Raw genomic sequence first — 72,089 nt, 5'->3', positions numbered from 1 at the left:
GGAATATCATACAAACTAGACCTTAAGGCAAAAGCATTGATAGAGATTTTTTTCAAGGCATTTCATGGTGATAAAGGGCCAATTCACCAGAAAGAGAGCACAACCATAAATTTTCATGCACTCAATAATATCACTTCAAAATTTATAAGGAAAAAAATGAGAGAAATAGAAGGAGAAATAGACAAATGCAGCATCATATTGGGAGACTTTAATATATCTCTTTCAGGAGGTGAAAAACAAGCAGACCCCTTTAGTAATAATATAGATCTGCACTATACAATTAGGAAATTTAGTGCCAGATTTGATTGTGTTTGGTTGTGCTTTAGAGACAGCATATAAGAAGTCCAGCTCTGCTTGCGCTCTCTCTCTCTCTCTCTCTCTCTCTCTCTCTCTCCCCGCCCCCCCCCCCCACCTCTGTCTCTCCATGATTTTACTGAAATCTCTTTGGTCCCATTGGAGAGAGTAATACATCCGGAAGCATAAAAGCATTTTTATTCTCCTCCAAATGAAGGCAAGCAGGCCACTGTGTTTCTAGGGAAGGGGTTCTCCTTAACATTCTAGAAGGATAAATAGAAACCAAGTGCTTGGATTCTTTTTTAAAAGGCCATTTACTTCTTTATAATAGACCACTGAGTTCTATTATTAAAAAACAGAAGAACAATGAGAGCTTTTTTTTTTTTTTTTTTTTTTCTGCGGTACGTGGGCCTCTCACTGTTGTGACCTCTTCCAACGCGGAGCACAGGCTCTGGACGCGCAGGCTCAGCGGCCATGGCTCGCGGGCCCAGCCACTCCGAGGCTTGTGGGATCTTCCCAGACCGGGGTACAAACCCGCGTCCCCTGCATCGGCAGGCGGACTCTCAACCACTGCGCCACCAGGGAAGCCCCGACAATGAGAGCTTTTGCATTCAGAAAGGCAAGTGAGAAAGAAGAAAGAAGGGACTGGAACTCAAACATCTGGATACCTGGATGCCATACCTGAGAGGGACCCCCTAAGGAGAGTGCAGAGGTAGTACACCAGGAGAAGGAACTTATCACAGGATTATGCTGGAACTACTAGTTCATCCTGGCTCCCAAGGGCCTTTTGTGTGCATCTCTTCCCGACTCTAAGTTAAGTAACATCACATTAGTAGCTTAAAATCACCTGTAGTAGAAGTGGTCACACCACAGAAATGGCAAATGTTACAAATCAGAACTTTTTTTGAGGGAAGCTATTTTATAGACATTTACCACCATACCACTACCTGAGGACTACTGTCTGATACCCAGGGACTACACAGGACCAGGAAAAGAATTCCATCCTCTCGGTCACATGACTATTTGCTAGGGTAAGTCACCTATTGGAAACACAGCTCACTGGGGAACATGACTCCATTACTGGAATTCAGCCACTACTTTATTTAGTCATTGTGTAATTGGAAACATCATTCTATCTGTGCCCACAGTGGACCCCAGTCTGATAATCTGTCTGCAAAAGGGTAGGAAACAACACCCAACCCTATGGAGATAAATCCCTTCAGTACTTGAAAATTCTTTCAGGTCTCAAGTATATCTCTGTACACCTACTGAGGGCAGTGGGGATTAAGAAAGCAAAGCTCCTACCTAAACCTGAGGATGGACAGGAACCTGTGAAGATACTCTGAATTGTGGATGGGAGTGTGGATATCACTAGTACAGTCTTTGTGTTTGTGGGAGTAATTCAAAGAGTCTGTTCCCTTTCATATAGTTAAAGGCACAGGAAAATGTTTTCAGGTTCATCATAAAAATTAGGTTTGTGAAAGAGACAAGGATTCCCCAGCTGAGTCCTGGGAAGTAGTGACCTTCTATATTCCTAAGTTCCACACTGGTCATGGATGAATGTTAATCTGTTTAATGACTCAGGAGGCATTTGGTGCACTTTCCCCTGTATTCAAAATGAAATTTACATACATGTACAGGAAAACAAGGCATAGCAGAACATGTGAAGAATAGCGATGAGAGGAACAGTGATTTGATGGCAGAAGTCCCTTCTTTATTTCCAGGACTTTTCTTTCTTTTTTTTTTTTTTTGCGGTAGGCGGGCCTCTCACTGTTGTGGCCCCTCCCGTTGCGGAGCACAGGCTCCGGACGCGCAGGCCCAGCGGCCATGGCCCACGGGCCCAGCTGCCCCGCGGCATGTGGGATCCTCCCGGACCGGGGCACGAACCCGCGTCCCCTGCATCGGCAGGCGGACTCTCAACCACTGCGCCACCAGGGAAGCCCAGGACTTTTCTTTGATGAAGGAGTTAGGTTATAATGGAGTCTACAAAAGTGATCCAGGAAAAATAGTCTAATCCTTAGGGCAATAAAATCATGCTGGTGGGTTATGGTGGTTTTTTTATCATCAGTGTCATCACCATGACTGCTGTTTGGAAACCACTGGGTTTATAACAGCTGTGTTCATGAAGGGCTGAGCTCTCACATGTTCATAGAACTAATACAACTCAAGAGATTTCTACTGGCAGAAACCAGTCATCAGCATTCTGGGGTGCCCTAGTCTCTCCATTCCTTTCTCAGTTGGGGCCTGAGAAGACTGATATAAGTATCAGAACTGTACCTACAATTTTGGATGAAGATAAACTCTCTTCTTTTCCTTCCCATCTTCTCTGGGCATAAAGGATTCTTCCTTGGATCCTTACTGTCTTTCTCTTTGTAAGCTTAAGAGAACCCTGTCTTGTACAAGATAGTAAATCTCTGACTGATATCCCGTCTGTGTTGATAAAATGCACTTTAAGCGATTTGACTGTCCTTGTTGTTAAACCACCTGCGTGAAGCCAGTGATTAACTGAGCAATACGCATACAGCTGAATTTTATAAAAGCAAACATCCCAGCCTGGAGAGATTGGTGCACCGTGCTTGCTTTTTCACTTTAAATCATCTTCCAGTATTCTCAGGAGTTAAGACCCTGGAGTAGAGGAGAGTCAAGACAATTGTGACATGCACAGCAATTACGTTGAATTCAATTTATTCCATTTGAAAATTCTATTTTTTAACCCCCTCTGAGTAAAATAAATTCTAACATTTTTAAGCTATTTATAACATATTCTTTTTTTATCAGGAATCATTTTTGTATCCCTTATCTTATTATAACCTCTTAAAATGCTAAGAGGAAATAAAGTAGATATTAGTGATAATGATAATTACAGCGTTGATGAGAGTATTGGTTTTAATAATGATGATGACACTTCCTAAGTTCTAGGTCTTGTGATAGTTTCTTGACATATATCATTTAATGTTTCCCAGCCTTATGAGGTAGAGAACTAAAACCTAGATATGTGAGGATTTGTCTAATGTCATGCAGCCCATAAGTACTAGAACACATTTTGGAATCAAAGTCTTTTGTCTTCTGGCTCAGGCTCTTTCATGTACTCATGTAGTTATTGCCAAATCTGATGCATAAAATGCCCTTCCTTCTCCTTAGGTGACGCTCCTCACCTCTCTCAGAACTTGGATTAACCTTATATCCTCTGAGAAGCATTCCCTGCTTTTTATCAGCCATGTAGTTTTAGGAAAAACTGTTTAACATGAATTTACTCATCCATAAAAATGCAGGTAAAAGTACTTGTCTCAAGAGTTGCTGCCAAAATCAAATGGGTCAACTTAGAAAAGTCTGGCCACTAGCACACACCCTCCAGACTGTGGTTTATTTTTCTATACTGGCTGCTAGAATTTTATGCTTTATCCTAATCATGAGGAGTGCAAGCTACAAAAAGAGAGTCGTGTTAACCCAAGGCTCACAGAATTTGGATGTCAGCACATTATTCCAGATCACTCATATTAGCCAACAAGTTGTAATCTTTTCTTTTTGTACAGAGCTCTTAACAGCATTGCACTGGACTTTCGTCCTGCTACCACTAATGGAGAATAAAATATCCTAAAGGAAGATGTCCAAAGAGAAGGGGAAAAGAGAGAGCTCTGAGAGGTCAGTAGTAGAATGAGCCAAAACTTGCACTTCTTCAGAGAACAACTTCTTTCCTCAGCTCATTTAATGTATGGCTTCTAAGAGGTTTGCCTAATAGACGTGAGCCAATGCCGTATCAGGCACCTGCTGCAACACACTTCCCATCAACACCCGGCGAGGCAGTGGTGTCCAAGAAATATCGAGTCAGGGCAAAAGGAGCAACAACCCAGCCAACCCTGAACGCCACATCGCTAGTTTCCTCCAACACTGGCTTAAAAAGACAAGTTTGGTAGCAGTCTGCTAAATAATACTTTACTTTTTTTCTTCTCTGTTTCCAAATGAGAAACTGCAATTTGATACAAAAAAAAAAAAAAGATTTAGGGTTTTCATCTTATAGTCCTCAAAATAGTGGTCGTCCTTTTCATTTTCTCTTCTCCCGTAAAAGAGTCATCTTTTACCTTAAAACAAGCAAAAACTCTTTGTAAGTTGAGACTGAGTTCAGTCTCATTTTTCTTTTATTTTGAAAGGTTCTCTAGGCATTATTTTACATCTGTTATCTGTTGGCACTATGGCACCCCTTAGGGTAAGCAGGGCTAGTTTCACCATCTTTATTATATAGATGGGGAAGGAAGCTTGGAAAATTTTGTGACACACCCGGATGTCTCAGGTCGTAAGTTGTGGGACCAGGACTAGAGCCTCCAAGTTCTGACTCTGCTTTCCGGGATTGGAGCCCTGCAGAGTGTTTCTATATAAACCTTTGCCGTTATTGTTCTTGCTGTGTTGTATGTGTGTGCTGTGCATGTGTCCTCTATACATACCAAGTATAGAGATCCACTATGCTGATTCATAAAAAAAGTGAAACCCAAAACAATGAAACTGCTATTACCTAGAAATGTACCTTCTGGTTGGCCTGTAAGTGACACTACCCTGAACAGAGAGCAAAGTCATTGTAACTCAATGCCGGGAAGACAGAGCAAACCAGTGTTAGAAGCTGCATGAGAGTCACCAGAGCAGATTTCTGGGAATAGATCAGGATCCACCTTTCTGTGAAATCCAGGGCCCTGGTTTTCCCAGCTGCTGACCCAACCAGGGGTGGGGGCACTGTCTCTCTGAGTGGTCTGAGGAGCTTTTATTACCCACCACTGCTTTGATCACAGGAGTAAACTAGATCTACTCATTGTCCGTAAACCATGGCAGGCCAGGACTGCTTACCCCTGTCCTACTCATGACACTTGTAGGGGCTCCCTGTGGATGTAATATTTGAAAAGTGTTTCTAGGGACCTGGATCAAACTTCTCAGATTACCCAGGAGTCAATTAGAGGAAACCATAGTGTAGAGAGAAACTGGTATCAAAAACCTAAAGACTGAATCATGTGTTGATCTTATGGGACAAGACTAGGATAAAATCGTAGCTAGGCCATGTGAGCTGGTGTCAGAGACATCAGGAGAATGAAAACAAGGATTGATGCATGCAGCAGTGGAAAACAGGTGGTTTAAGCAAACACTAAAACCTTAGATGTGTGTGTGTGTGTGTGTGTGTGTGTGTGTGTGTGTGTGTAGTTACAACAAGGCTGCCAGAGTTCATCAGGACAGGCTGGACAATTTTTACCAAGATTTTCACCCTTCTTTCCCTGCTATTCTTTACTACAGTTCCTAAATTTCCTGCAAGGCTTAGCTCTAATTATTTTCTCCTGCAGAGAATTATTCTGAGCCACCCAGATTATAGGGATCTTGTTCAGTTGTCATGTATTTTAAACAACTCTGTATCTTCATTTCATTTGTTATATACAACGTCTTTTCTCCTAAAAGAATATATGCTTATTAGAGTAGAGGTGTGAATGTGATGCCTTTTGAAAATCCCGAAGCCCTTAGTACCATAATAATTTTCATTATAGCAGACACACATTTGGGTCTTACATGTGCCCTGGTCTCCTCCGAGCGCTTTTCACACATCTCATTTAGTCCTGATAACAACAACCTATGCAGTACTCCTGTCATTAATATTTTATGCAAGTGGAAACTGAGTCCTAGAGAGTTTTAAGTGATATTCCCAAGGTCTCCTTGCTTAAACCAATGAGATGTTAGCTTCTGAGTTCTCCCCAGGTCCTGAACAATTTCTCCCAGCTGTTTTTGCCTCGCTCAGGTGCCAAGGAAGTAGGTATAATGTGCAATCTGAATACAGCACCTGGATGGTGTGGGGTGCTTGTCTGATGATTCACACTTTTAAATAAAATAATAAAGCCCTTGTCTGGACAACTTCCCTGCCCCAGTCAAGCTGGGATGTGGCCACTGCAGTTCTAAAATACACTTGGGTGAAACTCCAAGTTGAATGGCATAATTTGCACATTCTTTGGGAAGTTCTGCATGGTGGTCTTGTGATCACAGTCTTTGTTCGTACCTGCCAAAAGCTGGCTCCTGCTTTGGCTCCCTGTCCGGCTGCTCTTTGCTAGAAGCAGCATAGGAGAGGGTGGGATGCCTTCTCCTTTAGTTACAAATCTAAACTAAAAAGAGACAAACTGGGCGAGTGGCCCAAACCGAAGTCTTGATTCAACCATTATTTACTGAGCACTTAGTATATACCAAACATTTCCCTGTATCTTATTACAGTGGATCATCCCAGGGGCCCTGTAGGGTGAGTGTCACAATCCATGCTTTACAGATGGGTCAGTAGATTCAGATGTGCTAAGTACTTGTCAAAGTCATTCAGCTACTAGAATGGAAGGGATCCAATTCCAAGTTCCCTGCTCTTGCTGCTACATCAGGGTGCTTTTAGCTCACTTTTCAGTGAATAAAGTGGAGAGTGGAGGGGAAATATAACAAACGTGATGATCATAATAACAAACATCACTGCTAACATTTATTGAGTTCTCACCATGTTCTGGGCACCACGGGAACACTTTACAAGCATCATTTCATTTTATCCTCACAATAACCATGTGAAGTAGGCTCCAGTACTTCCCTCATGTTACAAAGAAGGAAAACGATGCTCAGGGATGGTGTCATTAGACCAAGATAACAAATGATAGCACCAAGATCTGAGTCCAGGCATCTTGTCACTATAGCTTGCTATAACAGCTATACATAAACATACAATATGTGGGTTCTGAATTGGATTCTTCCCCTGCCCTGGATCTTGAGGGTGAGCATCAAGAAAGAGGTGAGACAAACGATTTCAGAAAATAAGTCAGACTGCCAACATTGCCAACAGAACCCATTCAACCAAAGTCACAGTTCTCAACCCTTACCTCCATGTTCTAAGGCTGAGTTAGGAAAATTGTAGACAGACTCTGGGGCAGATGGTGGAGTTATTGAGATGCAGCATCACCTGGCCTGGAGGTCAGGATGCCCAGGACAGTAACCTGTGTCAGGAAGTCCTTCGTATGCCATTTGATTGGGAGGCAACTGGGGAGGAAATGAGGGTGCATGCCTCAGCCTTTGAAAATTCACAACCCTGTTATTGAGCTATGAGAAGGACAGGTTAGTAGCGTTTTGACACCCCTTCTGGAAATGAACCAGTGGTGTGCCCTCTGCAGCCATGGAGATTGTCTTTCTTCCCCAAGAGAGCAGTGGATTCTCCTTGCATAATGATTGAGAATAGAGTCATGCCTGACAAGAGAAAAAGGGAAGAAAGAGGAATGACAGATTGACGATTAGTTTTATATTAGTTTTGTGTGAGTATATTATTTGTTACACATTTTCCTTTCCCTCCTCAATAAAAAAAGACATCACTTAAACAATATTATAACATCATTAGAAGTTTAACAAAGAAACTACTCACATTCTACTTTTTGTTCTTTATGTTCTTTGCTAGAATTTGCTCATATATTGTCCATTTTTATGTGTCTGTAGTCATAGACTGTAATGAGTGTTTTTCCATGCTGTCCCATATTCTTAAAAATATTTTTTAGAAAATAATTCAGGCTTCCCTGGTGGCACAGTTGTTGAGAGTCCGCCTGCCGATGCAGGGGACATGGGTTCATGCCCCGGTCTGGGAAGATTCCCACATGCTGCGGAGCGGCTAGGCCCGTGAGCCATGGCCACTGAGTCTGCGTGTCCCGAGTCTGTGCTCCGCAAAGGGAGAGGCCACAACAGTGAGAGGCCCGCGTACCGCAAAAAAAAAAAAAAAAAGAAAGAAAGAAAATAACTCAATGTTTGGATTACCCAGACCTATTACTTCTTTCTGTCTTCTCTTCATTGATATCTTTGATGTCTGTGTCTCCATTCTAGAATGAGAGCTTATTCATGTCCACTCCAGAGGCTGCAAAAAGCCTGAAAATCAAGGGAAATATGAACTTTTCTACTCTGTCATATAGGCATGACTCCCATTAAAAATAAGACAGCTGTTAGAAAGGAGAAGGGAGAAGCAGAAAAAAAAAAAAAGGGTCAAGGGCATCCCTGGTGGCTCAGTGGTTGAGAGTCCGCCTGCCGATGCAGGGGACATGGGTTCTTGCCCCGGTCCAGGAAGATCCCATATGCCGCAGAGCGGCTAGGCCCGTGAGCCATGGCTGCTGAGCCTGCGTGTCCGGAGCCTGTGCTCCGGAACGGGAGAGGCCACAGCAGTGAGAGGCCTGCGTACCGCAAAAAAAAAAAAAAAAAAAAAAAGGTCAAAAGAGCTTTTCTTTTTTTTTTGGGGGGGGAGTATATATATATTTTTTTATTTTTTTTTTTATACAGCAGATTCTTATTAGTCATCAGTTTTAAACACATCAGTGTATACATGTCAATCCCAATCTCCCAGTTCATCACACCCCCACCCCCACCCCCACCCCCTGGTGATTTCCCCCGTTGCTGTCCATACATTTGTTCCTTACATATGTGTCTCAATTTCTGCCCTGCAATCCGTTTCATCTGTACCATTTTTCTAGGTTCCACATATATGTGTTAATATATGATATTTGTTTTTCTCTTTCTGACTTACCTCACTCTGTATGACAGTCTCTAGATCCATCCACGTCTCAACAATTGACCCAATTTCTTTCCTTTTTATGGCCGAGTAATATTCCATTGTATATATGTACCACATCTTCTGTATCCATTCGTCTGTCAATGGGAATTTAGGTTGCTTCCATGACCTGTCTATTGTAAATAGTGCTGCAATGAACATTGAGGTGCATGTGCCTTTTTGAATTATGGTTTTCTCTGGGTATATGCCCAGTAGTGGGATTGCTGGATTATATGGTATTCTATTTGTAGAATTTTAAGGAAACTCCATACTGTTCTCCATAGTGGCTGTATCAATTTACATTCCCACCAAGAGTGCAAGAGGGTTCCCATTTCTCCACACCCTCTCCAGCATTTGTTGTTTGTAGATTTTCTGATGATGCCCATTCTAACTGGTGTGAGGTGATACCTCATTGTAATTTTAATTTGTATTTCTCTAATAATTAGTGATGTGGAGCAGCTTTTCATGTGCTTCTTCACCATCTGTATATCTTCTTAGGAGAAATGTCTTTTTAGGTCTTCTGCCCATTTTTGGATGCATTGTTTATTTCTTTAATATTGAGCTGCTTGAGCTGTTTATATATTTTGGAAATTAATCCTTGCCATTAATTCATTCGCAAAAATATTTTCTCCCATTCTGAGCATGGTCTTTTTGTCTTGTTTATGGTTTCCTTTGCTGTGCAAAAGCTTTTAAGTTTCCTTAGGTCTCATTTGTTTATTTTTGTTTTTATTTCCATTACTCTAGGAGGTGGATCAAAAAGGCTCGTGCTGTGATTTATGTCAAAGAGTGTTCTTCCTATGTTTTCCTCTAAGAGTTTTACAGTGTCCGGTCTCACATTTAGGTCTCTAATCCATTTTGAGTTTATTTTTGTGTATGGTGTTGGGGAGTGTTCTAATTTCATTCTTTTACATGTAGCTGTCTGTCTTTTCTCCATTGTATATCCTTGCCGCCTTTGTCATAGATTAGCTGACCATAGGTACATGGGTTTACCTCTGGGCTTTCTGTCTTGTTCCGTTGATCTATGTGTCTGTTTTTGTGCCAGTACCATATTGTCTTGATTACTGTAGCTTTGTAGTATAGTCTGAAGTCAGGGAGTCTGATTCCTCTAGCTCTGTTTTTTTCGCTCAAGACTGTTTTGGCTATTCGGGGTTTTTTATGTCTCCATACAAATTTTAAGATATTTTGTTCTAGTTCTGTAAAAAATGCCATTGGTAATTTGACAGGGATTGCATTGAATCTGTAGATTGCTTTGGGTGGTATAGTCATTTTCACAGTATTGATTCTTCCAATCCAAGAACATGGTATATCTCTCAATCCATTGGTATCATCTTTAATTTCTTTCATCAGTGTCTTATAGTTTTCTGCATACAGGTCTTTTGTCTCCCTAGGTAGGTTTATTCCTAGGTATTTTATTCTTTTTGTTGCAGTGGTAAATGTGAGTGTTTCCTTAATTTCTCTTTCAGATTTTTCATCATTAGCATATAGGAATGCAAGAGATTTCTGTGCATTAATTTTGTATCCTGCAACTTTACCAAATTCATTGATTAGCTCTTGTAGTTTTCTGGTGGCATCTTTAGGATTTCTATGTATAATATAATGTCATCTGCAAACAGTGACAGTTTTACTTCTTCTTTTCCAATTTGTATTCCTTTAATTTCTTTTTCTTCTCTGATTGCCATGGCTAGGACTTCCAAAACTATGTTGAATAATAATGGTGAGAGTGGACATACTTTTCTTGCTCCTGATCTTAGAGGAAATGCTTTCAGTTTTTCACCATTGAGAATGATGTTTGCTGTGGGTTTGTCATATATGGCCTTTATTATGTTGAGGTAGGTTCCCTCTATGCCCACTCTCTGTAGAGTTTTTATAATAAATGGGTGTTGAATTTTGTGGAGAGCTTTTTCTGCATCTATTGAGATGACCATATGGTTTTTCTTATTCAATTTGTTAATATGGTGTATCACGTTGATTGATTTGTGTATATTGAAGAACCCTTGCATCCTTGGGATAAATTCCACTTGATCATGGTGTATGATCCTTTTAATGTGTTGTTGGATTCTGTTTGCTAGTATTTTGTTAGGGATTTTTGCATCTATATTCATCAGTGATATTGGTCTGTAAATTTCTTATTTTGTAGTATCTTTTTCTGGTTTTGGTATCAGGGTGATGTTGACCTCATAGAATGAGTTTGGGAGTGTTCCTTCCTCTGCAATTTTTTGGAAGAGTTTGAGAAGGATGGGTGTTAGCTCTTCTCTAAATGTTTGATTGAATTCACCTGTGAAGCCATCTGGTCCTGGACTTTTGTTTGTTGGAAAAATTTTAATCACAGTTTCAATTTCATTACTTGTGATTGGTCTGTTCATATTTTCTGTCTTCCTGGTTCAGTCGTGGAAGGTTATACCTTTCTACGAATTTGTCCATTTTTTCCAGGGTGTCCATTTTATTGGCATAGAGTTGCTTGTAGTAGTCTCTTAGGATGCTTTGTATTTCTGCGGTGTCTGTTGTAACTTCTCCTTTTTCATTCCTCATTTTATTGATTTAAGTCCTCTCCCTCTACTTCTTGATGAGTCTGGCTAATGGTTTATCAATTTTATGTATCTTCTCAAAGAACCAGCTTTTAGTTTTATTGATCTTTGCTGTTGTTTTCTTTGTTTCTATTTCATTTATTTCTGCTCTGATCTTTATGATTTCTTTCCTTCTGCTAACTTTGGGTTTTGTTTTTTCTACTCTGTCATATAGTCATGACTCCCGTTAAACATAAGACAGCTGTTAGAAAGGAGAAGGGAGAAGTAAAAAAAAAAAAAAAAAAAAAGTCAAAAGAGCTTTTTAAAATGAGCTTTCATTCAAGTTATGAAAACCAAAGGTGAAGAAACCCACCAACAAGCTGAGGAGCAGCTCTGCACTCTTCAGCCTTCCCGGTGGCCCAGCAGCTACTCCCAGGGTTGGGCACCTCTGGCTGCACCAGCAGCCTTGCCAAGGCTGGCCAAGGGGGAGGGAAAGAAATGCTTCACATTCCTTTGGCTTTGTTTAGTCACTGACTCAGGAAGTAGGTCTGTGCCACTCAGCTGGTAGCATCACTACCTTTGTCTGGGAGTCCAAGGGTTCAAGTCCCACCCCAGAATCTTGGCAGCTTCCAGAAGGCAATGCTTGCCTTGCCATGGAAGGTGGATGGAGACACGCATTGGAAAAGGGAGCTCTTTCTCCTTGGTTCTTCCAGGGAAATGGGGATCAAAGGAGCAGGAGTGACACCACATCACTCAGCTTAGTTTGACCCCTGAACTCCAAAGAACTCCAGTATGAAACCTGCACAACTGTAACCTAGTTGCAGGCACTTCCAAGAGGAGAGGAATGATTGGGTTCCCTGCCCCACCATCTCCTTAACTCAGCACTCAGCTCAGCCTTTCTTCCAACCACAAGAATGTAGGGACAAGAAGAGCACAAAGCGGTAGAGGGTCCTCATTGACAGAGTGAAGAAGCAGAGATCCACAGGTGCAGAGGACATCAAACTTGGAACTCAGGGTCACACTCGTGAAGAATAATCTCTTGATGAACTTTTTCTTTAAAATGCTTATACACAGCACTGCTTGACAGTGTAATATTACCCACAAAAGCAATTTATCACTTATAATATTTATAATTAGTGTAAAAATTTAAAAAGTATTATCACATTTGAAATTACTTGGAATTACTTATATTAAATACAACTGATAATTTTGCTTTTGACTAAATATTGGAAATCGGAGAATAAACAAAACTGGTGGCGAGAGGGTGTATGTAGAAGGTGAATATGATGATAGATCTTTTTAAATAAAATAAGCCCACCCAAATAAAAAATAAATCCCTTAAGCACGTAATACAATTTCTTCTTCTGCCTAAAGAATTTCTATGACAGCCTGCATGGCCCGAAATATAGGTTTTGATTGTTTGTGTGGGTGGCAATATTTAGACATATAAGTTGCTTCAGGGCTAGTTCTTATTGATTTATTTTGTGGGCAGCCCTGATTTCGGAGCCCTTTGTCCCAGGAGCATGGGAACCTGAGTGGGGGTAGGAATGGTGCTTTTCTGGAGAACTTGTCTTTAGGATGGATAGGCTAAGGTAACAGGAGACACCTCTCAGCTGAAGGAATTACCCTCCCTCCCTTAAAGAAGACACCGTGCTTGCGACCAGCTGTCCAGGGGGTAGGACTTGCATTAGGAGCCCACCGACCCCGCCGAGAGTCTCAGGTCTGGTATTTCTGTTCCCATGACATCCTTCACCATCTCCTCATGGGTTTCATCTCTAGTCAGTTATTAGAAGCTCTCTTCCTGCTCCTGTAAGTCCGTCTATCCCACCCTCCCAGACCTAAACCTGTGCCGAAAGAGGGTAACAGCTCCAGATGAAAGGAAAGCCCAAAGTCAGGACTCTGTGCTGTGTGGCTCTCCCTCAGCCCTTGTGGTACCTGACTTTAGTTCTTCCTGCTTCCACCTGAAATTGTTAACATGTTTTCTCTCTTTGTGAGGGCAAGGTTTTATGTTTTCTTTAACAGCTTTATTGAGGTGTAATTCACATACCATGCAGTTTGTCCATTTGAAGTGTACAGTTCAAGGGCTTCTAGTGTATCCACAGGGTTGTGCAACCCTCACCACAATCAGGTTTAAAACATTTTATTACCCCCCAGAGAAACCCCACATCTTTTAAGCCAGCACTCCCCAGTTCCCCCATCCTCCCAGCTCTAGGAAACCACTGATCTAATTTTTACCTCTATGGATTTGCCTGTTCTGAACATTTCATAGAAATGGAATCAATGATCATTTAAAATTCCCACTTTTCTTCCAGAGAACCTGGCAAAAGACTTTGAACCCAGTAGGTGTTTGATTAAGGTTAAATTAGTTCCTTGTATTAGGTATATTAGATTACCTGGTTTTAGGATTGCTATAACCCATCGTGTGGGAAACTAGATAGTCTTAGTTAAAAAGCCTCAAATGCCGTACTCAGAGTGGGCGTATACAGAGTGGGTCTGTATATCATTACAATGTAAGGACAGCCTAAGATTCGTAGCTTCGCCTAGCTCAGCTCCCACAGGCGTGGCCCCCTGTGCTCCCAGCCTGTTCAGCTTTACAACAGAGACACCAGAAGCTCAGCAATTCAGAAATCGATTCCTTAGAAGACTGACGTTCGCTCATGAGCTGGCACACTGCTTTGCCTGTTAATTGGCAATAACACGAAAATGCACTAAAGACCATGTAATTTATTCCCAACATGCTGTTATTCTTTCCAAAACATTAGCTTTGGAGCAGAATGTTTGCTAAATGTTGTCTCTGTTTCCAAAGCTTGGGGTAAAGATTATATTCAACCGATGACTGAGAAATAATTGGCCACTTTACAGTTTCCACCTCAAATGAAGCCCTCCATCTGAGTAAATTCCTCAGTTTACAGAATGTGAAAAGCTTTAAGAAAGATGGAGCTTACAGACCACAGTATGGTCTGTTAGATAAATGACCAGGAGTAATCTTTCTTAAAACTATATCTTATAGACAGAGTTATCAGAAATCCCAGAAAAAAAAAAAATACCCAGTGGTTCAGCATTCATGCTTAAATGAAGGTAGCATGTGTGCCTTCAGCCCAAGATGTGCCCGGGCTTGGAGGGAAATTGGCGAGGACTAATACCAAGAGCCTTTGGGGGCTGTTAGGCATTGTCTTCCTGGGTCTGACCTCACAGCCTTCTCTTTGAAGAGAAAGCAAAAGGTGACTGCATTAAGGCTTTGCTCTCGGAGTTGTGATAAAGAGTCCAGAAATCTCCACTCTTGCAGCTGTCTTCTTTTCACTGAGTTGGCATTGAGTCAAAAGTAAATTGATCATTTTGCTTAATAGCTGAAGACATGAATGTCTTGTGCTTTTTAACCTAAAGATGGTCTCTGGCACTGACTCTAGATCCCTGGATGTTGAGAAGTATCTAAGAATGTTAGGGTGCTCTTAACCTGAGTTTAATGTTAGACCCATGCTTTCTTCCTTTGGATCATCATGTTTCCTGAGATCTGCCTCATGGTGACCTGATGACATTGACTTGTGTTTTTCAGAGTGGATAGGTGGTTTTACTGTTTTAAGTTCAGATTTCACAGACTTGAGCCCCATGGTTTAGGATTCAGATTCTGTGCAGTGGAAGGAAACATGAAATGGTCCCAGCCCCTCATCTACTTGAATAGAGAGGTGGTTGAAATCACCTACCAGAGAGGGCATCTGTCAATAGGAGCTCATTTAAGATTAAATTACTAATTCAAGAAACATTGGGCTTGGAAATATCCTGAGTCCTGGGAGAGAGGGGAGAACTAACCATGGCTACTGGCTTCAAGGTGCTTATGATTTATTGGTGATTGATTGTGGGGGAGAAGGAGGAGAACATGAATGTGGAGAGCATTATGACATAGGTGGTATGGGATATGATGGAGCACAGCCTGGGGTGAGTCAAAAACTTCCCCGGGGAAGTGATTCCTCTACTGGGTCTTGAAGTAGGAGTAGGAGTTGGACAGGCATCTAGAAGTTCTCAGTTGAGTAGAAGAGACAGGCAGAGATACAAGCCTATGAAAAAGCACCACAATAGAGATAGCCTGACATGATTCATTGTGTCTTGGGTGGATGGGTGTGTATTTTTTGGAAGATGGGTTGGACAAGTTGGCAAAGATCAGAAAATAGAAGCCTTGCATTTGAAATGATACATAGTACTTTTCCTAGCTCTTCCTGGCTCCTCCTACATGGCAACTGTTGTCCTGAGTTCTATATTAGCAATTTTGACTCTACGCATGTCTCTCTCTTTTTCCCTAAACAGATGGATCTGTAATCAATGTGTGGCTCTGCCAATTACTACGTATGTAATCTTAGACAAATTAACCACGCAGAGCCTCTGTTTTCCTCTTCTGAAAAATGGGACCAGACTAGGAACAATATCATGGGACTATTGTATTATCAGACTCAAAAAGCACAACTTCTGGCATTAAAAAGTTCACATAAATTTATTTGTGGCATCAAAACGGGCATATGAGTTAAAAGGAAACTCTACTGCCTGGAAAACAGCCTGTAGCTTTCCAAACACCAGTAGCTGCCAAAGCAGCCTAGGACACCTGGAAAGAGATAGAAAGAGGATCTGAACACTGAAGAAGAGTGACAGGAAGCCAGGGATCCAGAAACAAGAGACAGTAGGCCAGAAAAACAGATCAAAGTGGGAGCGATGCAGCTTGCCAGAACAACAGGGCATCATTAGGTCAGGAGTGCAGACAGGAGGGAGGAGGTGGCAGATACTTGCTCATAGGGCACTTCAGGGAATGGATGCACAGCAGCCCGTGGCTTCCTCTTTCCTGATGTCATCCTGATGTCCTACCAGGTTCTGGAAAGAAACCAAAAAAAGGGAAAAAAAGGGAAAAAAGAAAACAGGGGCAAAATAGAACACCTGCATTTTTGTATTATATAATAACAATAAAATTCTTTCATGATAAATACACTCAATGAACTAGGAATGGAGCTTCCTCAACCCTATAAAGACCATCCATGAACAGAAAACAGCTGACCTCATTCTCAATAATGGAAGATTCTTTCCCCCTAAGATCAAGAACCAGACAAGATTGTCTGCTCTTGTCATTTCTATTCAAACATTGCACTGGAGGTTCTGACCAATCAGGCAAGAAAAAGAAATAAAAGCCATCCAGATGGAAAGAAAGAAGTAAAACTGTCTCTTTTTGCAGATGACATGACCTTCTATATAGAAAAACAATCTTGAAAAGAAGAAAAATGTTGGAAGATTCACAGCTTCCGATTTCAAAACTTACTGCAAATCAACATTGAGCAGGACAGTGCAGTATTAGCATGAGGATAATCATAGATCAACGGATCAGAATTGAGCGTCAGCAATAAACCTTCTCAGTTAAAATCAATTGATTTTCCAAATGTCCATAGAGACAAAGTGTAGACTAGTGGTCGCCTAGGACTGGGAGATAATGGGGAGTGACTGTAGTGGGTATGCAGTTTCTTTTGGGGGTGATAAAATGCCCTAAAATTGATTGTGGTAATGATTGCAGAACTCCTTGAATATACCAAAATCCACTGAAGTGTACATTTTAAATATATAGGTTGTATGGTATGTGAATTATATCTCAATAAAGCTGTCATAAAAAATAACAACAACAATACTCACAGCTGTCACTAACTCAGTACTTTCCAAATGCCATATGCCAGGAAGGTTTTTATTATATTTATTTACAATGAAAAAACATATGTTCCAAGATATTAAGGAACTTGCCCAAGCTCATAAAACCAGTAAGTACCATAATAGTTAGGAGTTAAGACTCTGACCCATTTTTGTCTCACTTTGAGTGTCAGGGGCTTATTAAAAGGTCTTAGGTGGATCTTGGGAGCCTTTCTGTGCTCCAAGTCCAGTGTTTACAATATGACCAAGTACCAAAGAGCAGGAGTTAGTGAAATCTCTGTTTCCCAACTTTCCCACCAGGGAACTGTGGTGAGGTGTTGGGTCCCAGTTGCTGCTGGATACGGGGTGGAGAGGACTCTGTGCTCAGTTAGCTGTGTTCTCTGGCTTTCTTAGGACACATTTGTTGTAGAGACTCCCTTAACTCCCCCTCAGATGTGTCACAGCTGTAATTCTGGAAGTGACACTCTCAACCCCCCACCCCCAGCATCTGATTTTACAGATTATGTCTGGTATTTGAAACTGAGTTCTGTTCCTTTTGGATCTGTCTGCTTCCAAGTTCCAAGATATAAAACGTGAGAAGGAAGGTGTTAGGCTCATGAAGACAAAAACTTCAAATAGTTCTGACCAAGGAAAATTTGGATGAGTTTTGGGAAAATGACTCTGAAGCAGATAGACTACATTTTCTGTTTGCGCTCAGCAATTAAGGGGAAAAGGGGGACCCGAGCCAAATGTGCTTGGGATCTTGTCAAATTCCCAATGTTGGAAAACATTTCAGGATGTTTGACTGAGCTTGACAAAATCAGTACCTTGACCTTGCCTCTTCCTTCTTAGACAAAGGTGACCGAACAACTTACAATGATCCAAGTCCAAGTGAAGCCACAGGCACGATCACCCTTTTGTGGCAAGTGGCACAATGGCACCTCCTGTCAATGGAAATTGCATTGGAGATATTAACTAAGAACACAGTTATGATAACAGGGTTTTTGAGAAAGAGAGTGAAAATCAACTGAAGTAACAGAATTTAAGTCCTAAAGGAAAGCAATGTATCCTTTTACTCTGCTCTTTGTGATCAAGAGCAGAGGCTGGAAGGGGAATTGTCTTTCCATGACTGTCCCCAATCTCTTACTCTGTGGATTCTGAAGTATTCTCAGGAATTTTTATGGCCTCAGCTCATCCTTTGATTTTCCCACTGGATTCTTTAGAATCAGAGCAGAACAAAATGGGATGCTCAGGATCAGAGAGCTGTCCTCTAGTTGTCAGTAAACCCAAACTCTCCATGATAGGTTGAGTGGAAGGAAGGGGAGGGCAAGGATGATGTCATGGGAACAGCTGAGCCCTTGTTGAAACACTGAAACGGGTGTGAGGCTGTCCATATGCAGATACAATGCTTTCAAATTGGTTTCTCTCACTTATTCACAGTATTTACTGAGTGTTCACTACATTCTATGCATTAGAAAGACAGCAGTAAATAAAATAGACAAAATCCCCTGTCCTCCTGGACTTCACATTCCAATGGATAAAATACCATTGTCATTTGGGACATATAATATTAAATTACTAAACTTTTTGAAAGTCAGTTGCTGAGTTGGTCAAAGAGAGTTAGAACTTATTTTATTTCTCCTATAAGCAGCTCTAATCCCCTGTTAGACTTTTTACCCTGGTATTACAAATATTTATTCTACTTCACTGATAACTTTTAACCTTGACCCCCACTGTTACCTCAGATAGAAGATGTTGTCTTTACCATTAACATAATATCTTATGCCCAAAGTTAAACTTTTAAGAGAGAGAAGCAACTAGATGCATCTCTTATTTTTTTCCCCCAAATGACTAAAAAACAGAGATTGGGAAGTGGTTACAACAATTTGGAGCTAAAGCTTCCTCCATGGATATGTCTTTCCTTGTCCTTGTCTTCTCATCGTCAGATATTCTTTATTCACGGAGAAAGCAAAATTTGAAAGTAAAGATATAAAAGAGAATCTTATGAAAGAAGTGCCCAGGAGCCTTGTATTTTTGCTTCAACATGAAAGGATGGTTCCTAGTCTCCCCTTCCTTTCATTTCTGCATATCAATGTCATATATGAGTTCTTTTGGGTAGGAAAACTCATTTTTAGTGGATTTCAGTCCAGGCAGTTATTAAGAGATCTCCTGTATGGTAACCGCCGTGGACACATTAAAAGGTCCAACTTTTTCAGTGCTGCATTAGCCCCAGCCTTGCTTTCACTGCTTCTGAGTCCCCAGCAGCTCACAGATGGTTCTGCAGATGCTCCCCAGCTAGAGCCTCAGGCCCTCACCTACTGCACATGGCGATGAATAATGCAGCGTGACTCCCATCCCAGGTTGGTATTATATTATCCCAGACCCAAGATTCTTGACCCCGGAAGACTGAGGGACTCCCACACTGCTTGCCACTAATTAGATCTGAGATCTACTAGCAGGATTGGTTACCAGGAGGGATGGGTAAGACTTGGTTTGCAGCTCACTTCTTCTACCTTCTTCCCCTACATTCACCCAGTCCACAGACTAGGGCTGCAACCTTGATGCCCTCTCCTTTTTGTCCAATTTGTTTATACTTCTCGTTCTCTAGTCCAGATTCTATTGTAGTGACCCAGTTACTGACTTGGATATTTTCGTTTTGCACAAGACCTTGGAGAGTGTGTCCACCTGGTCTGTTAGACTGGTCAGTGTCCACCAGTCTAATTCTAGCTCCACTGACTGGAAGCAAGTTGTCGGTACAGACGTTTCCAAAATGAAGATGGAGACAGGTACAGCCCGAGCAGCACTGGGCATGACCTGAGTTCTAGTACTCTGGAGCTGTCCCTGGTCTCGCAACTTGGTGTGCATGTTTCAAGCTAACTCCTTCTCCATCCCCCAGCTCACCTAACGATACTGTAGGAAGCAGGAGTATCCTGGAAGTTCTCTGGGACTAATCCAAGGCCCCATTAAACTCCCTCTTGGAACATCCTGGGATCCACAGTTCCAGATTCCTTGGTGTTCCCAGAGCATGGCATGGATTTCAGTCATCACTGGCCCCTTTTAATGTTTCTTCATTTTTCTTTCATCCCTACTCCAGTGAGTCCTTGAAAAAATCAGAGGAAGGTAGTTGGTGAAAAAGTCTATTCTTTACAACTCTGAGAACACTGCATGGCCTTCTATTAAATCTTAAACCTCTGTCTATTCTATTTCTGCTTTTGTTTTTAAACCGTCATTGGAACAAAAACGCGGCTTCTTTAAATATGACTCCACCTTCCCTAACACATTTCGTTCGTGTGTTGCCAGAGATCAAGTTCTATAGCACCCCTCCCTTTGTCTTTCCACAGCCTTGTCTCTTCTCAGAAGCATCATTAAATCTCTAATTCCAGGCACATTCCTCCTCTCTGTGTTGTACTCACGTGGTACCTGGGTTGGGGGCAAAGAGGGGAGAAGGGAAATACTATGATTTTTTGCCTACCTTGTACGAGGTGCTTAACTGTCATGGTGACTTTCACTTTAACCTCATAAGGTGAGGTCATCTCATTGTGAAAGATAAGGAAATTGAGGTTCAAAAAGTTTAGGCAACTGGTCAGAAGTCACACAGTTAACTGCAGGGGCAGAGGTGGTGTTTGAACCCAGCATGTCTGGTCTTATAGTCTGGCGAGCTTTTTGTGGCTTGGTGAGCATAGCAAAACAATACTGGGAAGGACCACTGCTAATTCACTGGGTGGTATCAGCCAAGCAGCCATCTCTCTGGGCATCAGTTTCCTTCCTCATCAATGAGAAAGCTGAACTGGGTCAGAATTTCCAAAAGCATGTTCCCTGGAACCTTTTCTTTCAAGATACTTCTTACGAAAAATGGTTCTGTGGCCTTAAATAACTTCAGGAAGTGCTGTGTACCAGGCCTGCCTGTGGTGCATGTAATGGATTGTCTTATTCAATGTCTTCCTCAACAGTTGTCTAGTTTACTACCTAAACACTTGTATTTCCCAAATGGCTTTGCACTAGAGTCCAGACAGGATTTGGGTTCCCAATAAGATGCAATTGTGCATCAGGAACTGAGGTAAGTGGCCAGGGAGACATCCATTTAACAGGCATGGTATGGTCATGGTGGCAACTTCCTGATTGTAGCTGGGTTCCCTTAGCAAGCCAGTGCTCTGCCGTGGTTCTGAAAGTTGAAGGAATAGAACAGAAAATATTGCTACCCTGACTTAGATTTATCAGTTGTTTACATTTTGTCACTTTTGCTTCTCTATAATTTACACAATTTTTAACTGAACAATTTGAGTGTAAATTGCAGGTATCATGCTACTTCACCCCTAAATTGAATGATTTATCCTATATCCTATATAGGATATCACACATATATTACACATATATGTACACATACACATTACACATATATGTACACATACATGACTCATGCATATGCACACACACTTATATACACAAATTTTAATCATTTAAAACTTTATTGCTGAGCAATAAAGTTCACTCATTGAAGGATATTAAGTTGTTTCCAGTTTTTGGCTATTACAAAGTAAGATGCTATAAACATTTGTGCATACATGGAAAGTGCTATTTTTTTGTCTCTTGGGTAAATACCTAGGAATGGAATGGCTAGATTGTATTGTTAGGTGTATGTTTAACTCTTTAAGAAATCATCAAACAGTCTCCCAAAGTGTTTGTACCACTTGCATTCCGACCAGCAGTGCATGAGAGTTCTATTTCCTCCACATCCTTGCCAAAACTTACTTTGGTCAATCAATTTAATTTTTACCCAATTTCAGAGCATATCATATCCCATTGTGATTTTAATTTATGTTACCTTAATGACTAAGGATACTGAGTATCTTTCATGTTTTTATTTACCACCAGTGTATATTCTTTGGTGAAATTTCTGTTTAAATATTTTGCCCATTTTTATTGGTTTGTTTTATTACTGCACTTTGAGAATTCATTCCATTAAATTTTAACATGCACAATAGACTAAATTAATCAATATATCTTAACTACCTTCTACACAAAACTGTAACTTTGCCGTCTGCTGTTTTTGTTTTTTGCTGTTTAGAATTTTAGTTCCACTTTGTTTCCATATGTGCATTTGTCTATTTCCTCCTACCCATCCACCTCGCCTCCTAACCTCTCTGTTCTCTTCTTTGGAACTCCAGTCAGAAATGTTTTACCTTTTCAATGTATCCTTCGTGTCTCTTAATTAATCTTTCATGTTTTCCATTTCTTTATACCTCTGAAGAATTTTCTCACAGCCACCTTCTTATTTCCTTCTTGAACTGTGGTAGGACAACTACTTTACCTCCTCTTTTAACTTTCTAATTTTAGTGACTTACAGTTTTCATTTGTACAAGGTGGTTTTGTTCTTTTGGTTCTTTTACAAATTCATTTATCTTTTTCTTGGTTTTCTATTTTCTGGACCTTCTTTTACCTCTTATATTATCATAAATACATGTTGAATAATTACTCTCATATTGGTCTGTTATCTGTGATTCTTTGGTTCTTATGGTCCTGTTTGCACATCTGCTAACTCTCTGACATGGAGAGTTGTTCCCTCAGGTCTTTGTAACTCACTTTTTTGTACATGCACCTTCTTGTGGGTGTTGTTTTCTCTTGGATAATTGCACATATCCTAGTTGTGAATGTGTCACTGGTTTTGATCCTGTCAGGGCCCTAGGCGTTTCAGTGGTCCTTTGTGTTAATTTATCTCCTTATGTCTCCCATTCAGTTGCAGGTAATGTAAATTAAAATTCCATCTCTGGCATAGGCTTGGGGTGTGGTTTCTTCCAGTTGCCTTTTTGTTTTTTTCTACCTAAGTCTTCAGGAAAAGCATGAGGTTCCTTGAGGGCTCCATGGTCTAGTCTGGGGATTTGCTGGTTTCATTGGAATGGAAGGGGCAGCTCTTAGGGGATCCAGGCTCCATGAAGAAGTCCCTCGTTCAGCTTCCCACCAGCTATGGCCCAGCACCAAATCCTTAGTCCACGTTTGAGTATTAGAACTCCAACCCAAGCCCATAGAACTTTTGTCTATTGGAATTTTAGGAACTACAAATATATTATTCCTCTATTCACCACTTGCCATGTTCTGCAAGTTCCTCTAGAGAGTTTTTCACAAAGGAAATAGGCTGGCCTATTATAATAGACAAGTCCTGAAGAACAGGTCTTTAAGACCCCTTTCCAGCCCTTTTCCAGACTTCTGCCACAAAATAAAAATTATTTCCTACTATGATTCTTTCCTTCATTAGCTGTAATAAAATAAACATGGTTGTGAATCTCAACATACCTAAATATATACACATTTACCGTCTGAGTTTAGTATACTTTTAAGGATGTGTAATAAATATAATATAAACTTCCTGCCTTATATCTTTCATAATGCTATTTATACTCTCATGCTTATCTTCATTAATCAACTGCTATAAAGTGATTTATAGCAGCTTTATCAAAGCTCACCTTTAAAATGGGATTCCTTTACAATATTTGAAAATATTTCATAGGTGATGGTTTTTGATGAAATTGTCTTTTTAAGCAATTGAATTTTAAATACATTTTTTTTAAATAAGAGAGAAGCTAAAAGGCATTATAAAACTGTAGTCTCTAATCCCTTGTGCATTTAGTGTAGGGAACTACCCCAACCCTCCTCCCGTCCTCATAAAACAGAACAGAACCAGCCTTGAATTGAATACAGCAGTAATTTATCTATGCTGCGAAGTCTGATCGTTTTCTCTTCTTGGAAAATGGCATAAATGCAGTTTGCCATCAACTTCAAGGCTTTCTTTCAAGTAAAGAAGGAGAAACATTTCAGTATAGAAATGTAAAACAAGTGGACATTTTAATGAACATTTACTTTGATAGGCACTGTGCAAACACTTTCTATGTTTATTTTCTGTAGTCACCTCCTCAATTTTAAAGTTCTGCACAATCCTTACACCATTTTACGTGTTTGAAAACATGGGTTGCCAGAGTTTACTGGCACCATGTGATGTTACACTGATTGATGTTTAAACTGTCTATTTTACTCAAACCTAAGTACAGTCTGTTGGTAAGAAATATAGTAACAGCCAAGGGACTTGAAGGAAAGAAAAATCTTTGAGGTGCAAAAGATCTAAATTATGCAAGCTGCACAGATCCTGGATGGATACCATGATACCTTTCTAGATCATCTTTCACCCTCCAGGTGGCAACTTACAATTATAGATTAGATTTCTTAACCCTTTTTGTGCCATGGACCCCTTTGGCCTTCTGGGGAATCCCACGGACCTCTTCTCAAAATAGCGTTTTGAAGTGCATAATAGAAAGAATGGAATATTGGTTTAGCATCTGACGCTTGAGGTTTTCAAGCATTTCTCCTCTGTCCATCTCACCTCCCACTTCTTCCAAACCACTCAGAGACCTTCCCTAACCTTCTTCAGAGAAGGTAAAGGAGAGACATGCCAGCAGGTTTGGAGAGAATGGTGTTGGGGAAGAGATGTTTCTGAGATGACTCCTCCTTTCCCCTTCTGTCTAGAAGCCTCCCCATTTCTAGCACCTCCATCTTTCTCCAGATCAAGCCCCGTGTTCCTCTGGTTTTACTTCTTTTCCGTCCTCACTTATCTCTTGATCAGCCCACTTCTCCAGACCCACCCCTCACTGCCTCCTCACGCTAGCTCCTTCTCCCCGCTAAGTCCCGCCTTCTACCCTGTCTCTTTTTGGGTTCCTGCCAATCACGCCGGACCACCCTCTCGCCCACATCCCTAACACACACCAAGCCTGTCCCCGGCCTCCCCTGCGGGCACAGTTGCTGTGGCAATAGAAGGATGGCCTCTGCTGCCTGCTGCTTCTCCGAGGAGCAGTTCAGGAATCTCTGCGCGGAGCTCCAGCAGCCCGGGGTAGGCGGGGCCGGCTGGGAGCTGCTGGTGAAGAACATGGGCGTCAGCATCTACTGGCAGCTGAACCAGGTAGCGGTTGGTGGACTTAAACCGCGTGAGGCAGCAGCGTGCGGGAGGGGAAGGGGCCCTGCCCGCGGGGAGTGTAGGGCTGCAGCCCGGTCCAGATCCCGCGGGTCTTCTGGAGCTCGGAGGAGTGAGAGCTGGGGGTGCCTCCAGATGGTTTTACCCTTTTCAGGTCTCAGGGAGTGGGGAAGTCATCAGAATTTAGGCTCAGGTCTGAGGCCCGACAGGGCAAGTCGTTTGTTTACAACTTACTGAAAGAGTTAAAAGGTGGGTCTGCTGATTCTTAGCTCCATGCACTTGCCTGCAAGGGACGTGGAGCCCCGCTCCCGGGTGGATGCCAGTGGTGTCTGTGTGGTGGGAAGTATTTTAGGATTGAGTGCAGATAGAAAAAAGACTGGACTTTTCAGAGAGTGGATGTGCAGGGTGATATGTGTGGGGAGAGGAGTGTTGCTGAGAAGGGACATACTGTCATCTCTAGTCATTTTACTGACTTGCTTCGTTTGGCGGCTGCCCCCTTCCTTGTAAATTGGACTTAATAACTTTTGTCTGAAGCTTCCCAGGAGAAAGATTATCTAAAAGGGTAGGAGGAATGGAGTTGAGGGTCTGCCCGGAGGCCTTTGGAGCCAGGTAGCCAGCCAGGTGGAATCAGGGCCAGTCATAAGTTGCTCGGTGCGCGGGTAGCTGCCTGGCAAGTGGCATAAAAGTCACCTTTAGACAAGGTAAGTGAAGTTGAGGTTTCCTGGCAGAGGATCAGAGGCTTAGAGTGTTCGAGAAGGGAGGAGCTCTGAATGTCTGTGAGTACCAGGGTCACTGGGTACAACAGGATGAACAGGAAGCTCAGTTCAGGCAGAATTAATTTCCAAGTGTCAATTCAGCAGCTACCTTGGTGCAGAAAGAGACATATTTTCAGGCAACATCCTTTTATCTGCTGACCATTCGTTTTCCGCATCAGCCATGCCCGGGCATTTGCCAAGTGTCATTTTACGCTCAGATGTATCTGATGTCTGGCCTGTTTACCTTCCTTTTTTTCCCTTTGCCTTTTCCACGTTGGGTGGCACCTCTCACCTGGAATTGCTGTGACTTCTTAACTAGCTTCTTGGCCTTTCACCTCTCTGATCCCTTCCATCCTATACGTTTACAGCCCAGTCAAGAACCTGAAAGAAAGGTTGTGATCTTATCACGCCCCTTCCGGTGGCACTGTTGATTGCAGAATTAATAATAATAATAACTACTGTAATAGCTAACATGCATTGCATGCTTTCTTAGACTCCGGGCACTGTCTAAGTGCTTTGCACGCACTGACTTACTCAATCCTCACATCAGCCCTATATTGTAAGGTCCTATGTATCATGTTGTAAGGTCCTATGTATCATGTTGTAAGGTCCTATGTGTGCATATGTAAGGTACTATGATTATCACCTTTTTACCATTTTGGAAATGGGTATGCAGAAAGATTAAGTTGATTGCCGAAGACTCAAACTGGGATTGGAACTCAGCTGTCTAGGTCCAGACCTGTGCCACAAATACGCTCCCGCATTGACTCTTTGAAAGAGGGCAAGTGCTTGTACGTGGGCTATGCATGTGGAACTAGGCTGGTCCAGCTTTACCTCCCATGACTCATCCATACCCCTCCTGTCCTCCAGTCACACCAATCGTTCCCTCCACTTCCCCCACACGCTTTTTGCTCTTTTGCTTTTGTGCCTTTTATCCACAACATCCGCTGCCTGAGCTGAGACCAAGTGACTGGCTTTGTTTTGTAGATTGTTTCCATTGTGTATTGTTATGTAACAGGGCTCACCTTCCTCCTTTGGGGAGGATGTGAGTGGTATTCAGAATAGTTCATATTGCTACCAACCTTATTGTAAGATATGTCTTACTTCCACCTGTCTGGGCATGGTACTTTGATATAAGCTACAAGTCTTTACAGAGAACTTTCATAAGTTGGAGGCCATACGATTACCATAGGTGTTGCCCTTGAACCTCAGTAGCTAGGATGAAGGGCCACTGCCCACTTTGATCTCCATCTGTATTAAATGTCAAGAGGCCCTGCTGGGTCAGGGTACAAGCCCTTTCCTAGAACCTTTACTGGATTCTAGCATATTGAGCATTATTTGCTGCCAGACGCATTTTGCTAGAGCCTCATTTTCTTTCCAGGTTGACTCCCATCTTTTACTTTTCTCCTGGAAGAAAATTTCCTCTCATCTCCAGTTAATAAATCTTGTCATCTGAATATCACTCCGCATCAAAAGTGAATTCAGCTTGTCCCACACTGCCTAGACCTGCGCTTATCTCCCTTAAAGCCCTTTGCCCTTTTCTGTCTTATGGGCCAGTATGATTTCATCCACCATGTATGTTGGTGCCATTATGTACCTCTTCTTTCTCCTCCACCCACTTTCCTGCTCATTTTACCTACGCATGTGCATTTGGCCTTGGATCCCCAGGTCCCTGACTGGAGGTCAGACCAAAAAAGCCTGGCCCCTCTGGCAATCTCCAGGTCAGGTTTTTCATTGCAATCTTTTCCTTACTATCACATGTTTTGAAAAGACTGAAATAAGTGTAGAGGCACTTGAAAGAGTTTGCAATGTAGCAAATAAATTTTATTTTAAAATAAAAAAGATTGTGGCTTATTTTTAGTAAAACCAAATATTTCTGAATCTTGTTCTTGGACAAATGGCTACTTTTGATATACACATTTTGATACTTTTTGCCTTTCTCCTTTTCTATTAAATCACAGAATTGTATTATTTTTAATTAACTTTTATTGGAGCATAGTTGCTTTACAATGTTGTGTTAGTTTCTACTGTACAGCACAGTGAATCAGCTATATGTATACATATGTCCCCTTTTCTTGCATTTCCTTCCCATTTAGGTCACCACAGAACATCAAGTAGAGCTCCCTGTGTTATACAGTAGGTTCTTGTTAGTTATCTATTTTATACATAGTATCAAGAGTTGTATATATGTCAATCCCAATCTCCCAATTCCTCCCACCCACCCCCTTCCCCATTGGTATCCATACATTTGTTCTCTCCATCTGTGTCACTACTTCTGCTTTGCAGATAAGATCATCTATACAGTTTTCTAGATTTCACATATATGCGTTAATATATGATATTTGTTTTTCTCTTTCTGACTTACTTCACTCTGTGTGACAGTCTCTAAATCCATCCACGTCTCTACAAATGACCCGATTTCTTTCCTTTTTAAGGCTGAGTAATATTTCATTCTATATATGACCACATCTCCTTTATCCATTCCTCAGCTGATGGACTGACTGTTAGGTTGCTTCCATGCCCTGGATTGTAAGTAGTGTTGCAATGAATATTGGGGTGCATGTGTCTTTCCGAACTGTGGTGTTCTCTGGGTATATGCCCAGTAATGGGATTGCTGGGTCATATGGTAGTTCTACTTTTAGTTTACTAAGGAACCTCCATACTGTTCTCCATAGTGGCTGTATCAATTTCAATTCCCACCAACAGTCCATGAGCGTTCTGTTTTATCCACACGCCCTCTAGCATTTATTGTTTGTAGATTTTTTGATGATGGCCATTCTGATCGATGTGAGGTGATATCTCACTGTAGTTTTGATTTACATTTCTCTAATAGTTAGTGATGTTGAGCATCTTTTCATGTGTTTGTTGGCCATCTGTATGTCTTCTTTGGAGAAATGTCTATTTTGGTCTTCCGCCCATTTTTTAATTGTTTTTTTTTTTTTTTCGTTATTGAGCTGCACGAGCTGTTTGTATATTTTGGAGATTAATCCTTTGTCAGTTGCTTCATTTGCAAATATAGTCTCCCATTCTGAAGGTTGTCTTTTTGTCTTGTTTATGGTTTCCTTTGCTGTGCAAAAGCTTTTAAGTTTAATTAGGTCCCATTTGTTTAATTTTGTTTTTATTTTCATTACTCTAGGAGGTGGGTCAAAAAGGATCTTGCTGCGATTTATGTTAAAGAGTGTTCTATGTTTTCCTCTAAGAGTTTTATCGTGCGTGGCCTTACATTTAGGTATTTAATCCATTTTGAGTTTATTTTTATGTATGGTGTTAAAGAATGATCTAATGATCTAATTTCATTCTTTTACATGTAGCTGTCCAGTTTTCCCAGCACCACTTATTGAAGAGGCTGTCTTTTCTCCATTGTATATTCTTGCTTCCTTTGTCATAGATTAGGTGTCCATAGGTGTATGGGTTTATCTCTAGGCTTTCTATCCTTTTCCATTGATCTGTATTTCTGTTTTTGTGCCAGTACTGATTACTGTGGCTTTGTAATATAGTCTGAAGTCAAGGAGCCTGATTCCTCCAGCTCCATTTTTCTTTCTCAAGATTGCTTTGGGTATTCATGGTCTTTTGTGTTTCCATACAAATTGTAAAATTTTTTGTTCTTGTTCTGTGAAAAATGCCATTGGTAATTTGGTACCAGTTGAATTGAATCTGTAGATTGCTTGGGGTAGTACAGTCATTTTCACTATATTACTTCTTCCAATCCAGGAACATGGTATATTGCTCCATCTGTTTGTGTCTTCTTTTTTAAAATAAATAAATTTATTTATTTATTTATTTTTGTCTGTGTTGGGTCTTCATTGCTGTGTGCTGGCTTTCTCTAGTTGCGGCAAGCGGGGGCTACTCTTGGTTGTGGTGCACAACCTTCTCATTGCAGTGGCTTCTCTTGTTGTGGAGCACGGGCTCTAGGCACGTGGGCTTCAGTAGTTGTGGCTTATGGGCTCTAGAGAGCAGGCTCAGTCGTTGTGTCGCACGGGCTTAGTTGCTCCACAGCACGTGGGATCTTCCTGAACCAGGGCTTGAACTTGTGTCCCCTGAATTGGCAGGCAGATTCTTAACCACTGTGCCACCGGGGAAGCCCCTTCTTTGATTTCTTTCATCAGTATTTATAGTTTTTTTTGTACAGGTCTTTTGCCTCCTTAGGTAGGTTTATTCCTAGGTATTTTATTCCTTTTGTTGCAATGGTAAATGGAATTGTTTCCTTAATTTCTCTTTCTGATCTTTCATTGCTAGTGTATAGGAATGCAAGAGATTTCTGTGTATTAATTTTGTATCTGTGACTTTAATAAATTCATTGATTAGCTATAGTAGTTTTCTGGTGGCATCTTTAGGATTTTCTATGTATAGTATCATGCCATCTGCAAACAGTGACAGTTTTATTTCGTCCTTTCCAATTTGTATTCCTTTTATTTCTTTTTCTTCTCTGATTGCCATAGCAAAATCAAGGAATTTTAGACTTGAAAAGTCTCTTTGAAATCATTCTGTCCAATTACCATCACGCTTTCTTTTCACTTTTTTTTCTACTTTCTTTGCCTACTCTGTTTCCTGTTCTCACCTTCTTTTTTTTTCCCCCATGTTGTAATGCTAACTTATCTTTACATGGTGCTTTAGTATACAAAATGCTGTTGCATATGTTTTCATTTATCCCTCTGAACAAATCTGGAAGATAGGCAGAAATGGTTTATTTTCCTATTTTACAGATGGCAATAAGGCCCAGAGTCAAGTTAGCCACACAGACCTCATAACTAGTAACTAGACATGAACCAGTCAACTTTAATGAACTCAGTACCAAGTATATAGCTTGCTTCAATTCAGAACTACATTCTTTTTCTGGAAGCTAAGCAAAGCTATTGCAAAGCTGCTATGTGCTATCCCACATGGTATCCTGGGAAGAGCATTGGTTTTGGATAGTCTTGGGTTGAAATCTCTGCTCTGCCCCACTATCATTCATTTATTCAGGAGATATTCATTGAATGCCTCCCATATGGTACTGCCCTGGCAGGCACTGGGCATAAGAAAAGAGCAGAAGGTATCTTTTGTAGGAAGGTGGAGCTGCTGCTTCAATGAATGAGCTTCTTGTACAATGAGCCATATTCACTGATGAGAATAACCTGTAGTATATAATGAAATGGCAGCTGAAAAATGCTACAAAGAAAGTAAAGTGAGATAAAGGGATAAAGAGATGATATGGCAGGAGGGTATCCAGAGGTGATGTGATGCACTTTAGATAAAGGGAATCTGGAAAGCTCCTCTGCCCAGAGGTGACATTTGAGAGGAGATGGAAGTGAAATGGTAGATACTGTTGGGCAAATAACTGGAAGAGAAATGTACTAGAGAGTGTTTTTCAAAGCTCAAGCACATTAGAATTGCCTGGGGAGCTCTAAGGACATCACCGAGCTCTACCCTAAAGCCCTATATTGAATTGAGCTGGGGTGAGGCTTGGGTGGTCCTTTTGAAAGCCTCCCCTTTCACATAGAGACTGATTATTCTGTCCTCTCTACTTTTGTGTATGTTTGAAATGCTGGTGCACCAGAATCACCTGCAGGGCCTGTTAAAATTCATAATAAGACCCAACTCCCAGTTTCTGATTCAGTGGGTCTGGGTTGAGAGTTGGCATTTGACTTCTTTTCTTCTTTTCCCTCCCCTCTTTCTTCCTCTTCTTTTTCCTCCTCCCCTTCCTCCTCCTCCTCCTTCTTACTCTTCTTCTTTGGGTAACACAAATGTTCTAAAATTAGCCTGTGGCAGAGGTAGCGTGACTCCAGAAATTTACTAAAAGTCATTGAATTGTACACTTAAAATGAGTGAATTTTATGGTACTTAAATGATACCTCAATAAAGTTGTCAAAATTAAAAAACAGTTTATGAAACTCATCCAAAGTCACACAAATAAAGAACTTGACTTGAAGTCATTAGTTGTAACAGAAACTGGACTTGAAGCCAGTGATGTGACAGCAGTTCAAAGTCTATGATATAGCCTCCAAATTGTCACTGACTTCTCCCAACATATCATTAGATAAATAATAAGCCCTCAGACTGCATATAGCATTAGGATGACCATATAATTTATCATTCCAATCAGAACATTTTTGAGTGAAAGAGGTGTTGTAAAATGTTTCATTGGGACAAGTGTAAACCAGTCCTGTGGTGGGTATACTGGGACATAGATCACCCTTGCTATAGCTCACAACCAAACACTATTCAATTTACAAGGTGCTTCAAAATGTAACCTCTCATTGGATCCCTGTACAAATTTGGCAGGACAGGAATTATCTCTGGCTTATAGATAGGGAAGCAGAGACTCAGCTAGGGTCTTAGGTTCATAAATTCTAAAGTGACAGAGCAATTAGGTTTCAAAACTGTACATTAGACCTGAGGTTGCTGAATCTGTCATGCTGGCTATTTTTCACAGTCTACAAGCTAAGAATGGTTTTTAAATTTTTAAGTGGTTGTATAAGTGGTTGTATAATGGCCTCCACTTTACATTTTACCCTGTAAAGCCTAAAATATTTTTTATTTGGATCTTTACAGAAACATATTTAGAGATCCTGATTTGTACTACTACCACCACCAATTCCAAAGCATACAACCCAGGCAAGCTTTGAATTATTGCAGAGTTGTATTGCAATTCCACATGTAAGAGAGGACTCTTTGTGTCATAAACCCCAAATATTTATATATATTTTTGTTTGTTTTTTGCTTTTCCATAAAGGATTCTGATTTAATAATGCCTAGATTTCTAAAGAATAAAATAGTTAACATTCTAAAAAGGTGTTGACAAGCTTAACGAACCTCTATTCTTTTATTTTATTTAAAAAAATTAATTTAATTTAATTTATTTTTTTATACAGCAGGTTGTTATTAGTCATCAATTTTATACACATCTATGTATACAAGTCAATTCCAATCGCCCAATTCATCACACCACCACCCCTAACCCCCATGGCTTTCCCCCCCTTGGTGGCCATACATTTGTTCTCTACATCTGTGTCTCAATTTCTGCACTGCAATCTGGTTCATCTGTACCATTTTTCTAGGTTCCACATATATGCGTTAATATATGATATTTGTTTTTCTCTTTCTTACTTACTTCACTCTGTATGAAAGTCTCTAGATCCATTCACGTCTCAACAAATGACCCAGTTTCGTTCCTTTTCATGGCTGAGTAATATTCCATTGTACATATGTACATCTTCTTTATCAATTCATCAGTTGATGGGGATTTAGGTTGCTTCCTGACCTGGCTATAATAAATATTGCTGCAATGAACATTGGGGTGCATGTGTCTTTTTGAGTTATGTTTTTCTCTGGGTATATGCTCAGTAGTGGGATTGCTGGATCATATGGTAATTCTATTTTTAGTTTTTTAAGGAACTTCCATACTGTTCTCCATAGTGGCTGTATCAACTTACATTCCCACCAACAGTGCAAGAGGGTTCCCTTTTCTCTACACCCTCTCCAGCATTTGTTGTTTGTAGATTTTCTGATGATGCCCATTCTAATTCGTATGAGGTGATACCTCATTGTAGTTTTGATTTACATTTCTCTAATAATTAGTGATGTTGAGCAGCTTTTCATGGGCTTCTTGGCCATCTGTATGTCTTCTTTGGAGAAATGTCTATTTAGGTCTTCTGCCCATTTTTGGATTGGGTTGTTTGTTTTTTTAATATTGAGCTGCATAAGCTATTTACATATTTTGGAGATTAATCCTTTGTCCGTTGATTCATTTGCAACAATTTTCTCCCATTCTGAGGGTTGTCTTTTTGTCTTCTTTATAGTTTCCTTTCCTGTGCAAAAGCTTTTAAGTTTTATTAGGTCCCATTTGTTTATTTTAGTTTTTATTTCCGTTACTATAGGAGGTAGGTCAAAAAAGATCTTGCTGTGATTTATGTCAAAGAGTGTTCTTCCTATGTTTTCCTCTAAGAGTTTTACAGTGTCTGGTCTTACATTTAGGTCTCTAATCTATTTTGAGTTTATTTTTGTGTATGGTGTTAGGGAGTGTTCTAATTTCATTCTTTTACATGTAGCTGTCCAGTTTTCCCAGCACCACTTATTGAAGAGACTGTCTTTTCTCCATTGTATATCTTTTCCTCCTTTCTCATAGATTAGTTGACTATAGGTATGTGGGTTTATCTCTGGGCTTTCTATCTTGTTCCATTGATCTATGTTTCTGTTTTTGTGCCAGTACCATATTGTCTTGATTACTGTAGCTTTGTAATATAGTCTGAAGTCAGGGAGTCTGATTCCTCCAGCTCCGTTTCTTTCCCTCAAGACTTCTTTGGTTATTCGGGGTCTTTTGTGTCTCCATACAAATTTTAAGATTTTTTTGTTCTAGTTCCGTGAAAAATGCCATTGGTAATTTGATAGGGATTGCATTGAATCTGTAGATTGCTTGGGTAGTATAGTCATTTTCACAATATTGATTCTTCCAATCCAAGAACATGGTATATCTCTCCATCCATTGGTATCATCTTTAATTTCTTTCATCAGTGTCATAGTTTTCTGCATACAGGTATTTTGTCTCCCTAGGTAGGTTTATTCCTATTTATTTTATTCTTTTTGTTGCAGTGGTAAATGTGAGTGTTTCCTTAATTTCTCTTTCAGATTTTTCATCATTAGCATATAGGAATGCAAGAGATTTCTGTGCATTAATTTTGTATCCTGCAACTTTACCAAATTCATTGATTAGCTCTAGTAGTTTTCTGGTAGCATCTTTAGTATTCTCTATGTATAGTATCATGTCATCTGCAAACAGTGACACTTTCACTTCTTTTCCAATTTGTATTCCTTTAATTTCTTTTTCTTCTCTGATTGCCATGGCTAGACTTCCAAAACTATGTTGAATAATAGCGGTGAGAGTGGACATCTTTGTCTTGTTCCTGATCTTAGAGGAAATGCTTTCAGTTTTTCACCATTGAGAATGATGTTTGCTGTGGGTTTCTCTTATATGGCCTTTATTATGTTGAGGTAGGTTTGCTCTGTGCCCACTTTCTGGAGAGTTTTTAATAATAAATGGGTGTTGAATTTTGTGGAGAGCTTTTTCTGCATCTATTGAGATGACCATATGGTTTTTATTCTTCAATTTGTTAATATGGTGTATCACATTGATTGATTTGCATATATTGAAGAATCCTTGCATCCCTGGGATAAATCCCACTTGATCATGGTGTATGATCCTATTAATGTGTTGTTGGATTCTGTTTGCTAGTATTTTGTTAGGGATTTTTGCATCTATATTCATCAGTGATATTGGTCTGTAATTTTCTTTTTTTGTAATATCTTTTTCTGGTTTGGGTATCAGGGTGATGTTGGCCTCATAGAATGAGTTTGGGAGTGTTCCTTCCTCTGCAATTTTTTGGAAGAGTTTGAGAAGGATGGGTGTTAGCCCTTCTCTAAATGTTTGATAGAATTCACCTGTGAAGCCATCTGGTCCTGGACTTTTCCTTGTTGGAAGATTTTAAATCACAGTTTCAATTTCATTACTTGTTATTGGTCTGTTCATATTTTCTATTTCTTCCTGCTTCAATCTTGGAAGGTTATACCTTTCTACGAATTTGTCTATTTCTTCCAGGGTGTCCGTTTTATTGGCATAGAGTTGCTTGTAGTAGTCTCTTAGGATGCTTTGTATTTCTGCAGTGTCTGTTATAACTTCTCCTTTTTCATTTCTAATTTAATTGATTTGAGTCCTCTCCCTCTTTTTCTTGATGACTCTGCCTAATGTTTTATCAATTTTGTGTATCTTCTCAAAGAACCAGCTTTTAGTTTTATTAATCTTTGCTATTGTTTCCTTTGTTATTTCATTTATTTCTGCTCTGATCTTTATGATTTCTTTTCTTCTGCTAACTTTGTGCTCTGCTTGTTTTTCTTTCTCAATTTCCTTTAGGTGTAAGGTTAGATTGTTTATTTGAGATTTTTCTTGTTTCTAGAGGTAGCCTTCTATAGCTATAAACATCCCTCTTAGAACTGCTTTTGCTGCATCCCATAGGTTTGGATCATCGTGTTTTCATTATCATTTGTTTCTAGATATTTTTTGATTTCCTCTTTGATTTCTTCAGTGATCTATTTGTTATTTAGTAATCTATTTTTTAGCCTCCATGTGTTTGTGTTTTTTATGTTTTTTTCCCTGTAATTGATTTCTCATCTTGTAGCGTTGTTGTCAGAAAAGATACTTGATATGATTTCAACTTTCTTAAATTTACTGAGGCTTGATTTGTTACCCAAAATGTGTTCTATCCTGGAGAATGTTCCATGCACACTTGAGAAGAAAGTGTAATCTGCTGATTTTCGATGGAGTGTCCTAGAAATATTAATTAAATCTATCTGGTCTATTGTGTCATTTAAAGCTTGTGTTTCCTTATTATTTTCAATTTGAATGATCTGTCCATTGGTGTAAGTGAGGTCTTAAAGTCTCCCACTATTATTGTGTTACTGTCAATTTCCTCTTTTATAGCTGCTAGCATTTGACTTATGTATTGAGGTACTCCTATGTTGGGTGCATATATATTTATAATTGTTATATCTTCTTCTTGGATTGATCTCTTGATCATTATGTAGTGTCCTTCCTTGTCTCTTGTAACATTTTTTATTTTAAAGTCTATTTTATCTGATATGAGTATTGCTACTCCAGCTTTCTTTTGATTTCCATTTGCACGGAATATCTTTTTCCATCCCCTCACTTGCAGTCTGTTGTGTCCCTAGGTCTGAAGTGGGTCACTTGTAGACAGCATATATTTGGGTTTTGTTTTTGTATGCATTCAGCAACCCTGTGTCTTTTGGTTGGAGCATTTAATCCATTTACGTTTAAGGTAATTATCAATATGTATGTTCCTATGACCATTTTCTTAATTGTTTTGTGTTTGTTTTTGTAGGTCCTTTTCTTCTCTTTTGTTTCTCACTTAGAGAAGTCCCTTTAGCCTTTGTTGTAGAGCCTTGTTCTCTTAGCTTTTGCTAGTCTGTAAAGCTTTTGATATCTCCATCGAATCTGCATGAGATCCTTGCTGGGTAGAGTAATCTTTGTTATAGGCTCTTCCCTTTCATCACTTTAAGTATATTATGCCACTCCCTTCTGGCTTGTGTAGTTTCTGCTGAGAAATCAGCTGTTAACCTTATGGGAGTTCCCTTGTATATTATTTGTCATTTTTCCCTTGCTGCATTCAATAATTTTTCTTTGTCTTTAATTTTTGCCAATTTGATTACTATGTGTCTCGGAGTGTTTCTCCTTGGGTTTATCCTGTATGGGACTTGCTGAGCTTTCTGAACTTTGGTGGCTATTTCCTTTCCCATGTTAGGGAAGTTTTCGACAATAATCTCTTCAAATATTTTCTTGGGTCCTTTCTCTCTCTCTTCTCCTTCCAGGACCCCTATTATGAGAATGTTGTTGTGTAATGTTGTCCCAGTGGTCTCTTGTGCTGTCTTCATTTCTTTTCATTCTTTTTTCTTTATTCTATTCTGCAGCAGTGAATTTCACCATTCTGTCTTCCAGGTTACTTATCCGTTTTTCTGCCTCAGTTATTCTGCTATTGATTCCTTCTAGTGTAGTTTTCATTTCAGTTATTGTATTGTTCATCTGTGTTTGTTCTTTAATTCTTCTATGTCGTGGTTAAACATTTTTGCATCTTCTCGATCTTTGCCTCCATTCTTTTTCTGTGGTCCTATATCATCTTCACTATCATTATTCTGAATTGTTTTTCTGGAAGGTGGCCTATCTCCACTTCATTTAGTTGTTTTTCTGGGGTTTTATCTTGTTCCTTAATCTGGTACATAGCCCTCTGCCTTTTCATGTTGTCTAACTTTATGTGAATGTGGTTTTTGTTCCACAGGCTGCAGGATTGTAGTTCTTCTTGCTTCTGCTCTCTGCCATCTGGCGGATGAGGCTCTATATTGTAATTTGAATCACATGGGGTTTACCATTTTAGTCCAGACCACCCTTCAAAGTAAATCTGCCAATCTTGAGCACGCATAGAAGATAAGTACCAAAAAATTCTTAAATAAATCATATTCAAACTCAGAAAACCAAAGAGAAAAAGAAAATCTTGAAAGAAGCTGTAGCAGGAAGGATGGAGGAGTGCTTTATCTACAGAGGAATACAGATTAGAATTACAGCAGACATCGCATCAGAGACCACCCTGCAAAAAGGGGGTGGAGTGAAATACATAATGTTTTGAAAGAATAAACCACTGACCAGAATTCTGTATCCAGAGATGTCTTCTTCAAAAATGAAGAAAAATAAAAACGTTTTCAGACAAATAAAAACTGAGGGAATTCATCAGCAGCAGACCTGTTCTGGAAGAAATGTTAAAAGAAACTTTTCAGGGTGGAAAACAATGGTATAGGTCAGGAACTCAGATCTTCATAGCATAAAAAGTACCTATTTTATTGTCTTAAAGCTTATGGAAGGCATGAACTTTGTCTTATTCTTCAGGCACCACCAGGGCTTACCAAAATGCATGCACACAATAGGTTCTGAAAGTCTGCTTGAATCGGTACATGAATGAATATTCTGGAGTTTTTATTCTTACTAGGGTATATTCAGAAAATCCAAAGGTAGCTACGGAATGATTTGTTTCCTAAAGTAAAAGGCAAGATAAGGTAGCTATGTATATCTGTAAATTTTTTTGTGTCTTAAAAACACATTAAAAGGGACAGAGCTTCAAGATGGCGGAAGAGTAAGATGTGAAGATCACCTTTCTCCCCACAAATACATCAGAAATACATCTACATGTGGAACAACTCCTACAGAACACCTACTGAACTTTGTCAGAAGACCTGAGACCCCCCAAAAGGCAAGAAAATCCCCACGTACCTGGGTAGGGCAAAAGAAAAAAAAATAAAAAAACGAGATAGAAGAATAGGGATGGGACCTGAACCAGTGGGAGGGAGCTGTGAAGGAGGAAAGGTTCCCACACACTAGGAAGGCCCTTCGCAGGTGGAGACTGTGGGTGGCAGAGGTGGAAAGCTTCGGAGCCACAGAGGAGAGCGCAGCAACAGGGGTGCAGAGGGCAAAGCAGACAGATTCCCACACAGAGGATCAGTGCCGGTCAGCACTCATCAGCCCAAGAGGCTTGTCTGCTCACCCGCCTGGGTGGGCAGGGGCTGGGAGCTGAGGCTCTGGCTTTGGTTGGATCGCAGGGAGAGGACTGGGGTTGTCTGTGTGAACACAGCCTGAAGGGGTTAGTGCACCACAGCTAGCAGGAGGGAGTCCAGGAAAAAGACTGGAGCTGCTGAAGACGCAAGAGACTTTTTCTTGACTCTTTGTTTCCTGGTGCATGAGGAGAGGGGATTAAGAGCGCTGCTTCAAGGAGCTCCAGAGATGGGCACGAGTCGCGCCTATCAGCGCAGACCCCACAGACGGGCATGAGACGCAAAGGCTATTGCTGCAGCCACCAGGAAGCCTGTGTGCAAGCACAGGTCACTATCCACACCTCCCCTCCCATGAGCCTGTACATCCCACCTCTGAAAAGGAGACCCCAAACACAGTAAGTAAAGCAAAATGAGAAGACAGAGAAACACACAACAAGTGAAAGAGCAAGGCAAAAACCAACCAGACCTAACAAATGAAGGGGAAATAGGCAGTCTACATTAAAAGGAATTCAGAATAATGATAGTAAAGATGATCCAAAATTGTGGAAATAGAATGGAGAAAATACAAGAAACGTTTAACAGGGACCTGGAAGAACTAAAGAGCAAGCAAACAGTGATGAAAAACACAATAAATGAAATTAAAATTTCTCTAGAGGGGATCAATAGCAGAATAACTGACACAGAAGAACAGATAAGTGACCTGGAAGATAAAATAGTGGATATAACTACTGCAGAGCAGAATAAAGAAAAAAGAATGAAAAGATGTGAGGACAGTCTCAGAGACATCTGGGACAACATTAAATGCACCAACATTCAAATTATAGTGATCCCAGAAGAAACAGAGAAAAAGAAAGTGAGAAAATATTTGAAGAAGTAATAGTTAAAAAGTTCCCTAATATGGGAAAGGAAATAGTAAGTCAAATGCAGGAAGCACGGAGAGCTCCATACAGGATAAATCCAAGGAGAAACATGCCAAGACACATATTAATGAAATCATCAAAAACTAAATACAAATAAAAAATATTAAAAGCAGCAAGGGAAAAAATACAAATAACTCACAAGAGAATCCCCATAAGGTTAAAAGCTGATCTTTCAGCAGAAACTCTGCAAGCCAGAAGGGAGTGGCAGGAAATATGTAAAGTGATGAAAGGGGAAAATCTTTTTGGACCACAATCCTATGAGACTAGATATCAATTACAGGAAAAAAATCTGTAAGGAATACAAACACATGCAGGCTAAACAATACACTACTTAATAACCAAGATATCACTGCAGAAATCAAAGAGGAAATCAAAGAATACCTAGAAACAAATGACAATGAAAACACGATGACCCAAAACCTATGGGATGCAGCAAAAGCAGTTCTAAGAGGGAAGTTTATAGCAATACAATCCTAGCTTAAGAAACAAGAAACATCTCAAACAAACAACCTAACCGTACATCTAAAGCAATTAGAGAAAGAAGAACACAAAACCCCCAAGTTAGCAGAAGGAAAGAAATCATAAAGATCAGATGAGAAATAAATGAAAAAGAAATGAAGGAAATGGTAGCAAAGATCAATAAAACTAAAAGCTGGTTCTTTGAGAAGATAAACAAAATTGAAAAACCATTAGCCAGACTCATCAAGAAGAAAAGGGAGAAGACTCAAATCAATAGAATTAGAAATGTAAAAGGAGAAGTAACAACTGACACTGCAGAAATAGAAAGGATCATGAGAGATTACTATAAGCAACTATATGCCAACAAAATGGACTACTGGGAAGAAATGGACAAGTTGTTAGAAATGCACAACCTTCCGAGACTGAACCAGGAAGAAATAGAAAATATGAACAGACCAATCACAAGCACTGAAATTGAAACTGTGATTAAAAATCTTCCAACAAACAAAATCCCAGGACCAGATGGCTTCACAGGCGAATTCTATCAAACATTTAGAGAACAGCTAACACCTATCCTTCTCAAACTCTTCCAAAATATAGCCAAGGGAGGAACACTCCCAAACTCATTCTACGAGGCCACCATCACCCTGATACCCAAACCAGAAAGAGACGTCACAAAGAAAGAAAACTACAGGCCAATATCACTGATGAGCATAGATGCAAAAATCCTCAACAAAATACTAGCAAACAAAATCCAACAGCACATTAAAAGGATCATACACCATGATCAAGTGGGGTTTATCCCAGGAATGCAAGGATTCTTCCATATATGCAAATCAACCAATGTGATACACCATATTAACAAATTGAAGAAGAAAAATCATATGATTATCTCAATAGATTCAGAAAAATCTTTTGAGAAAATTCAACACCAGTTTATGGTAAAAACCCTCCAGAAACTAGGCAAAGAGGGAACTTTCCTCAACATTATAAAGGCCATATATGACAAGCCCACAGCCAACATCGTCCTCAGTGGTGAAATACTGAAACTATTCCCACTAAGATTAGGAACAGGACAAGGTTGCCCATTCTCAGCACTATTATTGAACATAGTTTTGGAAGTTTTAACCACAGCAATCACAGAAGAAAAAGAAATAAAAGGAATCCAAATCGGAAAAGAAGGAGTAAACTGTCACTGTTTGCAGATGACCTGATACTATACATAGAGAATCCTAAAGATGCTACCAGAAAACTACTAGAGCTAATCAATGAATTTGGTAAAGTAGCAGGATACAAAAGTAATGCACAGAAATCTCTTGCATTTCTATACACTAATGGTGAAAAATCTGAAATGAAATTAAGAAAACACTCCCAGTTACCACTGCAGCAAAAAGAATAAAATATCAAGGAATAAACCTACCTAAGGAGAGAAAAGACTTGTATGCAGAAGACTATAATACACTGATGAAAGAAATTAAACATGAAACAAATAGATGGAGAGATATACCATGTCCTTGGATTTTAAGAATCAACAGTGTGAAAATGACTATACTACTCAAAGCAATCTACAGATTCAATGCAATCCCTATCAAACTACCACTGGCATTTTTCACAGAACTAGAGCAATAAATTTCACAATTTGTATGGAAACACAAAGGACCCCAAAGAGCCAAAGCCATCTTGAGAAAGAAAAATGGAGCTGGAGGAATCAGGCTCCCTGACTTCAGACTATACTACAAAGTTACAGTAATCAAGATACTGTGGTACTGCCACAGAAACAGAAATATAGGTCAGTGGAATAGGATAGAAAGCCCAGAGATAAACCCACACACATATGTTCAGTTTATCTTTGATAAAGGAGGCAAGAATATACAGTGGAGAAAAGACATCCTCTTCAGTAAGTGGCGCTGCGAAAACTGGACAGCTACACGTAAAAAAAATGAAATTAGAACACTCCCTAACACCATACACAAAAATAAACTCAAAATGAATTAAAGACCTAAATGTAAGGCCAGACACTGAAAAACTCTTAGAGGAAAACATAGGCAGAACACTCTATGACATAAAGCAGAGCAAGATCCTTTTTGACCCACCTCCCAGAGAAATGGAAATAAAAACAAAAATAAACAAATGGGACCTAATAAAGAAAAACTTTTGCACAGCAACGGAAACCATAAACAAGACGAAAAGACAACCCTCCGAATGGGAGAAAATATTTGCAAATGAAGCAACTGACAAAGGATTAATCTCCAAAATTTACAAGCAGCTCATGCAGCTCAATATCAAAAAGTTAACCCCATCCAAAAATGGGCAGACCTAAAAAGATGTTTCTGCAAAGAAGATATACAGATTGCCAACAAACACATGAAAGAATGCTGAACATCTTTAATCATTAGAGAGATGCAAATCAAAATTACAATTAGATATCATCTCTCACCAGTCAGAATGGCCATCATCAAAAAATCTACAAACAATAAATGCTGTAGAGGGTGTGGAGAAAAGGGAGCCGTCTTGCACTGTTGGTGGCAATGTAAATTGATACAGCCACTCTGGGGAACAGTATGGAGGTTCTTTAACAAACTAAAAATAGAACTACCATACCACCCAGCAATCCCACTGCTGGGCATATACCCTGAGAAAACCATAATTGAAAAAGAGTCATGTACCAAAATGTTCATTGCAAGTCTATTTACAATAGCCAGGACATGATAGCAACCTAAGTGTCCATCCTCAGATGACTGGATAAAGAAGATGTGGCACATATATACAATGGAATATTACTCAGACATAAAAGGAAACAAACTGAGTTATTTGTAGTGAGGTGGATGGACCCAGAGTCTGTCATGCAGAGTGAAGTAAGTCAGAAAGAGAAAAACAAATACTGTATGCTAACACATATATATGGACTCTAAAAAACTAAAAACAAAAAAATGGTCATGAAGATCCTAGGGGCAAGATGGGAATAAAGACGCAGACCTACTAGAGAATGGACTTGAGGACACGGGGTGGGGGAAGGGTAAGCTGGGACAAAGTGAAACAACGGCATGGACATATATACACTACGAAATGTAAAATAGATAGCTATTGGGAAGTAGCCACATAGCAAAGGGAGATCAGCTCAGTGCTTTGTGACCACCTAGAGGGGTGGGATAGGGAGTATGGGAGGGAGGGAGACACAAGAGGGAAGATATATGGGGATATGTGTATATGTATAACTGATTCACTTTGTTACAAAGCAGAAACTAACCCACCATTGTAAAGCAATTATACTCCAATAAAGATGTTTAAAAAAAATAAATAAAAGCAAAAAAAAAAACACATTAAAAGTCCTAGGCTAAAATTCAAACACTGGTATTCACAGGGATTCTCCCTTTCTTACAAAAATATATTCATTTGCATAGTTGCCATGAAGGGTAAAATAGCCTCCCAACATAGTGTCAGGGAGTGGTAAGCTTGTGTCTCCCACTGGGGAGCCTGCTAGAACTCTCCTCCTGCCCTTAGGTGGTGATTTTGATATTAAAGGCAGGTTGGAAGGCCAAGCAAGGACCCTCCTCCATGTGGCCCAGTTCAGTCCCCAGTTCACCCAGGTATTGGTATGGTGTTATGTCTAAAGATCCAGAATTTCCAAATCCTTCATTCCCGAAAGTGAGTTTACCGATGGTCCATATCTCATATTACCATTGAGTAGATTAAGTGGGATAACCCCTGTAAAACACTCTGCCCAGGGCCTGGTATTTAGTAAGCACTCAATAAGCATTAGCTATCAGTGTTATCTTACCTAGCACTCTGTAGTCCTTCAGGATTAAACCTGCCATATGATTTTGGAGAGACCTCAAATATTAAATCAGATTTAGTCAGCTGTCTTTCTTCATACAGTCTTGGTACACACAGCCCAGTGGCACCTGCATCTTTGACACCTGCCATTAGGTGTAATTCTCCTCAGTGAAAAATGCTTCCTTTTCCTACCATCTGAGCCTGTTACTTGCCACAGCGTGTGGGAGTTGGACAGCTTCCACAATCATACATTGGGGAGGCTTCCTGGCCCCTGAGAAATGGAAATGACCTCTTCTATGAGAAGCAAAGAAAATGCAGTGCCCACTCGAGGTGCATTTACAGGATTAGAGAGATGTGATTCATCAAGGCTGTCTTGTAGTTAGTGATGTAAATGCAGATAAGCACTATAATTGAAGAGAAAGAGTGCTGTTTTTCTTTTCTGCAATATTACAGGACTGAGGTCACTAAGGGCTGAAACTACATTCAGGAGGGAAGGGAACCAGGTCCAGAAAACTGTCTTAATTCATCCAGATAACCAAAGGTAACTCATGTGAGGTTAGAGAGATCATTATCTTTATACATAATTATCCCTTTTTCTCAGTATGTGTAGAAAATGGGGACCCACTATTCCTAAACAGAAGCTAATTGTCTTTCTCCTAAGGCATTAAAATATGTGTGGGTATAGATGTGTGGTGTGTACAATCCCTCACTCTCTCCCCATCTGTGAGCTTGAGGGGAGGAGACAGGAATGGAGGGAGTTGTTTCTCTTAAGTCCTGCCTTTCCTATGGGGCATCCATGGCACAGCACGTAAGGGTGTCAGACCTACCAGCTTGTCATTTGCTGGTTGGAAACCCTTGGTATAAAGCCACATACTTTTAGAGCTGAAACATCCTTATGAATCCAGTTTCAATTTTACCTTCCATTTCCTGTCAGGTACTTTCATGTATATCTGAGATTCCTAAACTGGGATATGCTTATCCCTGGGTTATGTCATCTGATTCAGGAGACCCTTGAAGCCTCTGGATCTCTAAAAAGATTCCCCATGTCTAACCAATAAGATTCTGTTACCATGTGGCAGTATGAGCACAGCTAAAAGCTTCACTTTTGTTTGTTTTGTTTGCTTTTTGCACTGAAATTAATCTAAGAGCCATTGGTTTAGTCTTAACAGTAGAGCCTTTAAGCGAGGTGAGGGTCAGGAATTGTTAGCTGCCGTTGTATGGAGAGTGAAGCGTGTAGTGTCACCAGCTCAAGCCCAGAACCCTCACAGAATATGGCTTAACATGAAAACAGGGAAAATCTCTTGTACCTAGGAATCTAGAAATGATCTTTTTCTGAGTAAAAGAGACTAGTATGATCTGAACCTGGTGTTTCTTCCTCCTTTCATTCTTTTGTATACAAGTTGTTTACAGAAAAAAGAAGCAGCTGGTGAAAAATTCTGTCTTGGAATTGGTAAAACGATGTGTTGTGTTTCATTACGCCCCATGTGTGTCTAAAACAGTAGTCTGAACCCTGAATGCTAGCTGCCTAGATGACACCCCCACATGGATGTTTAATAAGCACCTGAGACTCAACTTGCCCAAGGTAGAACTCTTGGTTACCACACATCCCACAAATGGATCTCCCATCTACCTGGTTGTTCAAGAAAGGTTCCAAGAGTTATCCTCAATTCTTTGCTTTCTCTCTCCCCACGCCAGTCTGTCAGCATTCCTTTTGACATTACTTCTAAAATGTGTCCCTAATTCACTGACTTCTCCCCATCCCTGTTATTACCTCCCTGTCCAATCACCATCATCTCTTATCTGCACCATTGTCTTCTAACCCATCTCCTTGCTCCCTTATGATCTATTTTCTATAAAGCAGCAAGAATCACCTTTTAAAAAGTCGTTCTCCTGTTTAAAGTCATTCATTGGTTTTCATAGCAGTTAGAATAATTTTTTTACATCTTTATCCTGGTTTACAAAGCCCTTTGGCATGGCCTCTACTACCTCTCTGACCTCAGCTCCTACCACTCTCCCCCAACACAGTTCTCTGGACTCCCTGACATTCTTTTCTGTGAGTAAAGCCATCCATCAACCTTAGGACCCCCTCCCAACAAGGAATGGGCTTTCCTCATCTTCCCATGGCTGGATCCTTCTAATATTTAGACCAAACTGTTCTGATATGTATTATCCCTCATAGAGGCCATTCCCGATCACCTGACAATATTGAACCCCTGCCCTCCAAACCCAGGCACCATTTATAACATAACCCTCTTTTATCCTACTTAAATTACCTGGAGAGTATTTAGAGCCATCACCACCACCAAAGCCTAAGGCCAAATATAAGACCCATGAGAGAAGTAGTCTCATCTGTTTTTTCACCATTGTGTCACCAAAACCACAGAGGAGGTGCTCAATAGTGGTGTTGCATGAACAGCTGTTTCTTCATATGCTGTGTAATCTCAACTTGGGAATCAATAGATTGTTTCTGCCTGCTCTGTTTTTACAGCCAACTGGACATTATAAGGCCTTTGGTGTTCTGGATGATTTCCCACTGGATCTACTTGCAGATGTCTCTAAGGACTTCAACTATAGAAAAGAGTGAGATGAATTTGTTAAAGGTGAGTGACACCTACAATTTTTAAAATCAGTTATAGAGTAGAATCTATTGGCATTTACTCTAGCCAATAGAAAGCAAAGGGTTTAATATCTACAGTGTTACATTTCATTTTAAATGTTGGCTTAAGTATCTGGAGTGCTGGGCTGAAATGTGACTTGCTCCTTGCACACTCTTAGATTTACTCTCCAGCTTGCTCTGAGGGCTACTTTGCTCTTACTGTAAGTTCATTGTCATCTCATGCACCTGGGTAGCCATGGAAGTCTTCTTGGAGGAGGTGGTGTCCAAACTTTGTTTTAGAAGTTGAATCAAAATTTTACAGACTTGACACATGTCGGGAGGTGAGAGGGTGAGGGGGTGAGTGGTATAAGGACATTCCAGACCCAGGGGACAGTGTGACTAAAGTGAGGAAGGCATGAAACAACATGAAATGTTAAAAAACTGTGATCAGTTTGGTGCTGTTGAGTTGCTGGGGTAGCAGAATCTGGAACTAGAGGGGGAGGAGGGTCCAGAGCCCCAAGGGCCTAGGCTGGCCACCCAGCAACACGTCTTAGATTTTCCCTAGAAGTGATGGAGTGTTATGAGAGGCATTAGATAGGGGCTCTTCCTGCCACTTAGAGTGGGGAGTGGCCTCTGCCATCCCAGTCACAGTGGAATAGGTACGTAGCAGCTAGCCCAGGGGCACAGAAACTCTGACAGACCCTTGCTGTGGTCGGGACTTTTGGTTGCAAGTAACCAAGCACTAACAAATGCCAGTGTAAGAAAAGGAAAAAGTGTTTTTGGTTCATGACATTGAAAATCCATGGGTGTCTGGCTTCCAGGACAGCTGCATCCAATACTTCATTTCCAGCTTGACTCTGTTTTCTTTTGTGTTGACCTCATTCTCAGGCAGATTCTTCTGTCATGGCAGAGATGCCATCAGAGGGTGCAGGCTTACATTCTAACCATGTACATAACCCCAGAGGAATAGGAACTTTCCTACTGATGCAGCCAGAGTCCCAAGGTTGGCTTTCATAGCCTCAACATGGATCATATATTTACTTCCTGGGGATGTTTATCATGGTTTTGGGTCACTTAGTGTTTTCAAATACCCTTCCTATCTAGAGGGAATTGTGATGCCACCTATTCAGGGGAGAAGCCAGACATTCTCTGTCCATCTCCCTCGCAGCTGGGTTCAGTCGTGTGCTGTAGACATTGGCAGAGCCTCTGATATGTGGTACTTGGCATCAGCAGTCCACACTATGGAGTACGGTCCAGAGACAGCTGTAGTTTGGCTTCTCTGGAGCCATCCTGAGGTTCTAACCTAACTCTGGTCCTCCTATGTCTTCTGCAAGCTACCTGAGAGCCTTTACTAAACCACTTTTTGGGCTAAACTTGCTAGAGTGGCAAGCCAAGAGTGTCTACACATGCCTTCCCTAAACTAAATCACTGTGGCCATGTCTGGCTCAATTTCCCAGCCCTGAAATTAATGCTGAGTCAGTCCTGCATAAACCGCATTGTGGAGAAGGAGGCAAAGGGTGATGCCTTGAAGAAGAATGAGATTTTGGTCCGAGAAGGAGAGAATCAAAGCTAAGCAGGAAAAAGCAGCAGATGTCCACTCCTTCCCTTCCTTTCAAGGGCATCTTCAGCCTCTTGTACCAATGGGCTGGCAAGCTCTTTACCCCGTGGTCTGCTTCTAATAGATTTTTTTTTTTTTCAAAAGCTAAATTAATTAACACATTTCCACAGTCAGCATCTCCTCAAAGGAGTCTCTTGGTTACTTCAGCGCCTTAGCTTGGCTCCTTCCCTAAATGGTTAGTTAGAAGCTTCCCACACAGCTTGGGGGGCAGAGGCTGTTCACTTCTTAGAATTTCTTTGATATCTCCCTTTGAGAGCTAATGCTATTTGCATACAATAGGATGGTGGATATTAAGAGATCTGGTCCCTATAGCTGTGATATAATGTAACATGGGAAAAAGGCAAGAAACTTAGGGTTAGCACGGTTAAGCCACTTTCTAGCTGTTTAGGAAGGACACTGCCTTCTCTGGAACTTTTGTTTCCCAACTGAACGCACTAGGCTGGGTGGCTTAGTCTCAGGACACCAGTAATATATAGAGAAGTCTAAAGAGGGGCATAAGGACACAACAGTAAAACTATTGGTACTCTAGTGACATCTGGTGGTTTCTCTGATTTTTAAACCTGAAAATTTATTTTTTAATGCCTAATTTTATTTCACTGCATTTTGCTTGAGAGTGTTGTTTGTGCTATATGACGGACAACTTTTGTTGGGTTCTTTTATTTTTACTGTGTTTTTATATCTGCTAGACACTGTCCCTGGGCAACAAGTTTTCAGTGGTAATGAATCTGCCTTTTTCTAGAATTCTGTGCCTTATAAGGTCAGTGGTTTATCATTCCCTATGAGATCATCATAACAAAGCTTCTTGTTAATTGAAGCCAAATAGGTTTCCAGATGCAGTAACTTCTTTTGTTCTCCTTAGAACTTTATGAAAGAGAATGCAACAGAGAGGCAGTGGTCTACTGGGAAGTGGAGAGCCCTTCTCCCAAGTTCAACAGAGATGTATCCTTTCCAGAGAGGCACCATGACTCAGCTTTCAAAGTGTTTCTGTGCCCTGTGACCGTCACCCAATGGTGGTATGTCCAGCAGGTGTGGACAATATCGTCTTTGACTCTTGCAGAGGCATCTGCTAACAGCTGTTGCTTCCTGTGTGGCTTTCAGAGACCTCAGAGTGTGGTTTCCAGGCCTGGCCACGTGCAGCATCTGTAATTGTGGTCATGGGAAGGCAGATAATACCTTCCTGAGAAGTTTTCTAGGGATTGAAATTGTTGGGACACAGAATTGGGGACCTGAAAGCAACTTTTCATAAAGAGTATTCAATACAATCTCTCAATCTATAGTGGAGGAAGTAGGGACCCAGAGAGGCAATGTGACAGAGTCCCACACTCAGGTGGTTAGCAGCTGACTGGGGGCTGGGACTCAGGCCCCACATTTCCAGCTCCCTCCACCTTCCCTCCTCCTCGCATATTGGATCTGGACACTGTGTGTATGTTTCTTCCCCTCGGTTTCCTCGATTATGATATGAAGCAGTTGAATGGATGTGAGGAATTTTAGCTGACACTCCAAGACTCTATGAGGTCCCATTAGAGCCAGCCTGGGGGTGTTTGATGGACGTTTTCTGGGTGGGCAGATGGGGTAGAATATAGGCGGGGACAGGTGAGATTTCCACTCCACTGTTCTCTTCAATCTTAGCAGCTGAGTGTTCTACACACTGAATTTCCATAAAGGATCCTTTTAACAAAGGGTCTGTTGGATTAAAAGAGCTGGGAAACCACTGAACTGGATGATCACTGGAATCTTTTCTAGCTCTAACATTCTGTAAGTCTGTATATTCCTAAATAATTGTTCTTTAGAAAGTGAGGGGGCATGGGGGTGGTTTGTGGGTATTGTTTCTGTGTGTTTTGTGTGTATGTGTCTACCCTGGCCCAGCTAGATTACAGACTCTATAAGGGATTGTTTTTGGCCAAGTTCCCACAGACTGCTAGATACATGTGGTAGGTAATTCAAGATTGTGGTAGATTTTATATGGTTTTCTCTCCTCCTGCCAACAACTGTGCAGGGTAGGAGCCATCATCCCCATCAGTCAGGGAAGGAAACTGAGGCAAAGGGAAGTTCAGAATCCTGCTCAGATTCTCATCAGGTTCTCACCACTAGTGGGCAGCAGAGGCAGGCCTGGGCCCAGGTCCAGCTGTGACCAGAGAAGGTGATCTGGACCAGGGCAACACCACTCTCTGACCTCACAGGGCCACTCCTGGGGGGTGTTCTCAGTGGACACTTGGGTCTGCTTGAAGTCTATTTCATTGGCTTTCCAATGCCACACAATCCCATAATGAGTTTCTTAGTCTTTGTGTATACACGTATGTCACATATATACACAAATAGACTATCTGCAGTTCCTGGGGGAGGGGCAGCCCACCGTGGGTGCTGTAGAGCCTCCGAGCTGGCCTGGGGCTGTGGTCGTGGCTATTGTAGTAAGTGTAACTGTGTTAAACTTAGAGTGAGTTTTTGGATGATTTTAGGCTTTAATTCCTTCTATTGTGAAATCTAAAATTCTGCCATTGAAAAGTTTAATGAACACATTAAAGAGTTGAGCCCTGTACAGCCGTGAAAGTCTCACCAGGTTTTGGAGCCTGATCTGAGTTCAGATTCAGGTTACATCGCTTCAGCTGGGTTTTGGGATCTTCAGCAAGTTTCTTTACTTCTCTGAGCCTCAATTTTGTCATCTGTAAGATGGAGATACTTATGGAGTGGAGGATTCACAGGGACTTCCTCAGGATCCATACTGATGCTGCATGTTAAGCACATGATGTATGTACATGGTAAGGGCTCAAAAAGTGGTGACTCCTGGTGTTTCTCAGGATCGAATTATCTTCCCTATAATAGCACCATAGACATAGTGGTCATTCTGTGAGTATTTATTGAGATGAAATGGCTTTGTTATTCTTGGTGACCCAGAACAAGTGAGGACATCTGCCTACTAAATATTCAGGTATTCATGTGTCTTCCTATGATCTGCAGGTGTAAATAACCTTGCCTGACCATCCTCTGTGCATAGAGGTCAGTGATTGGGGCTTAGGGGGAGGACAGAGAGAAATGGCCCCATTGGGGCAGTGTGACCCCCCTTCCCTACATAAGGGCTGAACCTCAAAAGAGTTGAGTAACTTACCCAGGATCCCACAGCTGATAAGTGACCAATCCTCTGAAATGTTATTGCCATCTTGGAGAAGGGAGAAGTGGGTTTCCCACATAATTAAAGCAGCGAGGAACCATTCACAGGTGGGTAACACACGCTCTCAAATGAGAACACCAGGTGGGAGGAGCTGCGGTTTTGCAGGGCAGGTCGGCAGACAGGGCAGGAAGTGAAGTAACAGTGCAAGGGAGCAAATGCCAAGTGGAGGAACAGAATCATCTCCCTTTGCTTCTGGCTTGCGGGCTTCTGCCCGTCTGAGATGCTGGCCTCGGTGTCATGCCTTGACTGGCGGTGTGGTACGTCTCTGTGTATCAGCAGCAGGAGCTGGACTTTAAGGACAGAAGATCCATGTGATCCTGGCCCAGAGCACCTCCATGCCGCAGTTTCCAGAGAAGTCGGGCGTGATCCAGGTGAGGCAGTTCAGAGGCTGGCGATCCAGAGCGGTGGCAAGAGGGGGAGCAAAGGTAAAATGAGGGCACGTGTTGGCGCACCAGCCAGGACCACCCAGTGAAGGCCAGGCTGACTGCAAGGCACATAAAATGCAGGATGCTGGGGCTTCCCTGGTGGCGCAGTGGTTGAGGGTCCGCCTGCCGATGCAGGGGACACGGGTTCGTGCCCCGGTCTGGGAGGATCCCACATGCCGCGGAGCGGCTGGACCCGTGAGCCATGGCCGCCGAGCCTGCGCGTCCAGAGCCTGTGCTCCGCAATGGGAGGGGCCACAACAGTGAGAGGCCCGCATACCGGAAAAAAAAGAAAAAAAAAAAATTCAGGATGCTTTATTCCCTGAGGTCAGGGACTGGGCACGGGTGCAAAAGAAACAAGGGAGACTCAATTCACCCCAGAAGCTTGGCTACAATGCAGCGTGGATGTTTAAATCTGATCAATTCATTCTTTACCGACTCTTGCATTGTTCAGATGAAATCAGAACATCCAAGTGAACCAGAAGGTTTAGAAGCTCACTTCAGGCTGGTCCTGTCCATGCACACACCAGCCAAGCGGGGGCAGGAGGGCTAGTGGGACCATCTCTGAGGAGGCAGCTCCTGCTCAGCAAAAACCCAGGGACTCAGGACCTGCCTGCCTTGAGTTCCAGCCTCTGGAGAGAGGCTGGGAGGGGTCCATGTGGCCACCTGCTGGACTGGAATGGGTGTGGCCTTGAGGCTGTGGCAAAATCTGAACTTAGTTGTGACGTGTGTTAGATCTGCCGCCTTGGGCATGTCACCCCACTCTTCTGAGTCTCCATTTTATCATTTATAAACTGGGGTTCAATTTTATCAACTCCTTAGGATTGAGATGATTAATGAGAGGAATAATAAAATGAGAGACTATATCCAAGTCTAGCACTTGCCAGGCGTTTAATAAATATCAGCAGAATGTGCCTTGTCTGTTTTCCAAAATGTTTATGTGTAAGTCTCCCGTAAGGCAAGGCAGAGGGGCGAGTCCACTTGAATTCCGTGTTACCTCCCTCCTTACTTTCTGGGCCTGGATATGAAGGTGGAAGGTTTACAGTGTCTGTACTGTATCTTTCTAATATTTTTCCTCCTTCTGAATTGTCCTTCTTTTCCCTCTCTAGTTTTCATGTATTACCTTGATAACCTGGATTGCCCAGTTCTGAACTGACTCTTTAAGTGGGCTGCCGAGGTGAGATCCCAGGAGGCAGGAGGGGAAGTGTGTTTGACCAATGTTGACTTAACCTGTGGGGCTGTCAGCCTGAAGAGCCGCACTGTCTTAGGCCTCATGATGCTCCTTTATGAAGCAACTCTGTTGAGTGACTGTGGTTAGGACTGGGGTTGCCAATACCCAGGATGGAGGCTGGAACAAAAGACAAAGAATGTGTAGGAGGAATACCAGCCCCTCCTTGCTTTGCCCCAAGACTCTACCAGGATCCCTCTCTGGAACCTCCAGACAATAGCCTGCTCCTTGTAGGAACAATGGTGCCTGTGGACCCTGTATCTGCTTATGAAGGAGTTAGGCCAAACTGGCTCAGGAGACAATCAGACATGTCCAAGCCTGGGGAAGGCTCCCGGTTTTTTACGGTTATTTATTTATTTATTTTTCTGTAAGGAGAGAGAACTGCAGTGGTACTCAGATCACTAGGGACTGCCTAAGGCCTGGAATCATGGCGACCATTCCGTCTGTAAGTAAGGTCCTACTTACTGGCTGGAAGCCTCACCAGTTCCCTGGGAGAGTGAAAAAGCACATAGGCTTTGAGTCAAACATCATATGTTGAATCCTGGCCCTGCTTCTAACTGGGTAATCTAGGGAAGCCATCAATTTCTTCCCTTTTAAAAACGGAGATGGATATTCTCACCCTGTAGGGAAGGAGTAAATAGAACAATGTTTGGGGAAAGTCTTGGGCAATGTTCAACACTGACTAAAGGATGACATATCCTGCCTCTTAACCCCAATTCTTACCCTTTTCTAATGCTATAAAGCAAGTCCTTTCTCTCATTTCTTTGGAAGAATCCCACCACCCAATCCAATCCAATTGCCTGTTTTTAATTTTTTTCTTTTCAAAACATGATGTCTCAGAAATATCTTAGCTTTTTTTTAGCAAAAGCCAAAATATACAGCAAGGTCTTATAACACTGGCCCCTGACATCCAGCCTTACCTGTGCCCTGTGTCTCACATTTTGTCATCATCTGTGGCAACATTCTATGGATATCTGTTTAGGGGCCCTATATTCATATTTATTACTCCCAAAGCCATCTTCCTTTACCTTTGCCACATCCCAAAGAATCAGGAGTAATCGCTGTGGGGACATAGAAGTGACAGTCTTCTTTCCTTTGTAGAAAGGAGTTCCTACCTACTTGAAAAACATGGTGAATACCTGTCATAACTATCCCAGGAGATCCTAAGAGAGAGAATCGGGAGCTCTGTGTCCATGGAATGATGTCTCCGGACGTGCCACAACTACTGATGCTCAGCCTGCCTTTCCCTTTTCAGTCCTCAGTGGCCTGCATGCTCTCCATCACCTTATCCCCAAGCATGTTTGCCTGACTCCTGCCTTCCTTTCCCACTCTCCCCACCCCAGTACCCACTGCCTTCTTCCACTGTTGAATGTGGCTCAAATCAGGGAAACCTTTGCTTGTTTATTTTTTAAAAAGGGAGTCCTCAGTAGGGAACAAAGTCATTTCATTGTACCATTCGAGAGGGGTCATGTGTGGAGCACTGATAACTGGCTCCTTCCCACATGTGAGTTCTTGCAACCCAGGAGGGTGATTCCCTGCTGAAGTTGCTTTGCCTTCAGACCTGACTCTCAGTGCACCCAGACTGGAAGACTCATGTCCATTCGCCTAATGCTTTGCTGACTTGATTTGCATGATTTGAGATGAGAATCCACTGTCTGTCCCCATTCCTATTTGTGGAGGATCACAAGCTGTTTTGATATGAAACTATTTTGAAAAGCATTGCAGGCCTGACCAAGCACACAGTGTGATAACATTTTTTTCTCATCATCCATGTCTGGGTTTTTCTTTTTCCCGTATGCCACTGGGGAAAGCTGTCCATACCTCACTAGCTCAGCATTTTACTGGACACTGAGGCATCAAGACAGCTCTGGCAGTTACCAGAAGGAAATAAAATATTACTTTTTATTCAAAAGATAATAACTGAGTTTTACTTCAGTAACAGGTATGCATGCTTTTTTGTTTGTTCAGTTCTCTCCCGTTAGAATCTTTGTCTACATGGGGTCTGGCAGTCATCAAGGGCTTGTTCTAGGTTCTCCATGTTCAAGTTATTGCTAATCATTCCTGGCTATTCTTACTCTAAAAAATGATTCAAGGAGGAAAATTGTTCACCAGTAGTCACCTCAGCTGACATGTTGATGCCTGTGCTCTCCTGTGGCTGCTTTGCTCCCACCAGCACCTGAGGTGGCTAAGTTTGGTGAGAGGCAGACCTGGGAGGCAGCCCTAGACAGTGGAATCTCAAGGTCTTACTCATGGACTTGAGCATAAAAAGGAATCTCAGGCTCCCTTACATGCAAGGCCAGGTGTAGAGTAGTCTCAGGTAGAGAATGGTACAGGTGCTTAAACTGACATTAGGAATCAGCTCTGTTCTTCTTCAAGTTATCTATGATATTAGGCTGTTTTTGATTGCAGGATGGCTGCTAAGAGAAAAATGTAGGCCTGCATCTTCCCAGGTTCATGCCAAGTCAAAAAAAGACAGCATTTCTTTCCAGTTGATCCCAAACTATCCCATGGTTCCCTTGAAACCATGTGGCAATCTCTGCTCTTTGCCCTAGTCATTGTGATCACATGTATAGAATTATGCAAAAAAGTGAATACTTCATAAATTTATCATTAAAATATCACTATCAGTAATATAGCTGGAATCTTAGGTAAACTAAATCTAAATGTCTCATGTAATAAAGGTCATGTTGACATTTTATGTATAGTCATTGAAACACAAGCACTAGGATTACAGTCTTTGAGCAAAGAACCAACATAAAATAATGGCATGCAAACCATAGCTTTAAACACTGTTTGATAATCTGCTAAGAAAACTGAGAATACTAAGAATTCTCAGTGTTTAGCTAAGGCAGTTTACAAAGTCATGTAGCTTGCTATAATTAGTAGAGTTAAGACCCTTTCACATTCATGCTTGCTAATTTGGAGAAAATAGTCCTACACAGCATTGATACATGAGATTACCTGGGAAACTGAGAACCCATGAGTCAATAGTAAATGCCAGAGGCCCAAAAAACATAGAACTGGTGCTCTGGAGGTTGCGCTGGATTCTTCAAGGTCTACCTCTCTGCAGGGGCTGAAAGTATCATTGGAATTTGAAAGGTATAAATATATTATCATTCTCCTAGCACTTTGTTTCACTTATTTCCCAATGTCTGTCTCTCTGAATAGACAATAAGATCTTTGTGGATAGAAACCCTTCTTTCACTTTGATTACTGCCCCCTAAGGAAGTGTATCTTAGGCACTCAATTGGTAACTAAATGAGTGACTTTAATGATTTGGAGAAGGTTGACCAGGTGACACACACCCAGAAGGCTCAACCCATCCAGATATAGAGGTTTGATTTCACTATATTTAATTTTACTTTAATGTTTAATAATTTAATTCAATCCAGCTTATTTCCCCAAGTCATCATTTTAGGGGCTCCAGATTCCTCAGGTTCCCATTGGTCTTTCCATGAGAGCACCAGGTCCTTTATTTGTTAAGGGGTGGCTTTGTTGGTGTGGCTGTGGGTTAGACTTTAATGTTATGGAAATGGCACAGTCTGGACTGAGTTCTGCTGTGATTGGTCAGATTTCAGGATTTTCACGATGAAAGTAGCACTACTGTTAGGGCTAAATTTTTTCCAGAGGCAAATTATTCACGCTGCATAACAGTTCAAAGTTAATGACAACCTTGGAACTGAGGAATTCCAGCAGAGGGTCACGTCCTTGAATATGTTCCTATTTCACAATGAGGGTCCTGGCCTGGCTCCCTGGCTGAGATTCCTCTCCCAGAATCCCCACCTCTACTGCCTGCCCTTCAATCCTCCTGCTTCCCAGCTGGGTTTGAAAGAGAGAGAAAGCAGGAAGAGCCCATTTGGTTCTCATGTTTCTGGTAGCACCATGCAGTCGGCTCAGAGAATTATCTTTAAAAGTTTTAAGATGTGTGTTCATTTCACAGATATTTCTCAATGGTCTGGTGTCCATCTGGCAAGGGGACAGGCATGGCAGTTCCTGTGATGAGTTGGACAGGCTTGAGGTCTGCACTCAAGGAGCTTATGACTCAGTGAAGAAGACACAGTGGACAAACTGTTGAATAGGTGATGAGTTGTGAGAATGGGAAAGTAAAGGAGGCTAGAATCTAAACCTGGGGGCACTAACCAAGTCTGAGGGATCATGGGAGTGCATGTTGGATTTGGCTGGATGAAGATTGGAGAAGAAAACTTCCACATGGAAGCAACCACTTCCATAAAACCCCTCAGGCAGGAGAACCAGTCACATCTGAAGAACTACCAAAGGCCAGTAGGTCTGAGCAATGAAAATGAAGGAAGGCATCTCACATGTGGCTGAAGAAGGAGGCAGTGAGGCCGTGGGAGACCCTGAGAGCTATGGCAAGGATTTTGAACTTCATACCCAGAACACCAGTAAGCTTTGAAGGATTTTAAACTGAGCAGTGACCTGGTAAGCCACATTCATTCCTAACTGCAGCTCATTTTCCTCCATGGTTCTTCACCATCTCTAACATTCCTCCACCATGGCATGGGGGTGCTCTCCAAGATGCTCTAAGACTTGTCATTTTGAATCCTTCTCACTCTGAGGCAGCACTCTGAGTAGCCCACATCCAAACCTAGTTTCTAAAGTGGAGCATCAGTCTCTGAAGTTTAACCAGAAAGCAGGGAACATCCATGCACATGACCCCTGATGCGCCTGGCCCATGCTATTGTCAACATGCCCTGCAGTGTGACTGCATCAGGCACCCTGTCAGAGCAGGGCCACTGCAGGAGTCAGAGTGGTAGAGAAAAAAGAAGGTCATATAAAATATAAGTAGGTCTGCTTTCCCCAAAGTTTCTTTCTCTACACTTCTCCCTAACTACAAGGAAGAACACATACACACACACACACACATATATACAAATACACATATATATATTTATACACATATGTGTGTGTATATATATATATGTGTGTGTGTGTATATAGGCTTGAGAACACAGAAGCACATTGTTTATTGAGGTTCTCAGAGTCTAGAACCAAGAAAATAAGAGGGCTTCATAAAAATTATTTATATAGCTAATCTATTTACATGTATTTTTGTGTGTGTCTGCTTGGACACATATAATAAGTGCTCCATTTCATAAGATATAATAATGGAAGAACAACTAGGCAGCATGTTATGTGAGTTCTCTACTCACATAACTTTGTGACTTTGCAAGTTCTCTACATGATGTGCCAGGTTCAGTGCTAGGCAATGGAGTTCACAAAGGTGAACAAATTCTTCCCTTAGGGAATTAGCAGACTACAGAGGCCATGGAATATGTGCAAAGTTTATGATAAGGAAAATATGTAACGTTTTAAGAGTCAGTGGCTAACCACTCCTAAAAACAAGACAACAGTCTCCAAACGGACTCACTTATACTATGCCCATATCCCAAACCAAGGCTTACCTACAGTTTCGGCTCTCCCAGAAATGGTATCTCAAAGCATTCAATCAGGAATTGCCTGATCAGCACTAGTTAATCTTCCTGATAGATCCCTGCCCTCTTCTAGCTTGGTGCTTTTTGACCACCTAGAGGGGTGGTAGAGGGAGGGTGGCAGGGAGACACAAGAGGGAGGAGATATGGGGATATATGTATATGTGTAGCTGATTCACTTTGTTATAAAGCAGAAACTAACACACCACTATAAAGCAATTGTACTCCAATAAAGATGTTGAAAATAAATAAATAAATAAAGGAAAGTAACCTTACAATAACCAACTTGCTTTTTTGTGTGTGTGTGTGGTATGTGGGCCTCTCACTGCTGTGGCCTCTCCCATTGCGGAGCGCAGGCTCCGGACGCGCAGGCTCAGCGGCCATGGCTCACGGGCCCAGCTGCTCTGCGGCATGTGGGATCTTCCCGGACTGGGGCACGAACCCGTGTCCCCTGCATCGGCAGGCGGATTCTCAACCACTGCGCCACCAGGGAAGCCCGCTTTTTTCTTAATATAACTTCCTGTTCTTACTCCCTTCTGCCTATAAATATCTCTCATTGTGTACAGCTCCCTGAAGCTCCTTTGTATCTGATAGGTTGTATGTTGCTTGATTCAAATTGATTTTTAATATGTCTCAGTTTATCTTTTAACAGTTCTAACGTCAGAAGAGGGAACCAAAGATCGCCCTCAAAGTCTCCCATTATCAAAAGCAACCAGACTTGGGTACATGCTGAGCCCTTGAGCTTGCTGCTTTCTTGCTGCCTCTGGAGGTGGTGAGTAAGTTACGTATATTACTTGAGGAAGAACCTGGACCCTGTCCTATGGCCACACTATTGTTTCTTGACTGCTTCTCCTTTGTTTCTGCATTCTCTCCCTTCCCTGATAAACAGCTGATTGAATTGCCCTTTGGAACTCAGAGAAGGAGGAACTCAAGGAGGCTGAATGAAGCCTTCTTCTGACAAACAAGAAACAGGGGACACAGAAAGGATTTGTACCTTGGAGGGCCCCACAGGGTCCTACTCAGTTTCAATCCCCTCTTATCTTTGATACTCCTCAATCTTGAGGAAAATAGGTGTTGGTCAAGAAAAGGAATAATGGTTTGGATAGAGAGGTTAATCATAAACTTGGCAGAGGAGCTCAGTTTTAGTGGGACTCCTGTTTCAACCTTCCTCAAATCTTTCAGAGAACAGCAGGCCAACTGCTGTGGCTACTTCCCACTGAAATTGGGCCTAGTCTTTCCCCAATTTGGAAAACGGACACCTCGAGTTCCAGGTCTTGGAATCTTTTATGATTAAAATCTCAATCCCTTGGTCTGCTGTTTTGGTGCAAAAAAAATGAATTAGAAGTAGGAGGTGTGACAATTCAAACATTAATGGACAAAATAGATTTCATTACCTTAGGAATTCAAGAGAATAAGCGTGAAACCCAGTCTAGTCCTGTCATGTCAAGGAGACTTGTAGCCAGGTATCCAGTTGTCTAATTTTATCTAAGTAGGTCTAAACTTCTGATGTGATATTATACATAACAGGAGCTATTGGCCACTACACACATATCTCCATTTTTTCTGTTAACATTTGATCTAAAGCAGTTTTATTGTCTAAAATTTAAATTACAAGAAGAGACCTTGAAGCCATAAGGTTGCAGCTTCCATCTGCCAGCAAAAACTGCCTTGAGATTGGCTGGTGGTATCCTGAATCTGACACAGCTCAGAAAACTCAAAGTTCTCAGCAATAAAGGAACATGTCTAAAATCACATCCACAATGGCCACCTAGTTTTACCTAGGATGTCTGAACAACAGCTACTCCATTTTAACTTTCAAATGCATTCCCTTTCTCAAGGGTCACAGCAGGTATACAATGCATGTCCAAAAGGCCACAAAACAGGTTGCTCTGATCAGTAAATTTAAGTTAAACCATGTCTAAACCAGAATGACTTCTCCATACCTCAATATGTGCAGATTTTTTCATCATTTCCCCTTTTGATTGCAAACACTTTGACAGCCCAAAACATCTGTCCCTTGAAGCCAGGGTGGCCATTGACTGCCTGCCCTGGGTCCAGATCATGTCCCTTGTTGCTAGACCTCCTTCATATTTGCCTACTTATCCACGTTGGGGTAAAACTAATCAGATATTGTGAACAGGCTCAGAGGTATGTTAATGGGGAAACATTTTATTGGCTCTACATTTTAGCACTTTTACCAAATTGTTACACAAGCATTATACATGTGCTTTTAGCAGTAGATCTAAAGCAAGCAGTGATACATCATGAGTAGTTACAGTCTGTGATAATTTCACTAGATAATTTTCTTTTCTTCCTGAATATCAGGGCAAAAGTGTGGCTTGTACAATAATTTTCATAAATACAGACCTCAGTTAATAAAACTAGAATATAATATCTATTGAAACATATATTTTTCTCTAAAACAATTACCCTTATCTCCACCAAACACAGCCAAATCAATTTGTTTGTAAAATAAGTTTGGTCATTTGACCATATATGCTCCTCCAAACTGGCTGTGGTGGAATTCCTCAAGAGTCTCAAACTGAATTACCAAAAGGCCTCTCAAGGCCAGGAAAGTCATGCCAGTGGCCTGCCATCATGTTCTGGCTTGGCAGATTTCTCTCTCTGAAAGGTCCCCCAAATATTGAGATTCATGCACATGCCATGACAGTCTTTCCCATTCACCAGAAAAGGTTGCTCAGAACCCAAGAGTCTTCAATTAATGGAAGGACCAGACAGAGAGGAAAGAAAAATGTTTCCGTTTTACTCATATGGGTGTAATTTACCAAATTGTTGTGCCACAACCAACTAGAGGGGAAAAGCTTCCCCATATCTGGAAAACACAAATCAAAACTGGTAATATTCCAGACAAAAACCATAAACATCATAACCATATTCACCAGTTTGCTCAGTAACTAATCTTTTTTGTTAACAATTTTGTGAAGCCATCAGGTTTTCCATTAGGATTCTTTAGTTTCTTACCCAGTTCAGCAGTACAATATGAAATTTATCAGAGACCTGTACTTGGCAAATAGTCCTTCTATGTATTTTCTTGAAGATGAAGCACTTTTACAAAAGCATCAGATACAACAGTAACTGTCTATAAGGGACAAAAGACTTAAAAGCCACAGTTAAACAACTGATTACTATGTAATAGATCAAGAAACTTGGTTACAATAACCAGAATTATGACTGGTAAACTTTTATCAGGACACACCAAATTTTTAGGTATTCCATATTAATAACATTTACCCATATAATATAACCCCAAAAAAGCTTATCACTCATTTGACAATGCTTCCCATGTAATTTAACATACCAAATAACAAAGGTCTCTCTTTTTCCCTCACTCTCAGGGATCACAAATGATTAGATTAAGGTTCCAGGTCGATTATTTACATCTCAAAGTCACAAGAAGAGAAATACTTATTCCTTCTAGAAAACTAGCTTCCTATAACTGCATATGCAAAAAACAGTTTTAGAGTGTCAAAAGAGTTCCACCTTGGCCATTTTCAGAGGTTTTCTTTTTTAGTTTCTAAATAGTCAATTCAGTCATAGTGAATAGCTGTAATAGACAATAATACATAATATTCACTCACATTCATATGCCTCACTTTCAGAGGAAAAAGAATCAACATTCACATTACCAGGACCCCTTAACAAAGGTCAAAACCAGGAAGAGAGAACAGGACATTCATGCACACACCCAAGATAAAATCCAAACCAATTCCAAAGTCTCACTTTGATCCAACAGCAGAGCCATTAGGGACCCTTGCCCTCCAGATCTTAAGGAGTACCGAGGCCAAACAATATTACAATAAAAAATATCATTCCTTTATTCATGGGAGGGTAGTTAAAGATCCCCTGTTTTGCAAAAATACACCCTATGGGACTATAACATGGAAAATAGATCTGATCACCCATACACAAATATCAAGCAAATAAACTATGCAATGCAAAATGGTCTCTCAAGGTCATAGTTCCCTAGTCCCAGAAAGGGAAAATCTCAACCAATGCTCTGCCATGGATAAAGCCAATGCAATAGTGGTGTCCTCAGAGCTCAGAGACCCGAGATGTCTCAACCAGCCAATGAGAGTACTGACACACAGACACATACAAACAACAAACGTGGTCCTGCAAGCAAAATGTCGGATGAGATGTAGCCCCCAAATTCCACTTCCACTCTCAAGCAGATGCCTCAAGACAAATTGGCCCAGCCCTTGAAAGAGAATGGGCCCAGACTGGCTGGCAATGAGCCCAGAGTCGTTCACTCCTTAAAACGGAAGTGATCCCAGATACAGTGGGTAGAATTCCCAGGCTGTGCAAGCCAGAGTGGCTCACCCCAAAATGTTACACAAAGAACCACAAAGAACAAATAAGACACAGTCACAAAGACAGAAAATCAGAGAAGGTGTAGTCTAAAACTCCTACTCCAACTCTTAGATGGAGGCTTCCAGAGTGTCCCGGATCTCGAAAGAGAATGAACTCAGAGTGGTTCACAATGTGTCCAAGTTGGCTCACTCTTTGATAGGGAAGTGACACCAGATGGAGAGGGTAGAATTTTCCCATAGCAAATAATCCTAGTTAACGTTTACATCTCTCTGAGATACCTCAGGGTTCCTCTGGAGCATCTCAAAGTTATCTGGAAGTCAAAAGAACTTCAGTTAGAATTTGATATTTGGGGAGTTTGTCCAAAATATCAAAAAGAGTGCAAAATACTTGGTCAAATAGGATCACAGATCACTGTGAAACAATACTTATTCACTTAACCAAGGTGAGAAAAGATTTCGAAAGCAAATACAGATCACTTAAAGGCAAGGAAACTCACACAGTCAGTTACGAAAAACAGCATTCCAAGAAAATTTTGCTCTCTTAACAAAGAGAAAGCAAATCCAGCCCTGCCCCTAGTCTATTCTTAACAAAATCCATTTATCTAATTAAACTTAATGCAATCTTAGAAAATCCTGATCATGCATGAAACTCTTTTCCCAGCATTCCCTTTTTACAAGCTCTCTACAGCTTTCTGCATGCATATTATTTTATCTCTTATTTTCTTTTTCATTCAGAAACCATCCATTCTAGGACAAAATAGCCCTTCTTTTTCATATCTATTCTTCATACATTCTTTTGCTGGAAACACACATCTTTTCTCGCATACTGAAATGTTTTTCTTATTCATTTAGTAGCTTTAATTACTTATATTATAATTTTAATGCTTAAAAACCTTAATTTCTAGCAAAAACCAAGAAGCAAATTGTCAGCTCTATGTCATACAAACATCTCCTGATTGGAAAATTTATGCTTTAGTCTTCTTGTCCTATGAACGCAAATGTAGGTAAATTTAGACCCACCCACCAATTAAAGTTCCAATATTTTATACTATGTGAAATGACTTGGACAGTCAATGAGTTCTTGCCATTCAACTCAGTTTAGTTTCAAATTACCAAAATCTGGACAGACACCCACAAAGCAGACATTCCCAGAACATACTAATTTCTAACACTTCCATCAAAAACCTCTCTTATCTCACTCACATATATTTAAAGTTTCATCATGTTGAGATATGTTTCTTGCTGACAAATTCGCAGCAGATATAATATGATCTTAGTTGACCTCTAGTAAACCTAGGTACAACAGAAGTACCATTTGGAAGCAGAGATACACAGAACCAGAATTTCCCATTTCACAAGACAGAAAGTTAACCACAAAACATGAGACACAAGATACAGACACCTGTCACAAATAGTACCTGGTGTTCACAAACGGTGAAACACAAATGGCTGTCACATATCCACATGACCAGTCTGGCTCTTAAACAGACATACCCTTAAAACACAAACAGCTCTCAATGACACAGGCACGTCAGAGCCAACTGGCCCAAATAGCGTGTCTGGTGTTTACAAACGATCCTCAGTGGGGGATGCACATTAGAATCAAATGGCCACAAAGGAAAAGCTGCCCAGGTTCACTCTAGTAGACAAACCTGGTCCTAGATCTCGTAAGCTCGTATCAAATTCACGTTTCCATTTCCACCTACCAAAAGCCAAAACAGCAGCTGGTATCGGGCAGGGAAGAGATGTGGAAAGTCCTCGAAACGATGGTTTCAGCAGCTGCTGGGACATTCCCTCAAATTTCCCCTCTGAGGCCAGCTAGCCATGATTGTTCTGGAGCCTTGCTGCAGTCAGTGGCTCTGCAGCCCAGAGGAGCCAGACCCAGCAAGAGCATAGCCCCATATTGGGCAACAAAATCTGGTACTAAACTCAAGTCTGACTGTTTACTGCTCAAAAGCAAATAAGTGCTGGTTGTAAAAAAAGATGTTGCTATATTGAGAAGGCTGGCAACCTGGAGAGATGATGGGCTTGTGTCCAAAAACCTAGCTCCAAAGATTCTGCTTAACGATAAAAGTTTTTAAAGGGAATATTATTTGGGTAGGGGATCAGAGTCTTCATTATCTTCCACCATGTTCAGACTTTCTTCTGATTGGTTGGGGGTGTTCCAGGAATCTTGCGCTCAGCCTGAAGTTACCATCCTCCACCTGGGTGAGGGCCTTAGCTCTGGCAGAAGAACGCAAAGGTATTTTGTTCTGTATATCTCTTAAGGAAGAACCAGGATCCTGCCCCGTGGCTGCACTATTGTTTCTTGACTATTCCTCCTTTGTTATTGCATTCTCTCCCTTCCCTGATAAGCAATTGACTGAATCTGTGCTTTGGAATTCAGGGAAGGTCAGAGGAGGCTGAGTGAAGCTTATTTCATGCAAACCAGAAACAGGGGACATAGAAAGTTTTGGTACCCAGGAGGAGTCCATAGAGTCCTTCTCCATTTCAGTCTCTTTCACAATATTAGTAAAAAGCAATCTGAGTAGGTAAGCTTAACTTATTCCATCTACCAGAAACACAGTGGACCCAACTGGTGTTCTATAAACTTAATGAGTTTTGCATTATCATATCTGTTTCATGAATAAAATTTTTAAGTGAAAGCTTTAAGATCTCAGTTTGCATCTGTATGTTTATGTATGCCTATTTATGTATACTATAGATATGTGATTTTTTGTACCTCCGAATGGTTTTATCAAAATTATTTCCTAAAGAGCTCTATTTAATTGACTGAAGACAAACAAGCATTATAAAAATCAAGTATACTCTCAGAAATATAGAAACAAACCCAAATATTTTCAAAGTTCTTGTGATCTAGGATAATTTTCAGTAAATAAAAGCTAGTTTAAATTTATTGGTTTAATTAAAACAGGTGTATCATCAGCATTAAATACTTTTATTCTACCTATGTTTACAAAAAATCAAATAAGCTCATAATATCTCAAATTGTAGAATTTGTCATCAAGAAAGATAAGATGATGGTTAGAACATAGCTTCATTTTTTAAAAAAGTAATATTCAGAAAAAAAAGATGACGGTTAGCTGTTTAATTCTTATGAACTTTTCATGAGTTATTTTAACATACATGTTAAGATGAAGGAAACTAAATAAATGTAAGATAAAAGTTTATAAATAAAATTTTCAACAAGTTATGTTTTATGCTATGTCTACTTAAAAAGGGTCTCAAAAAACTTTCTGAGACTTCTCAGCCTACATAATCATGTGAGACAATTCCTTACTATAAATCTTGAATATGGACAGAAATTTGACAAAACGTGGGGAGGATTTCCTTTGAAACTTGGGGAGGTAAAAGGAATAACTTGAGTCAAAGCACAGAGGTAAGGAGACTGGGAGGCAGAAAGATATTTGTAATTGGGGGTAATAACTAATAATGGGGAACATTTATTGACCACTTTCTAAATGCCAGGCACAGGCTGAGCACTTCACACACATTAGGTCATTTCATGTTCACCCTTGTATATGTATAAAGTCTCCAAGAGAGCATGGAATTTTATCTTGTTCCAAGCTATACGCTCAATATAGAAAACACACAAAGTACTCAAACTCTCTGCTGAAGGAATGAATGAATCAATGATGGAGCAGAAATCCTAAAGCCCCAGGATCTCAATTTGACCTTATGGCAGAAAGATGGATACCAAAATTTACACTTAATCTTGTTTTCCACCTAATTAGCACCAGAAGAGTGAACATTGAGAACAAATAAATTTTTAGACTTTTTAAAAGCTGGAATTGTTTTGTCTTTCAGTTTTCTGTTGTTGTTTTGCCTAATGTTATAACATAAAATTCTTTTAATTTTTTTTTTTTTGGCCTTTCCATTTGATTCAATGCCTTTGGAGGACTTATACAGATGGTCTAGAAGTTGATACACTAGAAAGGTATCATTGATGTAACTGGAGGAGGGAAGAGAGGCAGGAGGAAAAGCAGGAGAGGAAAAGAAATGCTTTTCATTTGTAGGCCAGGATCCTGGAAGTCAAGAAAACCTGATTCACCCAGAGACAGATATGGAGGTTGGTGGGGGTGAGGGTAGCACCCCAAACCCATTTCCTCTTATCTTTTTTATTCGATTCCTCTTAGTGGTTCATAAACAGAGAAAAAAATCAACAGAAACCAAACAGGACAAAAAGGGTACTTAGAGCTCAGTGAAGGACACACAGCAACTTTTGTTCTATGTCCAACAGCTTAGGAAGGGCTGGTCTGTTTCTAAGAGGTCATGGATTCTGTTTACCAATGAATGTGGAGTTTCACTGTCCCAGGGACAGTCAATAATACTTGTCATTAGAAGCCTTCTTTTAAGCCAGTGTTGAATAACTGCTGGATTGCTGGAAGTGTCCAAGTAGGAGTTCTCCTTCTACTACACTGCTTGGCTCCTGTCCCCTTCCAGCCACTTCAAGCTCTTGTAAACAGCATTTATTTTCCATCACAAGCGAGGAAATGTGACTGTGTAGCCAAGGCGCCGGGTCCCTGGAGAGGGCCTGCCAGGGAGTCCATTTCCTCACATCTCATTTTAGTTTGTAACTTGCTGGCGGGGTTGAATCATCGCTGAAGCTCCATGTCTTCCCATCCTATTCTGTTCCACTAACTTGTGAAACACCCAGCGACCCGATGGAGGACTAACAGATCAACCAGATGTTTCCTGAGCAAAGACAGCACACACAGCATCTCGTGAGAGGGGAGGGCCGGCGGGCACTCACCCCCTCTGACATCACTGGGTGAGGTAGCCTGTGCGAGAATTTCAAAGCAGAGCAGCTTGGCCAGGGAAGAGCTCAGCTGGCAGCTCTGTGCTGGGATTAACTGACCCAGATAACTAGGGAGAAGAAATCAGCAATTTATGTGTGTTTATTCTCTGGGAGGAATTAGACCCTGCACTCCCTGACCATCCATGGGCGCTAGGAGACCCTCCCCCCGTGGCTCCCCGTGCACAGTCAGGATCACGTTCACCGTGTTGCTTCTCATCCCAGCCTCTTGTTTTCCTGACTTTGCCTGAGGTTGACGTGGGACAAGCTCAACTGATTGCAAAGAACAACAATGAAATAGTAATAATTATTAATAATAAATCAACTAAGTCTTCTTCCCCAGAAAAACATAGGGGCGATCAAATCCTAAAAAAATGTCTAATGTCAAATTATCACCTTATATCACCCTGTCAGATTCAGGGTGTTAAGAACCAGTAAGGTAACAATTTTTTAATATAAGGAACATAACTGAGGAATAGCTAGCTTTCCCTTAGAAAGGTCACTACAAGTAACTCAAAACAAACAAATAAAAAATGGAATGCGTATACCATTTGCTATCACTGTGATCTCATAAAACAAAGGTTAATTTAATATCCTCGACTCCAATCCCTCCAAGGAATTTTCTTCACACTCATAATCGAATCCAAATTACCGAGACCTAAAAAGTGCCATATGATCTAGGATCTGACCCCTGCCTACTTTATAAGCTCCACCTTCTCCTCTTTTTATTCCTCTCCAGCCTTTTCACTGTCCCTCAAACAAGTCCTGGTCTTTGCATTCGCTGTTCCCAACATTTGCTGTGCTTTTCCCCAGATCTGTGGACAGCGGTCTCCTGTGGTGGGCAGCTTTCTGACTGGACTCCCAGGGACCTACCAATTGGGTTTCACGTCTGTGTGATCCCCTCCCCTGTGTGTGAGCTGGACCTAGTGACTTGCTTCTAAACAACAGACCAGAATAGACTGGCTCTAAAGAAAAGCAACAGCTATGGGATGTCATCCAGAGATTAGGTTATGAAAGACTGTGACATCCTTCTTACTCACTCCCTCTCTGTGGCTCTTCTCAATTGCTCTGATGAAGTGAGTTGCCATTTGTGAGCTGCTCTCTGGAGAGGTTGATGTGACAAAAAACACTTGACCAGCAGCCAGTCAGGAGCTGAGACCCTCCATCCAACAGGCTGGGAGGAACTGAGTCCTGCCAACAACCTCCTGAGTGAGACTGCAGAGGATCCTTCCCTGTCCTCTCTGGCTTTGCAAGGACTGCAGTCCCAGAGGTCACCTTGACTGCAGCCTCGTGAGAGACACTGAACCAGACCCTGGGACCAACTCATCCACATCTAGGGCCCAGACACACTGAAGTCCTGAGATAAGAAGAGTTGTTTTTAGCCCATAAGTTCTGGCTTAATTTGGTACAACAATAGGTGACTAACCCTCCGCTTCACTTCACGCAGGTCTCTGCTCAAATGGTTCCCTGTTTTGGATTCTCTCATCTCCCAAACCAACCAAACCAACAAAACTGATCACACATTGTCCTCTATCCCCTTACCTGTCTGCATTTTTCCGTAAGGAAATTATCGCACTTATATTTATATTATATATTTATTTATTAGCTGGCTTCCCTACTAGAATGAAAACCCAATGAACACCATGTCTGTCATTTTCCTGGTAAATAAAATCAATATATATTTGCCTTGATGGTGCTTACGTTCCTTTGTCAAATACTTATTTTAGGACTACTATATACCAGGTCCAGTGACCATAGGTTACTTATTCCTGTTCCATGTCACATAATAGAAAGAACACTCACAGTGAAGATGGACTAGGACTCAAACTCAGAGCCCAGCACCTGCTGGCTCTGTGCCACCTGACAAGTCTCTGAGCTGCCATTTTTCTCATCCCTAAAATGGGGTAATAATATTCACACCCTAAGTTGTTTTGCAAAGTAAATAAAATTAGGTACATAATCTCTTAATATATTTAAAAATGCATCTGCCCCTCTTTCACCACTTTTCCCACTCAGCCACCTTGCACATAACAATTATTTCCTTTGTTACAAGTCCAAATTAAGTGATTAATATCCATTCATGCTTTTTCCTTTTCTTACCTTTTGAAAAATAAAACTCTTAGAAAGTCAAATCTATAATGTATTATTAGATGGTTTTGTCTAACAACCATGGTGTTAGAAGATGTGACTTCATCCATCACCTTCAAGTTTCTTTTTGTTCAGGTATGGGATTGATGTTAAGAAAGTGCCATTCATATCCTGACCAGGTGGTCTGAAATTGCTGCTACTTTGTAAATGTTTTATTGCCAGTGGCTGTCTGATTTAGCATGTTTATGATATTGTCTGTGTGTCCTGATTCCTCTGTCTACAGTGCTATCTTCGTGCTTCGAACCTACCAAACACCTGCACTTCTTCAGAACATATTCAATGCTAAATCCTCCAGTGAAACTCCCTAAATCCCTTCTTCCATCTTTTACTTACGATGTTTCTACTGAATTGTGTCATATCTCAAAACATCTTAAATTGTTTACTACTAGATGGTAAGCACCATGCTGCCAGAAGAAAGCACTCTTCTTTCTTTCTATTCCCAGCTTATGGGACTGGGAACAGCCAGTAGGCACTTGTTAGAGATAATTCATGGATGCCTGTGTGGAAAAATGACTAGAGTTCATTGTCCTTGGGCATCAGGCTTCATCCTCTAAGAAATGAGAGAGATAGCCAGGTGCCTTAAAAAACCAATTTGAGCACTAAAATGCTATGATTCTTAGCCTTTGTATTATGTTACTCAAATGCAGTATATCTGTTTTATTTCATATATTTGTCTTAATGCCAGAGCTTTCTGTATGTTCAGAAGTTTCTTTATTTTTAAGCAACCAGCATTTGGATGCTTATAAAACCCCTCTCTCTGACCCTTTGCCTGCAATTGCACCAAGGATATGGCTGAGTTGATGTATCTACCTTCTTTGCCTCTTAAAGCTTATTCTTCCTCTCGGTTTCAGTTGAAAATATCATTTCCTACAGAAGGAGTCTCCTGATTCTCCTATTTATAGCACTTACTACACTGTTTGGCAATTGTCTGATTATATGTGTGTTCTCTTCACTTACCTGTAAGATGCATATGGAAGAAGATGACATCTTTCTTGTTTATTGTTTTATCCCTAAAGCTTAGCACAGTGCCTGACACATAGTAGTTGTTCCTGAATCTACTGAATGAATTAACGAATGTAGGAGTCCCTACCCTCAAGGGGATTGAAATGTTATAGGATACACAAGATAAGCACACAAATAACCAGTGTATGCAAGCCAATCATTTATGATTCTCAGGAATCTGTGGAGTTAACATTCTTTCTCCTATTTTGCTGAAAGGAAAATTTAGGCTTAGAAGTTATATCACTTCCCAGGATGACTCTACAACTAGAAAGTGACAGAATTGGATTTGAAACATTGCAGCAATATGCAGCAAGTGTTAAAAACTGGTACAAAAATCTACTGCTTTTCAGCAATGGGAGAATTCATTTCTACATAAGATCACGTTGAAGTTTGAATCTGAAAGACAAATGAGCTTTTTTAAAAAGAATTATTTTCAGTTACAAAAACATAAACTAACAACCCTATGTGTTATAATAAATTCAACGAATACAAACATATTTAATGCAAGAAGTGAAAGTTCACCCCACTCTTGCTTTAATTACATTTGCAAGACATAATCATCATAAACCATATCTGTGTATATATACATATGCTGGTTTTGTTTTATTTGTTTTAAAAGGAATCACACTATAAATACTGTTCTGCAGCCTCACACCCTGCCATTTTAAACTTCAATAATTCTGCAATAATTCTCTTGTATATACATCTCTGAGTTTCATTAAAGATTTTCTGTCCATTAATTCCTAAAAATTGGATTTCTTGTGTCAAGAGTTGTATGCCATTTAAATTGTATATGAAACTGACAAAAATGTGCAGAATGTGAAAAGTTGGAATCGGGGGCAAAAACTATTCAAGGTGGGGAAAGTCACATAAATAAAGGCACCGAGAAGCATAAGTCACATTCCTTTATTTCTCCCAAGAAATTTCAGCATTTTGACCCTTTGTGTGAACTCGAATGACAAATTCCAACTCCTTCCAAGTGACCACAAGCTATTTGTCAGTCTCTCTTTCTCTTCCTCCTGTCCCTTCAATGATGAAGTCCCCAGAGGTTAAATACTCTCATTAGTAATCTTACCACTAGAATCCCTGAAAACCAATGTTTTCTTCCCTTTGGTTTTTTATTTTAATGACTCCTCACCACACACAGACTCCTCATTGTGCTATTCACAACTTTCCAAATGAAACCAAAGACTTGATTCAACTGTAGTCAAAGAAAAGTAATTCTGCACAATTCCAGACACATACACACACTTTCCAGCAGCAACTAAAACTTAAAATTGAATGATCATGACATGAGATGTTTCTAAAGATCTATCGTCTTGCCTTCAGTTTTATTAAAGGCACAAATGTGCAGTCGCATTTAATCGTGTTTATTTGGAAG

General features: G+C 40.9%; 1 protein-coding gene across 1 annotated transcript; it reads left to right on the top strand.

Annotated features, from left to right (window-relative positions):
- Positions 1 to 24,811: 24,811 nt before the first annotated feature.
- PCTP (phosphatidylcholine transfer protein) lies at positions 24,812 to 54,720 on the top strand. The gene is given in 7 exon segments (XM_067021531.1): positions 24,812 to 24,952; positions 46,441 to 46,552; positions 49,026 to 49,105; positions 51,591 to 51,624; positions 51,627 to 51,710; positions 51,713 to 51,757; positions 52,864 to 54,720. Coding segments are annotated over 7 exon segments (543 nt in total). The 3' UTR covers positions 52,911 to 54,720.
- Positions 54,721 to 72,089: the final 17,369 nt, after the last annotated feature.

The sequence above is a fragment of the Kogia breviceps genome, chromosome 19 (genome assembly GCF_026419965.1).
Source record: "Kogia breviceps isolate mKogBre1 chromosome 19, mKogBre1 haplotype 1, whole genome shotgun sequence".
Taxonomy (NCBI): Eukaryota; Metazoa; Chordata; class Mammalia; order Artiodactyla; family Physeteridae; genus Kogia; species Kogia breviceps.
The sequence above is the reverse complement of the archived record's forward strand: the minus strand, read 5'-3'. Positions and strand labels throughout refer to the sequence as shown.